Raw genomic sequence first — 70,889 nt, 5'->3', positions numbered from 1 at the left:
AGCCTCTCCACTGTGCTTCTGTGTCCTGAAGATGCTATAAGCAGTGAGAATGGTACCACCTGTGGTTGCCCAGGTGCGGTGGCTGCTGCTTGAATATACAATTTCATGTGATCGGCACGACCACCCTGTTGGCAGGCTTTATTACCGCCGAATGCATGCAGAAGCTCCCCCAGGTCACAAGTGGCAGAGCTAGAAGTCAGAACCATGTCCGTTTGACCCAAACCTGGGTGTCTCCTGGCTGAGCCCGTTAGGACAGTCTGTCACCAGTTCTGCTGAAGGAGTCTTGTCTTTCAAGCCCAGGAGGAGCCAGCCGGGGGCTCTGAGGGGTCTAGGCTCTGCCCAGGGGGCCCGCCTGCCCAGCTGTGGGTCCTGGCGGCAGTGTAGCAGCCCAAGGGATGAGTCTCCGCCCGGCCCAAGGTTCCAGGCCGGCCCTTCTCCTCAGCTGGCTACTTCTTACCTTCCTTGCTGTGTGAGCCCGGGTCGGTGACTTAGACTCTCTGGGCCTTGCTCTCACTTCCATGTAGGGCAATCGGCCTTTGCCTCTGGAGCTGGCCCAGCTGCCAACAGCTTCCTAACCTGGAAAGCGGCCAGTGGTCACAAGAGGGACAAGTGGATTGGCAGGTGAGGCCCCAGCCTGGGTCCCAGCACTCACCCTGGCCTTGCTCGAGTCCCTGCCGCCGGGGGCCTCTGTTTCACACTCAGCTAGCGTGGCTGCCGTGACTCACGGGTCGGCTCTTTGTGGACCATGAGACACAACACAAGTATGGAGCTTTCCTGGCCCGTCAAACCGCAAGTCTAGAGCTCGGTGTTTTTATTTCTGAGCCTGCTTCGCTTCTGTGGCTCCACTTTCATTTTTTAAAGTTGAGTTGAGCAAGTATCTTTCTGATCAGATCACATTTTCTGTGCGCTGGCGGAATGGGGGGACACAACCCACCCCGCTCTGGGTGCCTGCTTTGGTTCACTGGCATTTCCTGAGTGCTGCGCGTGCCTGGCTCAGCACTGGGGATGGAGACAGGAGCCTGGCCATGGTCTCTGCCTGCCAAGCCCACTGTGGGGAGGAGGTCAGGGATCGGGGGGTCAGACCATCATGACTCGAGGCGGGGAGCTCTGCCAGGAGACCCTGGCAGGCCAGGTTAGAGGAACGAGGACCTCTCAGGTGACTTCCTTGGACACAGAAGTCTGAGATGGATCATAAAAGATGGAGTGGGAGATGAACAGGCAAAGAAGTGGGAAAGGGTATTCTAGGCAAAAGGAACAGTGTAGGCCAAGACCTGGAGGTATGTAAATGCAGTCTCACCCCTTCCCCCTTCTCACGTATGTGAAATTGCCCAGATCAGGGGTCCCTCAACCTCCAGGATCTAATGCCTGATGATCTGAGGTGGAGCTGATGTAATCATAATAGAGTGCACAATCAATGTAATGTGCTTGAATCATCCCCAGATCATCCCCTGCCTCTCCCCACCCAGTCCGTGGAAAAATTGTCTTCCACAAAACCAGTCCCTGGTGCCAAGAAGGTTGGAGATCTCTGATGAGAGAGAGCTCCATGGTTCTCTCTGCTCCTGGAGCCTGGGCTGCTTCTGGCATGCCCAGTTGGCACCTTGGGCCTGCAGAGTGCCTTTCTCGATCCTTAAATATTGACAGCTCTATCTGTCCCTCTCTTCATCTGTCTGTCCACCATCCATTCATGCATCCATCTCTCTGTTCATCCATTAGTCATCTATTCATTTGTCCACCTCTGTATCTATCTTGTCTGTCCACCCATGCATCTCCCCATCCATCTGTTCGCTCATTCATCCATCTATTCATCCATCCATCCACGCATGCTTCCATCTGTCTGTTCATCCATCCATCCATTCATCTGTTTATCCATTCACGTATCTATGCATCCATCTATCTGTCCAGCCATCTATTCATCTAGCCAACCAACCAGCCATACGTTCAACAAGTATGTACTGAGCGCTGACAGCGTGCCAGGCCCTGCTGGGAAGAACCTTCTCTGGGCCAGTTGCAGGGCAGGTGATGAGCAGACGTGAGCTGAGCTTTGCTGCACTCCCTGCCAAGGCCCTGCCCCAGATGGGCACAGACTTGCCCCTGAGTCCCTCCTTCCCCATCCTGGGCTGCCCGGTCTTGTTAGGAGGGAGGCGGCCCTCAGCTCCCAGCTTGGGAAATGGTCCCTGACAGTCGGCTCTTGAGAGCCTCCCCTCCTCAGAGGAAGATGAGGAAATCACCCCAGATCACAGATGGCCGTGCACCCGCCACGACGTGAGCTTCCTGCCACCCGGCTGAGAACCCTACCCCAGCTGCCTTTCTAGGGATGTTCACCCCGGGGCATGCTGAGTCACAGGCGATGATGCTCCAGCTTTCTCTCCCCACCCTGGCCTCTGTGCTTCCAGACAGAACTTCACATGCTCACGCTGCCCGTCCAGCATCTCCATAGCCCATCCCAGCTGGCCTCAGAGCCTCACAGCAGTGATGTGACTTGGTTTTCAGTTACGTGACTTAAACCACATCCCCTCTGGTGATGCTTGGGAAAGCCAAAACCATCCTGACTTCCCTGTGGACCCTGCTGGCCTCCTGAGCCCTGAGGTCCATGACCTTGGCTCCTCTCTGGCCACTTAAGAGATCTGAGAAAGAAATGGATTGATTTTTATTTGGCTGCACCAGGTCTTTGGTCTTCATTGTGACATCTTTAGCTGTGGCATGTGGGATGGGATGGGATCTCATTTCCCAATCAGGGATCAAACCCAGGCCCCTTGAATTGGGAGCGTGGAGTCTTAGCCTCTGGAACCACTATGGAAGTCCTGAGATGGGGAAAATTTGAGTCCAGTTTTCAAGTCGAACCATTCCCTGAAGAAGTATGGACGTCTGCCTTGCCCTGTAAAGGATTGGCCAACACTGCATCCGTGTGCCAATCTGCTGGGGGTTTGGGGGCTGGGGCCCAGAAGGACTGCCAGTTCAGGTGGAAGGTAGACACCTCCGTATCCTGTTTGGTGTTGGAGAAGAGCGTGGAGAGAGGCAGGACTGAGTGGGTCAAGGCCAAGAGAGACCTTGCCTGCCTTGGGTGGCCCCTGGTGTAATGACATCGCAGGGCTGGCAGTCAGCAGGATGGCTTTATTTCAGCTGTGGGTCCCGATCATTTCTTCTGGGAGAGGTGGGCTTCCTTTCAAGTAGTGAGTTCCCCATCCCCCAGTCTGAGAATAAACCCACCCTGGACCAGGAGCACAGCGTGGGGAAGGTAAGCCTCAGAACAGGGTCAGAAGTGACCTCCTGAGGCTCGGGGGGCGGGGGGGGGTTGTGGGCCTGGATCTCAGGGGACAGAATTGCACCCCTCCTTTGAGAAGGGAGGTGGGCTCAGAGTAAGACAGGTGGGCTTTGGAGGCGCTCTGAAGATGGGCCTGGTGGTGGTGGGGCTTGGAACAGAATGCCGTCTGTGGCTGATAAGGGCTGGAGCGATACACCCAAGCTCTCATCCCTGGGCCCATGGGGTGAAGCCTAACTCAGCAGCTTGGATGAAGTTTCCATCCTGGTGGGATTCTGGTACAGTCAGGATAATCTGGATGTGAAATGAAAACCTCACTCTTTGTTATCACAGGCCTCATCATAGGAATATAATTTCTCTGATAAATGCTCATTGATACCCACTTTTGGGGGGGGATCCTTCAGTTCAATTGAAACATCATTCTTGCCTCAGGGAAAACACAGTGGGGGCCATAGGGAAGGCTTCCTGGAGGAGGTAACACCTTGGTGGGAGTTGTAAAGGATGCAGTGAGTATCTAGGCAGGCGAAGCCCAGAGGAGAAGGGGCCCCCAAGAGAAAAGAAAGGACAGTGGGAGAAGGTGCGGAGGCATGATGGCGCCAGCCTGTTGGGGACAGAGGACAGAGGTGAGTCGCCACCGGGGGCTGAGGCTGGATCAGAACCGCCTTGTCGAGGGTCTTCCCTGTGATCCAGTGACTAAGACTCTGAGCTCCCAGTGTTGGGGCCCCAGGTTCAATCCCTGGTCAGGGAACTAGAGCTTACATGCCACAACTAAGAGCTGGCACAGCCAAATAAATAAATAAATATTAATAAAACAAAAATGAGACTCGGGAAGTAGGAACTAGAAGTGTGTCCTGATGCCAGGGCGGGAGGGATGAAAGGGTTTTCAGTAAGGGGGTGAGGTGAGTTTTCTAGAGCCTTCGGCTGAATGTGAAGAATAGGGGGGTAGGGGGTTGCTATTACATCGCCGAGACATGGCCATGAGTGGTAAGAGACGAGATGTGGGAGAGGTTTAGAAGGAGCCCTGGGGACCACTGGCTGGAGGTGGATGAAGCAGGAGGTCTCTTCTCCGGGAGTGGGGGAAGTGGAGCCAAGAACCTTGGCAGTGATAGACCAGGGGCCATTCCCTGGAAGCCTCTCCCCTGAACACCCTAAGAGGTCCCCAGATCACTGGTGTTAAAACGTACATGCTGTAGGGAGGCCAGGAAGAGTTAAGATCTGAAAGATGATGATGAATTGGATGCATGTCGAGGGGAAGAGTAGGGGGCACCTGTGGCAGATGGCAAAGCATGTGCTAAGGCCCTGTGGCTGCAGAGATGGAGGAGGCAAAAGGGGCCTGAGTGGCTGGACAAGGGAGCAAGGTACGAGATGAGGTCAGTGGGTACAGGAACCAGGCCGCAGGACATGGGTGAGCCACTGAAGTGCTTTGGCTGGTGACATCATCTCATGTGTCTGCAGTGGTCACCAGGCTGCAGGAGGTGACATTCTTAGATCAGTCCAGGAGCTGGAGCATGTGTCCAGATGAAAGGTGAACTCACATGACTCCCACACCAGAAAAAATACTAAACTGCATACATCATAGGTATTCGTTTCCTTGGGCTGCCATGACAAACTGCCACAAACAGCGTGGCTTAAAATAACAGAAATTGGAGGAAATATGGTTCAATGTAAAAGCAAAACAGAAATTGTTTCGCTCAGAGCTCTGGAGGCTGGACATCTGAGTTAGGTTGCTGGCAAAACCCTGACTCCTCTGAAGTTTCCAGGGAAGGACTCTCTGCCTGTCAATTCTAGCTTCTGGCATTTGCCAGCAGTTCTCCGTGTCCCCAGGTTGTGACTACATCCCTCCCATCTCTGCCTCCTTCATCAGAGCCCAGGCCTTCTTCTCTGGGTCCCTTCTTGTAAGGATCCCATTGATTGGACCCTAATCCATGGCAACCTCATCTTGACTCAATTATATCAGCAAAGTCCTGATTTCCAAATAAAGCCACAGTACCTGGGCTTAGAACTTCAACACCTGTTTTTTGGGCGGGGGCACAATCATCCCACAACATCAGATCTTGATTTTGTTTCAAACACGTGTGTGGTCACTCACATTCTGTTTCTTTTTAAAAATTAATTAGTTAATTAATTTTTGGCTGTTCTGGGTCTTCATTGCTTTTGCATGGGCTTTCTCTAGTTGCAGCAAGCAGGAGCTACTCTTAGCTGTGATGTGAGTGCGTCTCATTGCAGTGACTCTTGTGGAGAACAGGCTCTAGGGCACACAGGCTCAATAGTTGCATCTCCGGGGCCCTAGAGTGCTTGGGTTTGATAGGTGCAGCACCGGGGCTTAGTTGCCCTGCAGCATGTGGAACCTTCCAGGACCAGGGATTGAACCCGTGTCCCCTGCATTGGCAGGTGGATTCTTATTCCACGGAGCCACCAAAGAAGTCCCAGTTCTGTTCTTTGACGTGAATGCTTGTTACCCAAGAGTTTTCACTCAAAATTGAGCTATGCATTGATCTGTACACCTTTCTGCACCCGTATTCTATTTCAATTAACATATTAACATGTATGTACATGCCGAGAACAGAGGCTGGCAGCCACAGTCTCGTGATGTTAATAGAGGCTTCCCCCGAGTGGTGGACTTTTTGGATTCATTTTCTCCGTGGATGTTCTGATTTTCTGCCACAAGCATATGTTAACTTTATTGCATAATAAATAAATAAATAAATAAATAAATGTGTATCCTAAAAGGAGAGCTAGAAAGGAACCCTTACCAGTCCTTCCCTGAACCCAAAGCTATTGTAACAGGAGGTGGGGGTTTGAGCGGGGAGTTTGGTCTGCCCTTCCAATCTGTTCCAAATAAATATTTTTAGCCCCATTACCCACCCCTTCAAATGTCCTGCTAATGATTTGTGGCTCTGATGATCCAAAGAGACTTTCTGTGGAGCGTGTGGCTTGGCAGTTACCTCACCTGTGTCCTCTTCTGGAGGGAGGACGGGGGTAATAATAGAACTGACCTCATGGGTGGCTGGGAGGCTTTATTGGAATAATGCACGTGAAACCCTCTGCACGGGGTGGGGCTGCTACGAATACTCTCCCAGTTACGAAATGCACAGACCATAGTGGCAGGCATCTCGCTGTCCTGGTTGAATGGTTCAGCTGGTCAGGGAAATGATACCTCGCCCCGGTGCACCTGGTCATCTTTGGGGGATGGTCAGGGGGTGATGGGGGCTTCCCTTCCCGGGGTGTTTTCGAGTTTTGCTGTCATTTAACACAGCTTGGTGCTCTCCTGCTGACCTCCTTACCTGTTGCAGCTGTGTGCTAATTCATCGTGTTTAAGGTCATGTGCTGCCGTGACGGTTTAGTCATCATGGGAAGATTTAGAGGTAGCAGGTGGGGAGCGAGTGCTGAGAAGGTGGCTGGATGAGAGGAGCCAGCGCTGGTGGGGCGAGGGGGTGGAGCTGTTTGTAATTCCCCTTCGGGCCCGCCCCCTGCTCTGAGCCACGCCCGTTGCCCTGGACCACACCGCTGGCGGCTGTGTCTCACCAGTCTCTGCCCACCCGCTTAGGAGGTTGAGCTGTGCCTTGTTTGGAATCTAGTCTCTGCTTTGGCAATATCTGCCCAAATTATAAAGGCAGAAACCCTCTGTCCCAGCTGGGCTGCTGCCCAGCAATAATCCTACAGATAAACTGGGACTCGTGGGACATTATTTATGTACAAGGTTATCCTTTGCAGCATTGTTTAAAAGCCATATACTGAAAGCAGCCTAAACCCTCCATCAGTAGGGGGCTGATTAACGACACTGGCACAATCCTATAATGGAATACTGTACCCTGCTGCTATAAAGAACAGTGTGGGACCTTCTCTAAGCTTTATTAGGTGAGAAAAGCAAGGTTCCAAACAGCATATTCCTCTTTGCATAAAAAGGGATGAGTGAGTGTATATTTGTATCAGCTAATATTTGCATAAAGAAACTGTGGCTACCCACTGAATGACTAAAGGTTAACTGTGGAAGTGGGGGGTGAAACTTGGTGGTTGGGGTACACAGAGACGGGGAGGAACATAGATTTGTTCATTGCCTCTTTTCTGGGTGGCTCAGTGGTGAAAAAAAAAAAAAAAAAATCCACCTGCAGTGCAGGAGATGCAGGTTCCATCTCTGGGTTGGGGAGATCCCCGGAGAAGGAAATGGCAACCCACTCCAGTAATCTTGCCTGGGAAATCCCATGGACAGTGGAGCCTGGTGGGCTATGGTCCACGGGCTCACAGAGAGTCAGGCATGACTTAATGACTAAACAACAACATGTGAACTATCTAGTTTTCAAAATTGCAAATTAAAAAAAAAAACATATTTGAAATAAAGCACTTTTTTGTTTGTTTTTAAAATATTGATTTAGTTGTTTGGCCATCCCAGGCCCTAGTTGTGGCAACAGGGTCTTTGCTGCGGCATGCTGGGTCTAGTTCTCTGAACCTGACTGAACCTGGGCCCCCTGCGTTGGGAGCGCAGAGTCTTAGCCGCTGGACCACCTGGGAAGCCCCTGAAACAAAGCTTGTTTTAAAGCAGCAGCTGGGGCTCAGATGTCCCATTGCGTCTTGCTTCAGCCTCTAGTAGCTGTGTGACCTTGGGCAGGTTACTCAACCTCTCTGTTTTCAGTTCCTCCATCCATGAAGTGGGAGTAACAACTGTCCCCACCTTGGGCTGTTGGAAAGATTAAATGAGATCAGTGTGCCCAGTGCCTGGCATGTAGTAGGCAAGTAACAAGAGTGGGTAGATGGTGGCAGAGGGTTGGCTTTCTGAAAGCAACACAGTTTGGAACAGGCCCCAGATGGCAGGATGTGAGCCCCGGAGCCTCTGTGAGCCTTCTCGTTGTGTCTGCGTCTTGCCTCTGCCGCAGGGGGCCCTGGCCTGACAGGAGCCATTTGTTAAGTGACAGTGGGGTCTCCTGTCTTTCTGTCTGCTTTCTGTCTGCGTGCTCAGCGCAGTCAGCGTGGGGAGATCTCACAGCCTTGAGTCCTGAGTGTGCGTCTTCAGGAAGGCAGGGAGGGGAGGGCTGAGCTCAAGCACACGGGGACCAGTTGGGGTGCCATCAATGGGAGCCCTGGGTGGTGTGTCCCTTTGGAGCTGGCTCTGGCCTCCTGCCATCGGTTCTACTTCCTGGAAACCGTGAGTGTGCGGAGTCTGGGGTGTCGTCCTTGCCTGGACCCCCGCAGCTACCCCAGCCCCCATGCTTCACGGATGACACCAGCGGAGCTGGGCACCGCCTGCCCAGACTCCAGCCCTGGACACAGAGTGAGCCAGACCCCAGCCCTCAGCTCAGAGGCCTTCCCACTCCTGCCCAGGGAGGGTTTTTTTTCCCCAGATGGTTCTACCCGCCAAAGCTTTGGGGGCTGATTTCACTGAAGAAACAGCCCCTGTGCCTCACTTTGTTCACCTGTGAAATGGGGCCATTGCCCTCCTGCCTCCTCCCCATGAGGACAAAGTGAGGCTTTCCTCCTTTGGGGGAAAAGAGGGACCAGGGGGCCCATGCCTTCAGCTATGCATTTGCCTTTACTCAGTGGAGACGGTCCTGAAGTCCAAGTCAACGTGGCTTCTGTCATGTGGCTTCTGATTACAGCAGGACTTTTTCTTTTTTTTGCCTACTCTGGGTCTTCATTGTGGGCTTCCCTAGTTGTGACACAGGGGCTTAGCTGCCCTGTGGTGTGTGGAGTCTTTTAGTTCCCTGACCAGGGATTGATCCCCCATCCCCTGCCTTGGGAGAGGGATTCTTAACCACTGGACCACCAAGGAAGTCCCTAAAATACAGTCAACTTGAGTGGGTCGGTAAGACATAGCTGCAGACTCAGATGTCTGGGAGTTTGAGTTTTGTATAAATTTATTCCATTGCTGTTGGTGCCTCCATCCTGCCAGGCTGGCGGGAAGGTTTAGCTTCGGATTGTTACGGCTAACCCATCTGTGAGAGTGGATGCCGTGGTCTGCTGATGTTGACAGGTGCAGATGATGCATGCAGAGTGGACATCAGGGGTCCCTTGAGATCTGGACGATTGGGGCGGCCTGGGACAGGACCCAATGGCCAGGGTCATCCCTTTTCTCTCTTGGGGGTCCCTCTGACAGTCAGGAATCAGAGTGGGGTCTCTTCTTCTTCCCCTACTCAGCATAAGCGTTACCTTAGTGCTTCCAACATGTTCCTGGTCCAAACGTGGCGCCTTGGCCTCAATTCCCTGGAAGCCACAAGGGCTAGAACAGGGGTTGGTGAACCTCCTGTAAAGCACCAGATAGTAAATGTTTCAAGTTTTACAGGCTGTATAGTCTTTCTGAGGGTCAGAGGCAGCCCCAGATAATACAGAAGCAAATGGGCAGGGCTGTGTCCCAGTAAAACTTTATTTATAAACATAGCACAGCAGAAAAAACAGTCAACTTGGGAAACCATATGGAGGCTCCTCAAAAAATTAACAGAAGTGCCACATGGTCCAGCAATTCCACTTCTACATCTATATCCAAAGGGATTGAATCAGGATCTCAAAGAGCTACGTGTACTCCCGTGTTAATTGCAGCATTCTTCCCAATAGTCAAGATATGGAAGCTAAAGTTCACTGACAGATGAATAAATTAAGAAGACGTAGTATACACATACAGTGGAGTAGCATTCGGCCTTAGGAGAGAAGGAGATCTTGCCATTTGGGACATGGATGAACCTGGAGTACACGGTAAGTGAAATAAGTCAGTTCCACAAGGATAAGTAGTGCATGATTCCACTTATATGAGGAATCTAAAATATTCAACCTCTGACTTGCATGCAGGTCTACTGGTTAGGAATCAGCCTGCCAATGTGGGGGACACAGGTTCAATCCCTGGTCCGGGAAGATCCCACGTGTCACAGAGCAACTAAACCCGTGCACTGCAACTACTGAAGCCCAAGTGCCTAGAGTTCATGCAAGCCACTGCAGTGAGAAGCTCGGAGCACCGAAACTAGAGAGTAGCCCCCACTCTCCACAACGAGAGAGAGCCCGCACTCGCAGCAACAAGGACCCAACACAGCCAAAAAATAAAAAAGTAGTCAGACTCACAGAAGCAGGGTGATCGTGGCCAGGGGCTTGGGATACAAGAAAAGGGGGACCTGCTGTCCGATGAGTATCAAGTTTCAGTTGTGTAAGATGAATAAATTGTAGAGATCTGTTATACAGCAGAGCACCTGTAGTTGACAATACTGTATTGTGTACTTAAACATTTTTTAAGGGGTTGATCTCATGTTTTCATGTTGTCTTATTTGTTGTCGTTCAGTTGCTAAGTCGTGTCCGACTCTCTGCAACCCCATGAACTGCAGCATGCCAGGCTTCCCTGTCCTTCCCCATATCCCAGAGTTTGCTCAAACTCATGTCCTTTGAGTCATTGATGCCATCCAACCATCTCATCCACTGTCGTCCCCTTCTCCTCCTGCCTTCAATCTTTCCCAGCATCAGGGTCTTTTCCAATGAGTCGGCTCTTTGCATTAGGTGGGCAAAAGTATTGGAGCTTCAGCATCAGTCCTTCCAGTGATTTCCTTTTTCAGGATTGATTTCCTTTAGGACTGACTGGTTTGGTCTCCTTGCAGTCCAAGGGTCTCTAAAGAGTCTTCTCCAGCAACACAGTTCAAAAACATCACTGAAGCTGAAATGTCTTCAGCACTCAGGCTTCTTTAAGGTCCAACTCTCACATGCATACGTGACTAGTGGAAAAACAGTAGATTTGACTGTGTGGGCCTTTGTCTTACTACATTAAAAAAAAACCCACCCCAAACCAGACTGTAGCTGGCTGCTCCCTGGCCTCAGCCTATGTAAGCCAAAGTGTTAATATAAAGACCCAGAAAGTGATCCTGCCGCACCTGTTTTACTTCTTCTGGAGGTCAGGAGGAAGGGCAGACTCTTCGCTGAGAAAGAAGGAAAAGGAGAAGGTGCCAAGAGGAGAGGACGGAGACTTTTGTAAATCAAATACTCCCTAATTTACCTTTGAGGGGAAGACACATTTTCCTACAGTGATTTGCCTAATGCTACCTGTGCCTGATGCCTCGGGGGTCATCAGATTCTCAAAAGCTCTTTTGTAACCATCCGGAGTTCTGGTAAGTCCCCAGCACTCCCAGATGTGTAACCAATGTCTCTGGACTAAGGCCGGTCTGGGTTGGGTCCTGGTTACCGCTTTCTCCCTAACTCTGAACAAGACGCCCTGCCTCTGTGTGCCTAAGCTGTAAATCAAGGAGATCCACGCCACCTCTGCTTAGGGTCGTCCCAAGGCTCACATGGCGCAGTCTGTCAGGTTCCCGGCCCCGGGCCTGGCTGAGGTGGGTGTTTAATGAATGGAAATTGACAACCCAGCCTCATGTTCTAATTTTCTTGGGCAGAGAGTTAAGGCAAGAGATGAGAGAGATGCCTAGACATAGAAATGGCAGGATTCAGGAAGTGGATTGAAGGCAGGAGAAGAAGGGGATGACAGAGGGTGAGATGGTTGGATGGTATCACTGACTCGATGGACATGAGTTTGAGCAGGCTTCAGGAGCTGGTGATGGACAGGGAAGCCTGGAGCGTTACAGTCCATGGGGTTGCAAAGAGTCAGACACAACTTAATGACTGAACTAAGGGAGTGAAATCCTCAAGTCCCCCTTCTTTCTGTGTATCGTGGTCTCGCTGTGGAACTTCCCAGAGCCTCAGTTTCTGCCTCTGTGAAATGGGGATGATGAGTAGGATCAGCTTGTGGAGGACGTCAGTGAAACAGTGCCCAGTGCCTTGCAGGCAGTGGGTGCCTGATAACAGGGAATGTTTGGTGTTAACCTCTGCTGGGGCCCTTCTTCACTGTCTTGTGCTATGTTGACCCATCTGGGTTTCACCAGCAGCCAGTGACCTCCTGAGGACAGAGTCCAGGTCTTGGCTGGAGCAGGGAGTGTGTGCCATCCGTTGGATCACTCAGGGAGAGGGTCTCATGCTGAGGCTTCACTCACCCAGAGCCTGGACGCCAGCATCTGCTGGAATTTACAAGGTCATCTCATCTTCATCATGTCTATTTACACAGCTACCTGCTACCTACAGCCAATAGTCCAGGCTTTCCCATGGCAGATGTGTGCAGAGTCCTTTAAGAATGTTTTTGGTTTTTAAAAAAATGAGTTGGTTTTGGGATTTCTCCGGCAGTCCAGTAGTTAAGACTCTGGACTTCCATTTCAGGGGCACAGGTTTGATCCTTGTTCAGGGAACTAAGATCCCACATGCCGTGGGGTGAGGCCATAAAAAAAAAGAGTTGATTTCAAGCAAAATATTAAAGAAAGAGAACAGAAGGAAAAATCAAATGTGATTCAAGTTCAGGAAGGCCTGGAATGGCATACAGAACAGGCCTAGGTTACATGGAGCGGATTGGGGCTGTTGAGGTAGGAACCAGATTTCGCAGAGGGAGGGGGTACTTCAAGGACTTCAAAGTACTTAACATCTCCAGGCCTCAGTTTCCTCATCCGCAAAATGGGGGAGGTGATGATGGTGAGAATTCATTGAGGTCAAGCACCTGAAAGACTTGGCATGTCTGACACTCAGCTTTCCATCTTGGGGATGGGGAGGGGAGCTGTGACTTAATATCCTAGATTGAGTGCTAGAACAGGAAAAAGGACATTTGTGGGAAAAATGGGGGAAATTGAATAAAGTCCAGTGTGCACACAGTACAGTAACACATGTTAATGGCTTAGTTTTGACCGAAGTACCATAGTCACTCGAGATGTTAGTGTGAGGGGAAGCCACAGTGAAGAGTGTGAGGGGCCCTGTGTTCTATCTTTGTGACTCTCCTGTCAATCCAAAATGTTAGTCACTCAGTCATGTCCAACTCACTGCGACCCCGTGGACTGCAGCCCCGCCAGGCTCCTCTGTCCATGGGGTTCTCCGGGCAAGAATACTGGAGCGGGCTGCCATTCCCTTCTCCGGGGGAGGGCTTCCCTTGTGGCTCAGCTGGTAAAAAATCTGCCCACAATGCAGAAGACCTGGGTTCGATACCTGGGTGGGGAAGATGCCCTGAGAAGGGAAAGCCTACCCACTCCAGTATTCTGGCCTGGAGAATCCCATGGACAGAGGAGCCTGGTGGGCTGCAGTCCATGGGGTCACAGAGTTGGACACGGCTGAGTGACACAGACTGGAAGTCAGCCCACAGGACTGGAAAGGGAGCCAGGCCACCCCTCAGATCCTCTGGCCAGACCCCAGCCCCAGCCCTGGGTCTCTGGGGCATAAGGAACGAGCCTCCCTGCTCCATCCTCTGGGAAGTGCTGGCTTAGGAGTGAATCAGCTGTTCATTCTGGAGCAGGGGCCCAGCCCCACACTGGGAAGAGAACTGGGTCCCTCCATCTTTCCTGGGTCCCTCCTCTCTGTTTGTCCCTTCTGTGGATGTCTGGGGGCTGTGGGTAGCTGTGAGTGCCAGGCAAGCTCCCTCCCACTCACCCTGGGTAGACAGACAGCACCTGGGGTGTCCCTCCAGGGGACCCCTCGGAGGCACCTGGGGACTCCCAGAGCAGCCTCCCCTCCGAGGGCCTCAGCGGCCCACAGCCCCAGCTGTTCCTGCCCATCACCCCCAAAATAAACCTCCCAGGGAGGGCATGGCTGAGCCCACAAGGCCGGTGCCAGGGAGGGGGATCAGAGGACGTCACCACGCGCCATTCAGGGCGAGGCCCCTGGTCTGGGTACCAGAGCCAGGAGGTCTGGGTCTCCCCCAGGACCCAGCTGATGAGCTAGCTAGAGGCAGCCGGCATAAAACCCTTGCCCAAGGCGGTCCCCCCGACTTGGCACGTTCTTGCCACATTGTTGGCTTGGGTCACGCTTATTGAGGTATCGGAATACTGAAACATTTCCAGACTCAGCAAGTAGCTGTAGCCTGGAGACCTCCCAGAGCACCCCATCACCCCCTGCCACCCCGGCCCCACCCCCAGGGCGCCCGTGACCAGCACCAAGGGCAGAGCCCGCGGGACAAGGGCAGGCACACACTCTGATCGGCGTCTGGGTGGCCAAGGTCAGATACTTCCTGCCCATCGCTGCCCTGCCTACCTCTCTGCTCCTTTGACGGCTCATTTCTTTCTCTTCCTGGTGAAGTCCTGGGTTTATTTTGCTCACCTGCAGCTCAGATGTTTTGCTTTACTATTATTTATTTACTTGACTGTGCCAAGTCTTAGGTGCAGCACACGGAATCTTTGTAGTTGTGGCATGTGGGATCTCGTTCCCTGACCAGAGATCGAACCCAGGCCCCCTGCTTTGGGAGCATGGAGTCTTAGCCACTGGACCACCAGAGACATCCCCAGCGCGTGTGTGTTGAACGAATGCTTGCATGACATTGTGGGCTCTAAATACCTCCTCTGCCTCAGGCTTTGCCTCCTGCTGACTCTCCAGGAAGACTTTCCCCGTTTCTAAAGAGCTTCGCCCTCATTTTCCTGCAGGAATGTATGCCTAGTATTGTAGCAATTCTCATTTGCTAGTAGTAGCTGCCAAACCTTTGTTCGTCTGCTCATCCATCTGACACATCATTTCTGTGGCCCTACTACGTGCCAGCTGCTGCTCTGGGCGCCGATAATCCCCCAGGGAGGAAAGTGGTTCAGGAGCCAGGATGCAGCGGTTAGGGAGAAGGTAGAGGTGGAGTTACTGTGATGTTCAGTTATCGGCGATGGTGAGGACCAGGAATTAGCCCCGGTGCAGGTGGCTGGGATGGGGAGAAGGATGGCGTGCTGGAGCTGCCATCAAGGACCCCAGAGGATGGTCAGCAAGGATGCTGGCAGAGTGGGGGCAGGGAGAGGGGTGGGCAGGCAGGCGCTTGGCACCAGCGGTATTCCACTGCTTCGGCTGAATGCTCACAGCCAACCTGGGAGGGCTGGACAGGCTACCACGGCCCCGTCTTACACGTGCGGAGATAGGTGCGGCGGCATCCCTGGGGTCACAGCTCAGTCTCTCATTTGTAAATGGGGACTGAGGTCCCCTCCCTGCCCGCGTGATGTGGCATTTCACGGCGCTACAGGGGCTCAGTCTGCACCACACCTTGGGGATCCTCAGGTCATAGAACTCTTATCTGGAGGGTTCTCTGACCACGGGGCTCCCCAGGGCAGGCAGGCTCTCTGCTGTCTCCTGATCTCATTAGTGTTGCCACTGGAGCCACCGCCTGTCCCCAGGAGCACTGGCAAAGGATGAGGGTGACATTTGTCTTCATCTCTGCCAGCTTGGAGACAGCCTCCAGCCTCATGTCGGGAAGTGAGGCTCTGTGAAAATCCAGAACTGGGGTCACCTCCAGGGCCCACCTATGCTCCTGGTTCTTCTTCCTTCCCCGGGTCTTCCTCCCTGTTTTCAAACATTATTTATTTGTCTGTCTCAGGTCTTTAGTCGTGACATGTGGGCTCTCTCGTAGCACATGAGCTTAGTTGTCCCACATCATGTGGGATCTTAGTTCCCCAAGCAGGGATCGAACCCACATCCCCTGCATTGCAAGGCGGATTCTTAGCCACTGGACTGCCAGGGAAGTCCCTTCCCCAGGCCTTTCTTAAGCTCTGAAAGTAGAATATGGAGCTTTCTTTTCCCTGCTGGTGGGTGAAACCATGTCCCTTTTGTGGGCCCGAGTGGATGTCTGCCCTGCTAAGGCCATCAGGGCCCTAGGGGGCTTCTGGAGACAGCAGAATAAAATTGAGGCCACCCACTATCAGTCACTCAATGCACACATTCAGCAGCACATTTTTATTAAAGAAAACAGAACTGTGCCCATTGACTTCACTCTAGAGAACCCCTACTATAGAAATGAGGACGTGGATGTTAAGGGGGTCAGGGCAGCGTGAATGGCTGAGTGAAGCACTGGAAACATCCTAAATAGCATCAGTGGAGGGGAGTGGGCAATGCCTTGCAGTACGCTGTCTATCACCAACGGGGAATACTGTTCAGTCATGTCTGACTCTTTTCCACACCGTGGACTGCAGCATACTGGGCTCGCCTGTCCTTCACCATCTCCTGGAGTTTGCTCAGATTCACGTCCACTGAGTTGGCGATGCTATCTAATCATCTCATTCTCTGCTGCCCCTTTCTCCTCCTGCCCTCAATCTTTCCCCAGCATCAGGGTCTTTTCCAGTGAGCCAAGTCTTCCCATCAGGTGGCCAAAGTAATGGAGCTTCAGCTTCAGCATCAGTTCTTCCCATGAATATTCAGGACTGATTTCCTTTAGGATTGACTGGTTTGATCTCCTTGCTGTCTGAGAAACATTAGGAAGCCACTAAAAAGAGGGAGATTGATTTCTATGGTACTGGCCTGGGGAAATATGGATGGAATGAACTCATAGCTGCACAAATGAAAGCAATAAGTCATACACAGGCAAACGCATGACTCTGCAAAGAGAATGGTTTGGAAGGAAATATAACCACTGTTACCTCCTCCACGGACACACAAGGTGTGTGCCAAGGGGCTGGACTTGTGCGATTGGAGTAAAGGCAGAGAAGGAGATCTGTCGTTTTCTTTGTGCACCTCTGCTGCTTGGCTGGTTTCAAGGAATGTATATTACCTCTAGCTTGGAAGGAAAGTTGAAAACAACATATCCTTAGAAAGGTACCAAGCTAGGTGCTCTGCTAATGACGGGAGTGACTGCATTTATCTGGTGGGTTCTGCATGTTTGGTGCTGCACCGGCACTCCAAGGTCTTCATGAACACAGCAAGGTGGGTGCACTTATCACCGTGATCTTTCAGATGGGGAAACTGAGGATCAGGGAGGTTGAGTGACTTGCCCAAGGGGGCACAGCTGGCAAGCGTCAGAGTTGGTGCCTGGGGACAGAGAGGGATCTTGCATCATATCATCCGTGTCCCGTGTTTGAGGGGGCCACAGTGAGTTAGGAGGAAAGTACAGAGTTGCCTGTTTAGGGGTTGAGTGGGAACCCCTGTATCTGTCGTAGAACATGGTTCTGGACATGCATGGCGTGAAGGAGGCTGAGAATCATGCTCCCTGGCTCGCCTTCAGATGGGACAGAGATAGAACGTAATTATGTCAAGATTGAATGGAAATATCCAGCCATAGGTAGAAACCGTGTGGGGAAATACGGTATGTTGTCACAACTCTAAGCAGTAACAACCAGCCCTCAACCAGTGACTGGGCTTTCCTGGTGGCTCAGACAGCAAATAATCTGCCTGCAATGCAGTAGACCCAGGTTCGATCCCTGGGTAGGGAAGAGCCCCTGGAGAACGGAATGGCCACCCAGTCCAGGATTCTTGCCTGGATAATCCCATGGACAGAGTAGCCAGGTGGGCTATCATCCATGGGGTCACTAAGAGTCAGACACGACTGAGCAACTAACACGTACACGCTCTAAACAGTGACAACCAGCCCTTGACCAGTGACTGGAGGGAGATGGTGTGTAAATACCCCAGTTCCCTCGCCTCTCTGCTGGATCCGTTCTACGGTGGATGTTCACCATCGTCTCCCCAGGCTCTTCAGTGGAAATGAGCCCTGGCTGCCCACAGAAGGCACGCGCTTTGTGACACATCACCACTGGCTTCTTTCCTGGCTCTCTTCTTCCTCCCGACCCAGGCTGCCTCAGATCCTCTCCCACCAGATTACGTCTACCACCTAACATTTTTGTTGTTGTATTTTTGGCTGCACTGGAGGCTTCTCTCCGGTTGCAGTGCACAGGCTTCTAATCGCAGTAGCTCCTCTCCTTGTGGCTCATGGGCTCCGAGTGCATGGGCTTCAGTGGTTGGCAGTTCACAGGTTTAGTGGCTCTGCGGCATGTAGGATCTTAGTTCCCAGACCAGGGATCAAACCCATGTCCGCAGGTGGACATGGCAGGCGGATTCTTAACCACTGGGCCACCAGGGAAGTCCCACATCTACCATTCTGATCCTTGTCTCAGCATTTGCTCCTGGGGCAGCTCAAGCTAACATCAGATACTTCTTTTCCCACCCAATCCAATCTCTAAGTCCTATCGAGTTTTTTTTTCTACAACACGTCTCAATTCCCTTCCTCAATTCCACAGCCACTGCCCCAAACAACAGATCTTCCTGGACAGCAATAGCAGCATCTTTGTGAATGTCCCTCCTTCCATGACCTCCCTTCAATAGGTCATCCACACACAGTAGAGGTATCTGTTGAAATCTAAATAAAATCATGTTCCTCTTCTGCTCAAAACTTCCCATGGCTGTCCCAAAACAATTGGAAAAAATTTCTATTTTTTTCTCATAACTTCTGCTTTATTTTTATTTTTTTAAAAATCTTCATTGAATTTATTATAACACTGCTTCTGAGTTTTTCTTTTTACTTTTATGTTTTGGTTTTCTGGCCATGAGGCATGTGGGATTTTCGCTCCCTGATCAGGGATCAAATCTGCACCTGCTGCATTGGAAGGTGAAGTCTTAACCACTGGACCACCAGGGAAGTCCTATAACTCCTGCTTTAGACTGAGGGTTTGTATCCCCTGCAGATTCATATGTTGAAACCACATCTTTCATGTGATGGTATTTGGATGTGGGTCTTTGGGGAGGTGATTAGGCCATGAGGGTGGGGTCCTCGTTGATGGATTCATGCTCTTATAAAAGTGACACCACCGAGTTCCTCTCCCTTTCTCCCCTCTGAGGACACAGCAAGAACATGGCCATCTATGAACCAGAAGCAGGTCCTTAGCACACACCGAATTGGCCAGCACCTTGACCTTGGGACAGGACTGAGTGACTAACACAGTCCTTGACCTTGGAATTCCCAGCCTCCAGAGTTGCTGGAAATAAATTGAGTTGTATATAAGCCACACAGTCTGTGGTATTTTGGTTCTAGCAGCCCAAAGGGACTAAGACAGCCTCCAAGACCACATGCTCTGGCCTGGCCCACACTTCCTTCTTGGTCTGCATCTGCCCTTCTCCTTACCCACCCTGCTCCCACTTTGCTAGAAATTCCAAGTCTCCATCTTTCCTCAGGACCTTCGCTCATGCAGTTGCTTCAATTTGGATTATTTTTCCTGTAACTCTTTGCTTGTCTCTCCACTCTTCTGGTGGATTCAGCTTAACCATCACCTTCTTGGAGACATCTTTCCTGACCACCTGATCTAAACTTACTTCATCCTATCATTTCTCTCCTCAGGGCCTCTTAGTTTCTTTCACAACATTGTTTCACAACTTGTCGTGGCTCGGTTACTGGTTTAGTTTTGTCTGCCTTCTTCCCTAAATTTCGAGCTTCCCAGGATCAGAGATTGTTGCTTGCTTCCACAGACACGGCACCTAGCTAGGTGACTGTCACCTGGCAGGTGTGTGGCCGTTGGCCTCTGTGTAAGTGAAACACGTTTGTCAATGTCCCGAGAACACCTTCCTTCACATGGATGCCCCAGAAGGGTCTTTGTAGGATTCTGTACCTGAGCTGCTCACGCTCAGGGGCTATATCCTCTTGAGCTATGTGGTCACAGTCCCTGCCTCTGAGAGGCCCAGATTCTAGAAATGGGAGACCCAGGTTCGAATCTCAGCTTGGCCTCTTACAGCATGTCTCAGTGAGCTTTGGCTGCATGACAAACACACCCCAGACCATAATGGCTTAAAACAACAATTTATTACTTTTCATGATCCTGTGATTGGCTTGGTGATCCCTCTGTTAGTTTTCATTGGGTTCCCTTGGCTGGAGGATTAGCCAGACAGGAAGATCCAGATGTCCTCCCTTAGATGTGTGGCAGCTGGTGTTGGCTGTTGGCTGGGTGGCCTCAGTTGGCCTCTCATATTCCTTAACGTGCAAGACCTGCTTCCTTTTGTGGAGGCTTCAGATCAGCATTCTGAGTCAACAAAGACAGCAGCTGCCAGGCTTCTTGAGGCCTGGGCTTGGGACTCAAACAACATTACTTCTGGCACATTCTACCTGCGGCTCCTGCAGTACAGGCAGATTCTTTACTGTCAGTAGGCTATAAAGTCTTAGGCAAGTGACCTAACCTCCCTGTACCCCAATTCCCCACTCTGTGAACCAGGTCTGTTGGCATCTATTTTATAGAAGTGTTTGTAAGAATTAAACATGATGCATGCAAAGTGTTTAGCACACAGCCTGTCTCATTGAAAGTGTCCATTGAATAGGAACTGTTATTATAGTAATTATAATGAGAATTTAGCAAATATTGGGTGAATGGACAGATAGGTGGATGGACAAGTGGATGGACAGGTGGATGGATGGATAGGTAGGTGGGTAGATGGATGGATGAGCAGACAAATGACTTTGGCTTTCAAACACTATATGGTCCCAATGACAGGATATACTCATTTGGTGGTGAGAATTCATCTCATTTGATGGAGTTAGGAATAAACAGCAGCTCTTTGCTGTTGAGTTCAAACACTCTGATTTCTAGAGAGACCTGCCATCTTGCTCAGTTTACTTTTTGGTCATCTGTATCTGGCAAGTGGGGAAGGTCAGGCGATCCTCCGACAGGCTTTGTGTACCCTCTCTCTCACACACACACATAACCCCACCTCCTTGGCCTTGGTTAAATGTAACCAAACATTAACAATTGTGACAAACACAGCCAAACTTCCTACTGGAACGCTGAGCAACAAACCACATGTGGTCGCAGCCCAAGGGGGGTTCTGACATCTATTGCGCCAGGCGCTGGCCGGTGTGCATGAGGCTGGGGCAGGCTGCAGTGAGGGGCTCCCCGGCTAGCTCTTTGAGCAGAGCCCACATTCTTTGAGGTCCTGCTTCAGGGATGGGGCATATCCCCCTGGAGCCAGAGCCTCTCTCCAGGGCTGCCAAGGGCAAGGGTGGAGGTAATTTTCCTGGAAGAGGTGATCTTTAATAACATCTTGCCTCTGGGATTGCCCAGGTGAATTGCGAGGGGGATCTGCTAGTGACATTTTTTTCCTACCCCAGCCTGACACCAGGTGTGGGAGAGGGGGAAGGAGGACCTGCCGGGGAGGCCATGACCTTCCTTGGGGTCCATAGCAAACCACCACAAACCTGGAGGTGTAAGACAACAGAAATTTACCAGCTCACCGTTCTGAAGGCGAGAAGTCTGAAGTCAAGATGTCAGCAGGGCCATGCTCCCTCCAAGGGCTCTAGGAAAGAATCCGCCCTTGCCTCTTCCAGCAAATTTCCCATAACCCTTGGCATTCATTCCTGGCTTGTAACTACATCACCACAGTCACTCTCTCCACTGTCACATGGCCTTCTTCCTGTGTGTCTTCTCTTCTTTCTTTTTTTTAGACTTTTTTTTTAATGTGGACCATTTTTAAAGTCTATGTGGAGTTTGTTAAAACATTGTTTCTGTTTTATATTTTGGTATTTTGGCTGCCAGCCACATGGAATCTTAGCTTCCCGACCAGGGATGGAACCCATACCTCCTGCATCGGAAGGTGCAGTCTTAACCACGGAACTTCCAGGAACGTTCCCCTCTCTCCTTATAAGGATGTCAGTCATTGGATTTAACGTCTACTCTAATCTCGTATGACCTCATCTTATCTTGATGACATCTGCAAAGACCCGACTTCCAAGCAAGGTCACATTCTGAAGTTCTGAGTAGACATATGAATGTGGGGGGACATCATTCAGTCCATACAGGAGGGAAGCCAGAGGCAGACATACAGAGATGGGGGAGGGTCAGGGTGCAGAGAACAAGGGCTCAACAATAAACTAGAAGGCCGTGAGCACAGCAGAACTGCCTTTTTTAGACTCAGGCAAGTCTGGCCCTGTGACTTGCAGGGGCCCGTCCCAGTCCTCCAGCCAGGCTCCTCCACACAAGGTAGGGAGCCACGGAGCCAAAGGGATATGCCCCCATGGACCCCCACCTCTGCACTTCTGGGCCACGTCCTGGGTGTCCGGGACTATCAGACTCCCTGCCCTAGCAGCACTGAGCCATTTGCAAAGCCTGCCCGGGTGTCTCCCCGAGATCTGCCCCGCTAGCTTCCAGTGTGTGCACCCCTAAACCCAAGAGGGGCTTGGGGCAGGCCTTGGACTTTTAACCTGAGGTGTGATCACAGGTCCCTCAGGGCAGAGTGGAGAGTGGGGAGAGAAGGTGGTGGCCTGTGGAACTCCCAAGGAGTTTGGGAGAGGTCTGAGTTCAGCCTTGGCCTTCTGGGTTGCAGACTGAGATGAGATGAAAGCATCTAGGAGCCTCTGGACTCAGACTCCAAGAATTACCTTTGGTCCATTATTCTCTGTATTATGTCACCCGTGTGTGTGTTTAACTTTTTGTTGGTCTTCCTTACTAGCATAAAAGTTTCATGAGAACAGGGATCTTTTCCTTCTCATTTGTAAAGTGAAATGAATAATAATCACTGCTTGGGGAATTCCCTGGTGGCCCAGTGGTTAGGTCTCTGCGCTTCCACTGCAGGGGGGCACAGGTTCAATCCCTGGTCAGGGAACTAAGATCCCACATGTCACACAGTGCGGCAATAAATAAATAAGAGAAAACAAATTTCCAAAAAGTGTTTAAAAATAACAGTCACTGTCATAGAATGGCTGGAGGAGCAAGCCAGTTAGTGGCCAGGAGTGCAGGGCTGGGCCCTCAGCGAGTACACCACGAGGTTTGCTCAGGCTGCTGCTGTTCATCTCTGGACCCCCAGCACAGGGGACAGGGCCTGGGAGAAGCTTGCAAATCTTTTTGAAATAAACAACAGAGTGGCTAAGGATGCAGGCGACTGTGTCCTCCCCAGATCTGGCCTTGCTGACTTTTTGCCTGAAAGTCAGGTCGGACCAAGGGGTTGTATGACTCTCAAATCCTCCCCAGAGACAAATGTGCCATAAGATCAATAAACGCAGACTCTCCCAGCAAGGCTTTATGACCAGACTAGCATTCTGAGCCAAATCCTCTGAATGCCAAGGGGAGCTGTATTTGGAGGAGGGGGCGGGAATGTATATGACAATGTGTATAGGAGAACTGGGGCTTCTCTGCTGGCTCAAACAGTAAAAAATCTGCCTGTAATGCAGGAGACCTGGGTTTGATTCCTGGGTCAGGAAGATCCCCTGGAGAAGGAAATGGCTACCTGCTCCAGTATTCTTGCTGGGAAAATCCCTTGGGCAGAGGAGCCTGGTGGGCTATAGTCCATGGGATCACAAAAGGTTGGATAGGACTGAGTGACTAACACTTTCACTTTTCATAGGAGAACCAGGTGGAAGGCAATTCTAAAAGGCCAAGGTTTTGAGAAGTGAGGACAGCTTGGGCAGGGGTGGAGAGGTGGGCAATGGAAGGAGTAAATTGCTTGCTTCCAGGCTTGTGGACCAGCAGTGGACAAGACTTGGTGAGGCTGGGAGGGGTCAAGGAGAACACCTGGCTTCCAGTTAACCCCACCAGACTGAAGGAGGTGCTATCCGTGAGATGGGGATCCTGGGGGAAAATCAGGCTTGGAGGGAGGTTCTCAAATTCAGCTTTGGACAAGTTGAATTTGATGAGCCACCAAAACATCCATTAGACCAGGTTTGAATCCCTGAGCACATACTGGCAGTATTATCTGCACCAGGCTCCCTCATCCCCCTGAGCCTTGGCTTTCCTGTCTGCAAAATGGAATACCTCACCAGGTGATTGTGAGGACCCTATGTGGGAAGACATGAAAATTGCCCACCCCAGAGTCAAGTACCACAAGGAGAAAACATGTGTCAGTATTATTCACACTCTGTCAGTTAAAAGCAACAGACACACAAGTCAAACTGGCTTGAACACACTAAATAATAATTTCAGTTCAGCCGCTCAGTCATGTCCAACTGTTTGTGACCCCACGGACTGTAGCACGCCAGGCTTCCCTGTCCATCACCAACTCCCGGAGCTTGCTCAAACTCATGTTCATCACGTCAGTGATGCCATCCAACCATGTCATTCTCTGTCGTCCCCTTCTCCTGATTTCAATCTTTCCCAGCGTCAGAGTATTTTCCAGTGAGTCAGTTCTTCGCATCAGGTGACCAAAGTATTGGAGCTTCTGTTCCTTTAACTAGAACCCAGGAAATAGATCTGAGATCTCCTACATGCAGAACTCAAGCATTATCACAGGGGCTCCTTATCTCCCTCAGGCACCTTCCACCTGTGTTCATAGTGGTCACTAGGTCAGCAAATCCAGTGGCAAGAGGGAGGCTCTTCCTATAGTTTTGGTCCCCCCCCCCAAAAAAAAAATGCAGAAGGATTCTGATTGGCCCAGCTTGGCTGTATGCCCATCCCAGAGCCAATCACTGTGGCCAGGTTTGGGTCACATGATTTCCCCTCTGTCATGGCTCCCCTGTATGCCCATCCCAGAGCCAATCACTGTGGCCAGGTTTGGGTCACATGATTTCCCCTCTGTCATGGCTCCCCTGTTAGTGAAAGATGAAATAGTGCAGGGAAAACCAGTAGACATCCATCACGTTCTGTGTCCAGTGGGAATTTTCAGATGGAAGGAGATATACATGTCCTATGTTTCTAGCACAATTGCCAAGACATGGAGGCAACTTAAATATCCATGGACAGATGAATGGATAAAGAAAATGTGGTATATGCAATGGAATATTATTCAGCCTTGAAAAGAAGGTAATTCTGTCCTATGTGGATACACAGATGAACCTGTAAGGCATTACGCAAAGTGAAATAAGCCAGACACAGGACAAATATTACGTGATACCACTTGCATGGAATCTAAAATAGTCAAACACAGAGAACTGGAGAGTAGAATGAGAATTGCTGGGGGTGGGAGGCAGGGGGATAGGAAGATATTGGTCAAGGGGTCCAAAGCTTCAGGTCTGCAAGATGACTGAGTTCGGGATATCTAATGTACAGCATGGTAGTGACAATTAACAACACTGTATGGTACACTTAAAATTTGCTAAGAGGGTAGATCTTATGTTAAATGTTCCTATCATAATAAAAAAAGAATATAAAGAAGGCAGGAGGAAATTTTTGGAGGTGATGGATATATTTATGGCATAGACTGACTCTGGTGATACTTTCATGAGTATATACTTATTTGTGGGGGGAAGGGGGCTTCCCCGGTGGCTCAGTGATAAAGAAGCCACTTGCAATTCAGGAGCTGCAGGAAATGTGGGTTCGATCCCCGGGGCAGGAAGATCCCCTGGAAGAGGGCATGGCAATCCACTCCAGTATTCTTGCCTGGAGAATCCCATGGACAGGGGAGCCAGGCGGGCTACAGTCCATGGGGTCACAAAGTGTTGGACACGACTGAAGTCACTTGACATGTGTAATTGATTTACAGGGTGTTAATTACAGCTGTAGAGCAAAGTGGGTCCTTTATACGTATATATCCTTTTTTAATATCCTTTTCTATTATGGCTGATCATAGGACATTGAATATGGTTCTCTGTGCTATGCAGTAGGACTTTGCTGTTTATCCATTCTATATATAAAAGCTTACCTCTGCCAACCCCAGCCTCCCACTCCATCTCTCCCCCACACTGCCCCCTTGGCAACCACCACTCTCTTCTCTGTGTCCCACCGGGGTATACGTATCTCCAAACTCAAGTTGTATACATTAAATGTAGACAGCTTTTCACATGTCAACCACACCTCAATAACGTGGTTCTAAACAATAAAAGCTCCTGGTGCACAGTAGGAGCTTAGTGCACGGTGGCTGTTTGCATCCGTGCTCTGGAGGTGAAGCACCAGCATGGTCCTCCCAGGTGCCTTACCATATACATGTTTGTATTTATTTACTTGGCTGCATCTGGTCTTTCATGGTGGTGCCCGGGCTCTGTCGTTGTGGCACGTGGGTTTAGTTGCCCCGCGGCATGTGAGATCTTAGTTCCCTGACCAGAGATCGAACCTGCACCCCCTGCATTGCAAGGCAGATTCTTAACCACTGGACCACCAGGGAAGTCCCCATCTACCTGTTTTAACATCTTTACAAATGCAGCCTCTACCCCCGAACAACCCTACATGCAGTGGCATCTACTCTCCCTCAACCCCCTTGAGCCTTTCACCAAGCTTAAGAGATGGCACGAGAGAGGTCCGACAGGCGAGGTCTGAGGCAGCCCCCCAGCCCGTGGCAGGACACCACGCTGTCATCTCTGGCCAGCCATGAACAGGCCCTGGGCATTTCTTTCACTGACGCCAAACCTGGCAACCCAGGGACTCTCTATTCCTCCAGGACCAGGGGTTTTTTCCAGGATTTCTGGCGTGCCCCAGTAGCCTGCACACCAAGAGAGAGGCAGACAAGATCAAGAGAACAGGTTTTGCACAGTTAGAGAAAGACTTTGATGGTTCATAACATCAGGGAAAAAATTCCAGTACCCCGGGGCAAGCTGCAATGTGGATGCTCCTTTCAGCAACCTGCCTCTGATTGGAGCTGCCTGGAACCTCCCTGCCAATCAGCATGGGCGCTGGGAAACCTGGAACTTTATAGCTTAGCAACGAGAAATCTGGAGGAACTCTGGAATTAATTTAAGGAAACGAGAAGGGGAAAAAAAAAAAAAACTAGAAGGAAATTAGTAGCCAAATAATCAGACTCCCTGACTTTATTATTACCTTTGTGGCCAAGGCAAGTCATTTTCAGCATTAATTACAAGCAGAGAGGGAACCGGCCAGCTATCTTGTCTCAAACTCTGCGATGCTTTTTGTTCTGTTTTTTTTTTCCCCCCTGCACTGGCGCTGGGGTGGAGATGTGAACAGAGCCAAGAAAGAACAGACAAAACAGGTACAATAATTAAAGAAAAACCACACCCACTCTTGTCTGCCATAGCTCCCTCCAGGAGCCTTGTTGTAGTCAGTCTCTCTGGAGTCACCTTCTATCATGTGACATCATGGATGTCAGCCTGTCTGAAATGGGAACTGGAGGTCACAGTGGCTATAGAGGGTTTCTGCAATTTCAGATGGAGGCGCACTCAGAGGTGATGGTAGCCTGGTTGGTTGGTCCATTTGATGACTGTTCACTGAACATCATTCATGTGTCACCGTTGAATCAGGGGCTGTAAAACAGAAGTGAACATTACATACTGATCCCTGCCTCCCGTGGGTGGGGAGTCTGGCTGGGGTGGGGGAGCCTAGATATTAATAATGAGTTTTAATTATATAAGCACTTCTGTGGGGACTTGGCGCTGGTTCTCACATCCTCGAAAACATCCCTTTAGACGCCTCGCTCTGAGACAGAGTGACTGACTCATCCCAGTTGGCTCAGGACTTTCTTGATTTAAGCACCTAAAGTTCCCAGTCCCGGGAAACCCCGAGATGACTGGCCACCCCACCCTGGGACAGGCTGAAATGGGGCAGGAAGCAGCCTCCCGTAGCATGTGGGACTTCCCCAAGCAGCTAGGACACAGGTTAAGCAGCCAATTTGCTGTGTGGCTTGGAATAAGTTACTTGGCCTCTCTGGGCCACTGTTTCCTCAACTGCAAAATAGAGTTTGACCTGGTGAGCTTTTCATCTCCTGGAAGTTCACGTTTCCTGGCCCGGCTGCTGCATTCAGAGCCGAATTGGTGCAGAGGGCTGAGCAAAGAAGGCAGGGCCATGTACCCACAGTGTAGCCCTGGGCAAGTATCTCACCTCCTCCATAAAATAACGGGAAGAACAGTACTTACTTCATGGAATATGAGCACTCAGTTAAGTAAAAATATTCTATGGGTCTGGCATAGCTGGATACTCTTAAGTTGCAAAGTATGGATATCCTGGTTAACAAAAAGTGTGATTAAGAATTATGACATTATGATTAAGAGTTATGGGAATTCCCTGGTGGTCCCGGTGATTAGGACTTGGTGCTCTCACTGCCAGGACCCTGGGTTCAATCCCTCATAGGGGAACTAAGATCCCACAAGCTGCAGGGTCAAATAAAATGAGTTACGGTATTTCCTAACTAGTGACTGCCAGTTTTCAAAAAAAATTTTTTTTAAACATGTACTTTATCACAGTACATACTTTTTTTTTTTGGCTGCTCCGGGTCTTAGTTGCGGCACTTGGGATTTTCAATGTGGCATGTGAACTTTCAGTTGCAGTATGTGGGATCTAGTTCCCTGACCAGGAATCAAACCCAGCCCCCCTGCATTGGGAGCACAGAGTGTTAACCACTGGACCATCAGGGAAGTCCCTTCTTCAGTCGCTAATGTTGTTCAGTCGCTAAGTTGTATCCAACTCTTTGTGACCCCATGGACTGCAGCATGACAGGCTGCCCTGTCCTTCACTATCTCCCGGAGTTTGCTCAAACTCATGTCCATTGAGTTGATGATGCCATCCAACCATCTCACCCTCTGTCATCCCCTTCTCCTGCCCTCAATCTTTCCCAGCATCAGGATCTTTTCCAATGAGTCAGCTCTTTGCATCAGGTGGCCAAAGTACTGGAGTTTCAGCATCAGTTCTTCCAATGAATATTCAGGACTTATTTCTGTTAGAATTGACTGGTTTCATCTTGCTGTCCAAGGGACTCTCAAGAGTCTTCTTCAACATCAGGGTTCTAAAGCATCAATTCTTCGGTGCTCTGCCTTCTTTATGGTCCAACTCTCACACCTGTACATGACTACTGGAGAAACCATAGCTTTGCTTATACAGACCTTTGTCCGCAAAATGATGTCTCTGCTTTTTAGTACGCTCTGTATGTTGGTCATAGCTCTATCACAGTACATACTCTTGATTGCCTTTCACCTTCAGGTGTCTAGTTCCATGAGGTAGAGATGAGGTCCTTTTTGCCACTGCCTCCCCATAATAAAGATCTGTTGAGTTCACTGAAGTTGTATCATGTCCATTTTACTGGTGAGAGAATTGAGGCTCAGGGAGGCGAAAAGTCCTGCCATTAAGTGGAGAAGTCAAGAACTGAGCCTGGAGCTGATTCAGGGTCTTGTTCTCTCCATTTATGAGCCTCTGCTTCCTCACGGGGCGCATAGGGAAGGCGTGCGTGATGGCAAAGGAGTGCAGGAGGAAATCTGGTGGAGGGAGTAGGGCTGTGAAGATCTGACTAGGAATTCTCCAAAGGGAGCAAATATGATGGGCCAAGCATAACACCAGCAGCCTGGCTTGATCCTCATGTGGACAGGAACCTTTTGGATGCTGCTTTCTCACCTCGCTAGTTGCCATGGCGACAGAAGAGGGTGTGCACACATGCATGCACTGAGATGTATCACAAACCTGTGACCCAGGCTTGCCTCAGAGATGCCAGCAATGGGTAGGCAGGTTGAACAAATAACACAAGTGCACACAAGTACATGGTACCATAAACCCTAGCTATCCATCATCCAGCTTCAATAATCACCAAGTCTCAGCTAACCTTGTTCCATCTATAGCCCCCCTTCCCCTCCTTCCACATCCTAGATACTCACAAGCAAATTCCAGATAGCTTCTGCAAATATTTTAGTTTATGACTCCAAAAATAAGGATTTTTTTTACTGCCATCATCCCGATTAAAACTAACAATAATGCTTTAATAATCAGAGAGTATCAACTGTTCACAATTTTCTGGTTGTCTCATTAACTATCTTCTTTGCTGCTGCTGCTGCTGCTGCTGCTAAGTTGCTTCAGTCGTGTCCGACTCTGTGTGACCCCATAGATGGCAGCCCACCAGGCTCCGTTGTCCCTGGGATTCTCCAGGCAAGAACACTGGAGTGGGTGTTGCCATTGCCTTCTCCAATGCATGAAAGTGAAAAGTGAAACTGAAGTCGGCTCAGTCGTGTCCAACTCTTCATGACCCCATGGACTGCAGCCCACCAGGCTCCTCCGTCCATGGGATTTTCCAGGCAAGAGTACTGGAGTGGGATTCCATTGCCTTCTCCGAGCTATCTTCTTTACAGCTGGCTAAAATCAAGATTCATATGTGGTTCATACATTGTGATTGGTTCATACACCTCTTACCCCTTTCTTGATCTGCACCCACAGATTTTCCTCCCCTCTCTTTTGCTTCTCTCGCAATGTATTTGTTGAGGAAACTGAGTTGGTTGTTCTGTAGTGTATCCCAGTCTGGGTTTTGCTTACCGCATCCCTCTGCTGGTATTATACTGATACCTGTTCCTCTCTGCACTGTGTTTCTTATAAATCAGTAGTTAGATCTAGAAGTCCACTTAGATTCATGTTTGTTTTTGTGTGTGTGTGTGTGTTTGTATGACTGCTTCCTAGTGGATGCTTCTTATTTCTATTTGAAGGCACATAATTTGTGGTTGTCCCCTTTCATGATGTTAGCAACCATTGATGACCACTGTCTAGATCCATTAGAGGTTGAAAATGGTGGCTTACTAATTCTATTCTTCTGTCTTTTGTTAGCTGGAATACATCTATAAGGAAACCTCTCCTAATCAGCCATTCGGTTCCTGTAAAGTATGGCTCATACCAGAAAGGATACATGCTTGACTCTTTCCTCTTTATTTGACAGTTTTCAAACTAAGAAGCTGGTCCCAGGGAGTTCTCGGCTGGCCTAGTGGTTGGGATTCCAGGCTTTCACTGCCGTGGCCTGGATTCAATTCCTGGTCTGGGAACTGAGATTAAAAAAAAAAAAGTCAGTCCCAACATTCTCCAAAGATGATAAATGAGTTTATGTTTTCCTGTTTTTCTAAGTATCACTGTGAACTTACAGGTTTGGACATACATAACCCATTTTCATCCGCGGCTGTTATACTTATCGATGCTCAAAATGTCCCATCTTTGGCCAGTGGGAATCTTTTCACATTGTCTTCCTGAATCCTTTCTGACAAGTCCCCTTAAGTCTGTGATAGTTTCTGAGCCACCTGGATGACACGCTGTTCACGCTCATCCTGCACATTGCCTGCCTCAGACCTGGAGTCAGCCCTATCTCCACAGAGCACTTCTAGTTAGAAGTGGGGTTTAGAGACCACAATGTGTGCTCTGTGAGTGCTCACTGTTCCTGAATTGCCCATTACATCAAACCTTTTCAGTGGACAGGGGTAGGAAACACATGCTTTATTTTGTAAGGCAAAGTGTAATACCAGTGTATTATTTTGTAATACCAATACTTCCCATTTGGACTGGGGACTCCAGGTTTTTCACTTCACCTCTGTGATCTTACATCCACATCTCTTTTCTTGCACGACCGTGCACAAAGCCTGTTTCTAAGGGCGGAGCTCCCCACTGGGTCTCCCATCAAGCAGGAAGCATGAGAGAAAGCACTTAAGTCTTCCCCTCAGAAATGAGGTTTAGAAGTGGCTCTGAGAGAAGCCTATGTCATGGTCCACAAGGGATCACATTCTCATGGCAAATGAACCAGCTCTTTTCACCACCCTGGGTGTGGAGCCTTGCATCTGATTGCTCTTAATCCACACAGCACATTTGAATCACATGATGAATTACAAAAACCCCTCTCAACCACAATTAAGTCAGAATCTCTGGGGCTGGGACCTTAACACTTTTTAAAAAAGCAGTCCAGGTAATTTTATTTATGTGGCTGTGCTGGGCCTTAGTTGTGGCATGTGGGATCTTCCACTGTGGCATGTGGGATCTAGTTCCCTGACCAGGAGTCGAACTCAGTGCTCCCTCGCCCCACCCCCAAATCGAGAGGGCAGATCCATGCTTTCCTGGACTGCCAGGGAAGTTCCAGTTCAGGTACTTTTTTTTTTTTTAATGTTCAATTCACCAAAATTTTAGAAAGTCACTATAGTTATGTTAATAGATAATAAAACATTGATAAAGGAAATAACTCAGTCTTACAGCTATTTTGCCTATCTGGAATATAGTCATTAAAATGGCCAGATAGGAGATTATATAAGAGTCCAGGTGATTTTAAGGTGCAGCCGGGGTTTAGAATCACTGCTCTAGTCCTTTCTTCTCAGCCAACGGAAGAGAAGGAAACAAGGGCTATGGTAGATGGTGCCTTCAAAGCCCATTAACTTGAGGTTGAAACCGAGCACTGCCTGTCTCTACCTAGGGAACCTCTGGAATGGCACTGAGCAATGGAACTCTCTGCAGTAATCAAAATGGTCTATATCTGCACCATCCAATGTGGTGGCCACTAGCCCTATATAGCTATTAGTGCAACCTAAGCGTGAAATTTTAGATTAAAACATTTAAAACTAATTTACACAGAAATAGCCACAAGTGACTAGTAGCTATCATTTTGGACACCACCACTCTGGGAAATCACATAACATCTAGGAGCCTCATCTCTATAAAACAGGGACAAATAAGAATGATTTCCTTGGGTTGTGGTCGGGATTAGAGATAATGTATATTAAGTGCCTGGTATACACAAGACATTCAATAAAATGCTGCTTATTTTCCTTATTAACATCAGCCTGCCACTTCTTAAAGAAAGAAAGGAAAACTTGCCTGGAAAATGAGAGCTCAAAAGTACCCAACTACCGAGACTAAAAATTCTGAGCTGTTCCAGAGAACTCTCAGAAAATATTTCTTAATTGTAGAAGTTCAATTACAGCGAGAGGTTATCAGTTGCAAGGGCTGTATTTCATTACCAATCTAGCCACAGCTCAATAAATTAAGCAATCACTCAAAATAACATGTTGCTTTAATCCCCTCTTGGAACAAATTCAAGTTGCTTGGTTTTATATTAGCACAGCTCTTGAAAGGCAACTCACATTGGCCTCATTTCTGTTTCTTCAATTCATCAGCCCCTCTCTGGATAAATCTTTGCATCTCCTGACTAGCAGGACAGAGGAGTCCCAGCCGAGCAGACCTCCTTTTATTAAAACCTGAGTGTTTTCCATCATTTGGCCTTTACATGTTCCACGTTTCATTTGCTGAAATTACTGGCAGGTTTATCTGCAACAAAGACAGAAAGAGATCAAGAGGCAGCAGCCCAGTTCTGAAACACCCCTCTGAGAAGCCCAGCTCGGACGTGCGAAGCAAATGGTGGTGGCTTTTCCACCCTCATCTTCTCTCTGCTGGTTTCTCATCTCACAGTAGAATTGCGTTTCCCCTAGAAACTTGGCACCGGAGGTGTCAGCCCGGGAACATATTTGTTTGTGTAAATTAAAAGGAGAATATGTTTTGACCATATTTAAGTTCTAGCTGTGCTAAAGAAATAAATACTGAGTTGCACAATGCGTCTCACTGCATGGTTCTGGCTCACCTCCCCAGACTCTGTCTTTGTTTTATAAAAACCTAAACGAAAGCTCTGAGCAGCTCAGTGCCTCAGACGGCTACGGGGACAACCTCACGGGCTGTGTCCACCCCACCAGGCCCACGTGGAAAGCCCACTTACCTGAGTTTGAGATCTGACACGCTGCTATCTTGCCAGGATGGGCAAGGGTATTGGCAACAGACACCCTCACCTGTGCATTGTTGATGGGCGTGTGAATTTCACCACCTTGGTGAATGGCACTGGGCAATAGCTGTAGAAATTTAAAATGTACACATTGACATGGAAATCCCAAATCTAGGAGTGTATCCGATGGAGTATAGCTGGACAGATACCAGAGAGTATATATAACGTTAAAATCCTGGAGTTAACTGAAGTGCTGAGAGTAGGGGACAGGTTAAGTGTGGTGCATTGCTAGAAGTCATTAGAAAGCTTCTGGTGGGTCAGAGGGCTGTTGTGCCTTCAGGATATAAACCATCCCAGCCCCCTGCCACTGTTCTTAATGTTAGAAGCCAAAAAAGTGTATGCTCTCGAATATGCTTAGAAAATTTATGAAGATTATGCAGGCTGCATATGGTGATTACATTTAAAAAGTGAAACTGGAGTTAAGAGGAAAATTGCAAAGGGGCTCCTCTATCTCCCATGTTTCTGTACTGTTTTTCTTACCATATGCATGATATTATTTTTGAAAATTGGGATAATTAAAAACACAGAAAATGGCATTTAAAAAATCATTTCCACACTCTGACAGGAGCAAGGTAATAGGATGATAATACTCTTTTCATCACATATCTGTCAGGCCAATGAAGTGGTGGTGGGAAGCCTTTGCTTTTCTGGTCTTTAAGCAAATAATATAGAGGGCTGAATGGTGACTCCTAGAGTGAGAAAAGGTATGTCCACTTCTCTCTCAGAGCCTTCACAAGTTTCCTTATATGGAAAAGCTGTGGTTAAGTTAAGGGTCTTGAGGTGGAATTTACCCTGGATTATTCAGATGGGCACTAAATGCAATTACAAGCATCCTTTAATGGGAGAAGCAGAGACACACAGGGAAGAAGACAGAGGCAGAGATTAGAGTGCTGCGGCCACATGCCAAGGGATACTGGAGCCACCAGAAGCTGGAAGAGGCAAGGAATGGATTTCCCTCTGGAGCACCTGGGAGGACTGCAGCCCTGCCAAGTTTGGGCTTCTAGCCTGCAGAACATTGGAATAATAGGTTTCTGTTGTATTAGGCCACTCAGTTTGTAATAATTTGCCCTAGGAACCTAACACATCACCTGATACTCATAGCACCTGTAAAATGCATGAAGGGCATTTTTGTTACTTAGTCACTCAGTCGTGTCTGACTCTTTGCGACCCCATGGACTGTAGTCCACCAGGCTCCTCTGTCCAAGGGGATTCTCCAGGCAAGAAGAGTGGAGTGGGCTGCCATTTCCTTCTCCATATCAACATATGGAATGCAGTTCACCAGCCACAGGGGGCTCTGGATGCTGGGGGTGGGGGGTGGGAAAAGCAGTCTTCTCAGCAGCTCCACTGAAACCAACCCTGGATTGGTCTTGCTTAGGTCACATGACCACACCGGACCATATGAAGTGCATGGGGAGAAACAAATCTGGTAAGGCTGGTTTTGGTGAATTCGTGCCACAGATGATTAGTGAGCATCTACTAGGTGCGAAGGACACAGCAGAGAACAAATCAAAGATAGCTGCCCACCTGGAGCTGACATTTCAGTGAGAGAAGCAGAGAGACCAGTGGTGGTGGAAGGGAACGAGAGAGCGTGAAGAAAGGTAAGGCTCGAGATGGGGACTGGGGGAATGCAGTTCATGGGAACTGCAGTACCGGACGTTGGAGAACTGACGTTGGAGGAGAGGCCTGAAGGAGATGAGGGCATGAGCTGTGTGTCCACCTGACGCAAGAGTATCTGGCAGAGGGAAGCACAGAACCTGACCCACTGGATGACCTGAATCGGTAGAAGGAGCGACCCTCTCTCCCCCTCTCCTTTCCCTGCCTCCCGCACTTGCTGCCCGCCTGTTGCAAGCCAGCGGCTGCGGTGCAAAGATGAGTGAGACCTGGGTCTCCAGCCTCAAGGTCACCACTCAAAGGGAGAACATGCATGTAAGCAAATCATTCCATTAATGTGGTGGGCGTTGGAGCGGAGGCCAGGACAAGCTGCAGGCTCCGTCCTTGGTGGAGAGCAGGGTGAGGAGAAGTGGAATAAGGTCAGGGAGATGCAAGCAAGCAGATAGAGGTTGGGACTTGAAGCCCAAGAATAAATGTTGAGCTCTGATTCAGCGGTAAATTAATTGAAAGCAGGGTGGTGGTGGTGGGCAGAGATGGAGAGGGGCCTGGGGGATCTCTCATCCCCAGATACAGCAAGGCAAACCTAGGGGAGAATGAGTTCTGAGGATAACCTACCCCGCTTAGTTTCACAGAGTCCATGAGAAGGAACAAACAGTTCCCAAGTCCTGAACTGGGATGCTCTGATGCACACAGAAACCAGAGCTGATCTGACTGAGGTATGATGGGGGATTCATTACTCGAGTAACCATGCTGAAGGACGAGAGAGGCTGAGTCACTCTTGGATCCAGGGACAGAACGCAGCGCCAGTCTGTCTCCTCCCCAAACCCCCAGCTCATCCCTTGTTTCTCTCTCCCTCCATGTTGGCCTCAGTCTTTGCGGTCACTAGTAGCTCTGGATGCTGGTGAGTGGGTGGGGAAAGCAATCCTCTCCCCAGCTCTGCTTAAGACAATCCTGCCTTGGGCCTGCTTAGGTCACGTGACCACACGTGGACCAAGCACTACAGACCAGCTCAGAAGTGGGCTGCTATGAGCTTTCATACCAAGTCACATGTCTACACCTGGACCTATTACTGTAGCCGAGGCTTGAGTGTTGTCAGCAGCCATCTTTGGCCATATTCCCACTGGGCATAGTGTCTCTTACTCGGAGGGGTAGAAAGTGCTGGCAGGAAAAGAAAAACAAAAAACCCAGAGCCACCTACCTCTTCCAGAGCCTTCTCCTGGCTGTGCTGCTTCCATAGTCATTCTCAGGGGAAGATTGCCACAACCCTGAGTTGGGCTTTGCATTAAGATATGCTGTCTGTAAACCCCATATTTGCAAGGATTTACTCAGACCTGGTGGTGTAATCGTTTCCTGCCATTGTTGCTTATTATTACTTTAATCAAATGTAAAATGTTTTCTTCCTCTTTGGTTTATGATTTCCTCTCCTGTCCCTAAGTAGGAACTTTGTCTGTCTTGTTGGTTACAGCTCATGCCCCACACTTAGCCTCTTATAGTTCAGTTCAGTGGCTCAGTCATGTCTGACTCTTTGCGACCCCATGGACTGCAGCACACCAGGCTCCCCTGTCCATCACCAACTTCCAGAGCTTGCTCAATCTCATGTCCATCGAGTCAGTGATGCCATCCAACCATCTCATCCTCTGTCATCCCCTTCTCCTCCCACCTTCAATCTTTCCCAGCATCAGGGTCTTTTCTAATGAGTCAGTTCTTCGCATCAGGTGGCCAAAGTATCAGCATTTCAGCTTCAGCATCAGTCCTTCCAATGAATATTCAGGACTGATTTCCTTTAGGATTGACTGGTTGGATCTCCCTGCTGTCCAAGGGACTCTCAACAGTCTTCTCCAACACCACAGTTCAAAAGCATCAATTCTTTGGCACTCATCTTTCTTTACAGTCCAACTCTCCCACCCATACATGACTCCTGGAAAAACCATAGCTTTGACTAGATAGACCTTTATTGGCAAAGTGATGTCTCTGCTTTTTAATATGATGTCTAGGTTGATCATCGCTTTTCTTCCAAGAAGCAAGCGTCTTTTAATTTCATGGCTGCAGTCATCATCTGCAGTAATTTTGGATCCCCCCCAAATTTATAATTTATAGTAATATTGTAAGTACTCAAATAATTGGGCTTCCATGGTGGCTCAGTGATAAAGAATCTGCCTGCTAATAGAGGGAGATGCAGGTTCAATGCCTGGATTGGGAAGATCCCGTGGAGAAGGAAATGGCAACCCACTCCTGTGTTCTTGCCTGGGAAATCCCATGGACAAAGGAGCCTGGCAGGCTACAGTCCATGGGGATCACAAGAGTCAGACAGGACTTAGTGACTAAAGTATTAGTCACTCAGTCATGTCGACTCTTTGTGACCCCAATGACTAAACAACAGTTTAAGAAATTGAATGAATGGACGTTCACGCATTCATGAACATCCCACAGAGAACAGGAGGAACTGCCAGGTCCTTACCTGTTCTCTCCTCAGGGATGCCCCCCACGCCCCGCCAGTCACAAAGGGTCACATTCCGTATGAAATATGTATTTCATTTGTATGAAAGATCCAAAACAGGCAAATCTATACAGACAAAGAGGAGATTAGCGATTGATTAGGAGTGGGGGATGGGGAGGGGGTTAGAAGATTCGGTGGGAGTGGTGGACTGGTAAAGGGTACAGGTTTTCTTCTTGAAAAGATGAAAATTTTTTAAATTGATGGTGATGACTGTCACACAACTCTGTGAACATACTCAAAGCCATTTGGGGGGTGTACTATTTGAAACGGCTGAATTATGTGGTGAATGAATTCTATCTCAATAAAGCTGTTGGGGAAAAAAGTCATGTCTCCCCGCCCCACCCCTTCTTCTGTCAGGAATCCATGGGTTCCAGCCTCCTGCCTTTGGGAAATCTCTCTCTTCCACCCTCTCTCTGCACACACGCGTGTGTACACACTCTTCCCATCTCCCCTTCTCGTTACCTTCTTCTGCCTTAAGACATTTTCCCTCCTGTTGCCATTCTCACCAACTCCAGAGAAATGCCTTCTCCAAAGAGAACTTCCTTCCACAGCCAAAGTGCCCCATTGAGGTATTTTCCTAAAACTCTTTAACACTTTCCTCTTTAAGTTACTCACTTAACACCTATTAAAATTACAGTTTTAGAGTCCCCATGCCGATCGATCATGGCAGTCACTAACAAGTCCTAATAGTTGTAAATTCCAAGAGCTTCATAATCCCAAGGAAAGAGGGGCCAACTCACCCTCTCCCAAGCCCCAGTGGGCTCTGTTCTGAGATGTGACGGAGTCGCCTCACAGGTAGGGAGAGACGGTGAGGAAGAACGTGGCCAGGGCCAGGTGCTTCCTAACTGGAAGGCAGGTGTTAGGGTCTGGAATGGGGTGGGGGGTGAACTATATAGCCTGTGGGGCCAAAATTAACCCCCTTCCTGGTTTTGTAAATAAAGTTTTATTGGAACACGCAGCCAGGACCACTCATTTACTTAATGTTTCTGGCTGTTTTCTTGTCACAACAGCAGAGTGGAGTCACTGTGGGACGGTATGACCTGTAAAGTCTAAAATATTTAGTATCTGGCCCTTTGCAGAAAAAGTTTGCTGACCCCTGATCTGGAAGGTTCCGGCTTGAACTCTGGCTGATCACACACTGGGTGTGCGACCTTGGACAAGTCAGTTCCTCTCTCTAAGCTGGCTGCTTCATCAGGAAGCCAGAGGCAGTAACAGTGTCTCCCGATATGTTGCTCATGCAACAAGACTTCATACCTGTAAAGTGTTTAGCTCATATAAAACCCTCAGTGTGTGCTGGCGGTTACGATGTTATTTAGAAAGGAGACCAGTAACTTCTACTTCATATGCGGATCATCTGAAGCAACAGAGATGGAGCCTGTGAAAACAGCTCGCCAAAAACACATTAATTATTGTTGTAAATCTCTTAAAGGATTTTCAGATGATTCTTTGCTTGTTAGTAAAACTAAGTTTTGTTGTTTTTTTTTTTTTTAAGGGAGCAAATTAGGAATGGCAAGAATGTAGAAAAACTCTTAATTTCACAGGAAAAGAGGAACTTGAACCCCCCCCAAATCCAAACTCTCACTTAGCAGTCCAGGAAACTGTACGCCCTGATCCTTGACTGGGACTTGAACCTGCCCAGAATTAAAATATTCTTTTGGCTGAGACTCTTCTCCAATAACTGGTGCTCAGGAATCCAGGCCTGTGTTTTCCTTAAACAGTTGTGTTGCCTCTGAGGTCCCCACCAGAGCCTGTTTTGGCTTTTTTTTTTTGGCCATACCACATGGCATGGAGGATCTTAATTCCTGATCCTGCAGTGGGAGCACAGAGTCTTAATTACTGGACCATCAGGGAAGTCCCAGAACCTGTTTAAACAGTAATCTGCTGCAAGGTATTGGCATTCAGGTTTGCCGCCTGGGAAAGGAAGAGACCTTTGCCTTCATACCCTTCAGGGGATTGTCCAGAAGCCAGGGGAGGATGGCCACCACTTTGACCTGCTTTCTTGGAAGTGTCATTTAAATCGGTTTTAGTTAAGGAGATCCAGCGGCCTGCCATTAATTTGCTTCATTTCACAATTATTAACTGAGCAGCTAGTACATGCCAGGCCCTGGGGATACAGCAATGAATGATTCACCCCCTGCCCTTGGCAGCTGCCCTGCCTTCCTTCTAATGGGGGCAACAGACAATCAAATAAACACTAGGGCAATCTGGCCCCGTAGGAAGTCCTGTATGCTCCCTAGGATTTCAGTCCCACACTAAATACTTCAATGATGAACTGGAAAACTATTCTGGACCATCCTTCTACAAGAGATTGATGGTAGGATTTAAGAGGGCCGGCTCTGGAGGAAGTGAGATCTGGGTAAGACTGGCTTTGTAATTTGCAAAATGAAAACATGAACCCCTCGTTCCCAAAATTATTCAGAATTTCAGGATGACAAGGGTGAAGCATTGAACCAGCAGGGCCCACACTGTGAAGCTGACTCCACACCCAGGGTCAGACTGCTTTTAAGCTGGGTCCACTTAGACACATCTCTTCACCTGCCCGAGCCTCCATTTCCTCATCCGAACAGAGATGCTAAGGCCTACCTGAGGCTGGTGCGGCTAGACAGGAGGCGGGTAAAGCTCTGAGAGGGGGAGGGGGAGCTCAACAGTATCACTGCTGCTCTCAGCCCTTGGTGACAGCCTCACATCATCTGTGAGAACAGGGCATGTTTATGATGCTTAGTTAGGAGACAGTGGCTAAGACTTAGACAGCAGACGGTCAATGCCAGGCACTGTCTTTAGTTCTTTACGGATATTCATTACCTCCTCCATGCAGCCCTGCTCTGTAGGTACCATTATAGAGACGGAGAAATCGAGGCCCAAAGAGAAGAAATTTGCTTCAGGTTTCACACCCATCAGTGGAAAAATCCAGATTCAAACCAGGGACACTTGGCCCCCCAGGCCTGTGTTCTCAACTGACCTATGTGTTCCAGGAGTTGTCACATCCCTGACAAGTACACATGCGCGCACACACACACACACACACACGTACACACGCCCCTTCCCTGAGATGCTAACGTGAAGCAGACCGTGTGGAACTGTCCCCATCACGTGGGATTCTTTCACTCTTTACTCGGTCTATTGATTTTGCCGCGCATCAACCAGGAGCCCTGGGAGGGCAGGCGTGGTCTTGCTGCCCGAGGCATCCCTGGTGCCGGGACCGTGTGGAGTACACAGGAGGCCCTCAGGAGGCATGCTCCAGTGGAGGCAGCAGGGAGCAGGCGTCCAGCCAGAGCGCTCTGACCCAGAATCAATAGCTGCAGTTCCGGGAACCTCAAGACTGCAGGCTGAAGAACGTGTCTGGGTTGGGGGCGATCTCGTGGCTACAAGAACCATCTCACACCCTGCTGGCTTTTCTCCCTTGAGGTTCTCCCACTGTGCAAGGCGGGGGCAGGGGCGGGTAAGAGGCATTCAGAGGGAAGCCCTGGGGCCCAGCCCCCAGCCCGGCAGGCAGCAGGACGAGGGCACAGGTTGTGCTCTGGCAGCTGGGCCCCAGCTGTCCGCCAGCCTCTCGGTGCCCGCCCCAGCTGGCCAGCCGGGCCCCGATGCCACCCCCCACCCCATGACACAGCAGAAAGTGAAACCAGACCCGCCCCTGCTGGCTGGGACCCAATGCCCGCTGTTTCCCCATCCCAGGGGGTGGGTGGGGAGAGGATGGCTGGGCCGGGCACCAGCCTGTCCAAGGAGTGCCCCTCCAGGCCAAGGGTGCCGCTGTGCCCCTGGCCATCCCAGGGTCATTGGTGCCCACCGTTCTGAGCCATGCCCTGTTTGTGAACCACCAGAGCTGCCCAACTGAGTTCTGACTCTTCACACTGCTCGGGGGCGGGGTGGGGGTGGGGAGTAATTATTCTCCCCATCTCACTGAGAAAACTGAGGCTCAGAGAGGTGCCCTGGCCAGGAAAGAGGGCACTGGGGTAGCAAGATTCTAAAATAAGAGACCAATCAGAGCTATGGGTGGGCGTGGGGGCAGAGATCTGAGGCATCTCACTGGTGTTGGCATGCAGGGCCGGAGCTTGGGGGGGCTCATGGCACCCAGGTTGTCACAGGTGGAGCCTGCCTCAGGTTGGAAGTGGCACACCAGCTCCATGGGTGCAGAAAATCCCTAAGACAAATAATTCTGAAGAAGTGGACTATGGGGACGTCCCTGGTGGCCCGGTGGTTAGGACTCCGAGAGCTCACTGCCGAGAGCCCGGGTTCAATCCCTAATCCAGGCACTAAGATCCCACAAGCCAGGATCAAAAGGAAAAAGCAGATGAAACTTTACAAAGGATCATCTTGAGTCCTGCCCCATCCTGCCACCTGTATTTCCCTTTGGTTGAATGTTTTCCTTGCAAACAACTTACCCTCCTTATCTCACATGCTGTGTTGTACTTGGTCGCTCAGTTGTCTGACTCTTTGCGACCCCATGGACTGTAGCCCTCCAGGCTCCTCTTGTCCATGGGGATTCTCCAGGCAAGAAATCGATGTAAAAAGAAAAGAGCCCTTCTCCCCGGAACCCTAAACTGAAAGCCAACCGCTTGCCACAGTAAAAATCTGCTGTACAAAAGAAATACCTGTTCGAATAATTTACATCTCTAGCCAGGAACCACTTAAAATCCTGTGCCTATCAGACTTGAGCAACTTTTATCCCAAAACGTGGGTTTCCTATGAGAGGCAATGGAGGTCCAGAGAGGTTGAATCTCTTGCCTAGGGGGGTGACACACGGCAAGAGTTGCAGAGCTGGGGCTGCCTGATTCCAGGATTGCAGAAACCCATGCATATGTTGGACCGCAGTCCTGCTCCCGTCTGAGTTGTCTCTGCCTGCGTGGGTATTAGTATCAGCGCAGACGGCTTCCATGTGTAATGCTTGTCCCCACTTTCCCAGCGCCTTCTGAGCCTGTCTATCACTTGAACTTCACAATAAAGCAGCAGGTACAAGTGAGAACCATTTCAGGCTGGAGGATGGGGGTGGTGGTCCTTCCCTTGCCAGGGAAGGAAACCGAGGCAGAGAGTGGGAAAGTGGGCTGATTCCGGGAAGCCGGTGAGCCAGTCACGGCTGTCCAGGGCTTCTGCCAAGGTGAGGAGCCCAGAGGCCCTGCTGGAAGGCCCAGGCTAAATGTGAACCGGCCTCGTCAAACAGGTAACACTTGTTTCTTCCCCACCTCCCCCGCCACGAACCCCCACAGCACACGCGGACAGCAGCCGCAGTTGTCCCGTTTCCCAAGCCTCATCTCCAACATTCAGACCCTGGAGGGCAAAAAGCGTGTTTAGCAACCATCTGCAGATGGCATCTTTTTTATTTTCCGTGGTGATCACCAACCAGTTCTGAGCGCCATGAAGGGAGCACTCCCAGGGACCAGAAAGGAGGGTTTGGGGCGGGGGCGGGGGGGACATCTTTCTTCTTTTAGTTGCTGGAGAAACTCAGCTGCCACGGCCGGCCCAGGGACCCCCGAGGAATACTGCAAGAGCAATAAGGATTTTTAGGGGCATTATGATAGTGGAATGCAAACACATCTGCCCCCAAAAGTCCCTCATTTTCCCTGCGGTAACCAACCAGCTGGGCAGAAAGTGGGGGCTCTTGGAACCCCAAGAGCCAAAACTAAAAAGGAAAAAAAGCAGAAAGTTAGAGCAGACGTGAGACAGGCCGACGCTTTTCCTGGTGCATGGTGGTGGCTCCACCCAGGATCCCTAAACGCTAAGAATTGGCTAAATGGGTCTCCACATAGCGGTTTCCATACAGATGCACCTCCTCCATGTCCAGAAAACCAGGATCTGGGATCCCAGGGCAGGTGATAAGGATCAGTCCCTCAGGTCAGGTGACTCTAGGGAAGCTGGGGCCATCTCCCCCAGACCACAAATGACTATTCCTAACCCTCATTACTAATCTGAGTGAATCACGGACCCTTCTATCCCTCCTTCCTTTGGGATGTGGAAAGTTATCAACTCAGAAACGCGGATGAAAATATCTATAAGCAAGCAGGGGTTTCCAGGGCTGTATGAACAAGTGAAGGGTGAGAGCTTGGGTCAGGGAGCCTGGTGGTTATCACCGATGGGTCCAGAGTGGAAAAACCACGGCTAAGGTCCAGGATGCTGACTTAGGGCAGGGCCTCCCTGGGATGCATGACCTCCAAGGGTCTCTGGGGACAGGGCCCTCCCTCTAGCCAGTCAGCACCCTGTCCCCCCACCCCAACCTTGAAAGGGTTAACCACTCCACTGCTGCTGACCGGAGGAGGAGGAGGCGGTTGCTCGCTCAGCAAGCTGGCATATCACACTGGGCCATCGGGGAAGAAGGGGCTGAAAACAGCCTCTGTGAGTTCTGTGAATGGAAGTGGCCTTATCGCCATCAGAGAGAAAAACGGGGCGAAAAGCTGTGCTGACACAGAACCCACGACCCGGGCACTCCCTGGCTCCCTGGCCCCGTGTCGCGTGGCCCTGACGCTCTGGAAGGGACTCAGGCATCCGTGGCCATCAGCACCCACCCGGCCAGGCCTGCGAGGGAGCCATCCTATACTTGCCATGTGACAGCCGGCAACCGGGCCCAGATCTCGCCTTTCAAACAGCACCTAAAATATTCTCCGGGTGAACCTGCAGCTAAATATGGCCTGGCCTACGAGTGCCTGGTCTGGACCTTTTAATGCCATTCGAAGATATACAATCAGGAACCCACGGGCCTTTTGGTGGCCTGGAGTCCAGTTACTGAGGCCAAATGGGCGGCCCGTGGGATTGGCTGGCTCGGGGCGGGGTGCACCACCCCCCAGAGGGGGCGTCCGGGTGCCAAGGCTGAGCAGGCTTCTTTGCTGCATGTTTATCCCACAGTTCTCTCTCTCTCTGCCGACCCCCAGAGGGCTGGCTCAGATGCAGGGCCCCTCAGGTGACCTGCTATAGTCTTCTCCCCACTTTCAGGCTGCAGTCTTGGCCTCCTGGCGTGGGTTTTCCTTATACTCAGATTGAAACAAGAGGACTCAGGACCCCAGGTGGACGGGGTGGCCTCTGGCTGGAGAAAGCAAGCAAAAACACACCCCCAGGGGTGGCTTGCACGGTAGCTTCGATGTGTCCCTGCTCGGGGCTGGCCCCATGCCATGCCCCACCTCGGCCCACCCCGAATGGCAGGATCATGGCAGGATCGCAGCCCTGAAGAGGGGTGCTGAGAGAATGCTCAGCGCTCTCGGGCCTGGAACCTGCTAGCCTGCTCTGAACAAAGTTGGGTTCTGCCCTCCACAGAGGCCACGTGGTAACTGGGACAGTCAACCCCAAACAGTCTCTGGAGAGGCTGTCCTCAAGAGTCTAAGCTCCCCCCGCCCCCCACAACCGGCCACCACCCTTCTAGCCAAGAAATGCTGCGTGCCCTCCGAGGGCCCCAGCAGGGAGACCCTGCTGAGCACCTGTCTGGGGCTTGTTTGGGCTCTGGTGGTGGCTCCAAGGCCACGTTCAGGCCTGGGCTGGCGGCGGTCCAGGATGTTTTGGGCAGAGATGCCAACAGGCCCAGGCACTGATCTCACAGGTTATTCCAACCAGGGAGTCTGGTTTTCGGCACGTCTCTCAGAGAACTTTCACACCGCGCTGCGCAGCCACCTTGGGGCTCTCCCCTCCCAGCCTGGGCCCAAGCCTCCAGCAAACGCTAAATTTGCCACCCTCTTCCCAGTGCCTTTCGCCAATGGCTTTCTTGGGACACCGACACGAGTTTTCATTTTCTAGGTGTGCTCCCCTTTCATGCTAGTGGTGCGGCCTTTCCAGAGACACTGAGAAAGGGGTTTGCTTTGCGGTTCCTTCAACTCAAATGTTTTATATCACAAAGATGGTGTAAAATCAGAAACTTGAGAACTTTGTAAATATTTGCGCAGCCCCCTACAATGGACATTGCTGAGAAAGAGGACTTCAGGAGGGGGGGGGGTTTCCAAACTCTCTTCTACATGCACCCTTTGGACTGAAAAGCCTGCACGGCCACTAGGCCTAAAGTCTGTGATCGTTTTTATATGGCATTTGCATCGGTGTTTTTCCTGGGCGCTTACTTTTGCCTTGTTCCCCACGGGAGAAGCAAAAGGGACCTTGCATTTTCCCAAGTTTGGGATGCTGAGCAAGAAAGAGAATGGATTATTTTACTGGAGATGCCCTTTCTGGCAAGTAGTCTAAGGACCAAGTTTGCCTTCACTTTTCATCAGATCCATTTCTATCCTCATGCCTAAAATAGCTGTATTTACTCTACAATCGGCAATTACAAGAGGCTGAGCTGGTCTACTATTAGGAAGCTGTAAATTTCTCTGGCCAGACTCTTCTTTCTGCTCTTAATCTCAGGGGGTGGGAGGCTGAGAAGCAAGAAATAGAGAGCTCCCTTAGGGGCTTTTCCAGCTTTCACTGAGTCAGAAACACACTGTTTTATTTTTAAGGAAGTAGGAGTTTCATTGGAGCCCCTCTTCTAAATATTTCACACACACACCCCAGCTACTCTATATTCTTTTCTATTATAACATTTTTTCCCCCTAGGGGAGTCCTATAGCTTGTGTATTGCTAAGAGTGAAATTCAAAGTTGCTATTTTTTGTTTTTTTTGAAATCCACTTGTTGGGGGGGGGGGGCGGGATGACATCTGATTAGTGAAATTTCACACAGGGGAGCTGTATTCAGCAGTCCCACCATTGAGCTTTTCTTTTTTCTTATTGGTTGGGGTGGGGGGAGGGCAGTGGTCAGAATATGAAAAGAAACTGTGATTCTTCGCCGAATTAATGACCACTTCTCACTGCAAAGTGCTGATTTATAATCCCTTCACCATACTACTATGCCTGTTTCCAGGCTTGGGGTAGGGAGCTGTGTGTGTGTTGTGGGGTGAGTTTGCTTAACGTATTCATAATTACATGCACCCTTTTCAGAGGGCTGAGTGTAAGCAGGGGCTTTCCTGTTGCAAATGCTCGAATTAAAGCAGCCCCCAGTTCGCATTCAGCACTCAATTCTGATTTTCCACACTTAACAATTCAGTAATTTTAACATGCAGCTTCATCGCTGCGATTAGAGCTCCGTATCTTGGTGCGACATTTGGTGTTCCGGCCTCGTTAATTCACGTAAAACACCCTATTTGTAGAAGTATCATTAAAGGCTAATTTGGTGAGATGTCCTTATTTAGCAAAGCAAATAGGACCTGACAGTCAGCTCTCTGGCACTATGATGGGGGTGACGATTCAGCAATTCACAACGTGACAATTTCCCATCGCCCAGCCACGTTGGGATTGTGGACTTCTGAAAATTGTGCTGTTTCATCGTGTCCCATAACAAAGGGAAAGAACTCTGAAAAGTAAAGAACTGGTTTTTGCCAAGGCCCCGGGAGCGCACATGTCATCAGTGTATCTATGTGCCATTTCTATTCAACTCGAATTTTCTATTAGGTACTTTGTGTTCAAAAGTTTTTCAGGTACAGCTTCCTTTTCTATGCCCTGCTGTGAACACCTGATTGAAATCCAGGTTTGCAAATAAATAAACTTAAGCTATGTGAAAATCCATGTAAGTTACAACTGGAGGGTAGAGAGGTGTGTGTGTGTGTGTGTGTGTGTGTGTGTATTAACAGAACTTAATAAGGTTAATGGGAGGGATATTTGTACCCCCATCACCCTTGCCTTAAAGAATTTCCTGACAACACATTATCCAGAGTTCCTTATAAAATAACTAAGATCCAGGGTAACAGAATTGCAAAGCAACATTGCAATTCCATGTGGGGGCAAGCAGGCAAATCTAATGTAACTGCAATTCACCATTTCAGCGATGTTTGGTTTCGAGGGTGTCAAACGATTTGACACGACCCATATTATCACTCATTCCCTTAAAATCCTGTCTACTGAAACATCTCATTAAACCACTGGCAGGAGGTGGGGCTGCGGGGGGGCTACTTTCACCTTCTCATACCCTTCTGGGCCTCCCAAAGAAAAGCCCTTGAAAACAGCAGGTTCAACAGAGAACACATACATACACATACACAAAAATGATCATCTAGACACGGCCTTTCGCTTTTACCAAAAGAAGCAAACCTCCCCCCTTTCTCCCACCAGAGCTTTCCTCCACCACTCGCCACCACCAGCTTCGCAGTGGTTAGCTCTGTCTTCTCCTACAGGGGCTGCCGGAGTTTGCATCCCTCGCCGTCTAGAATGACCCCAAAAGCGGGACTTTGTGGGCCAGTTGGATAAAACATAAACTCATCTCGCCCTCAAAACCCCGATTCTGGGACCACAGCCTCCAAAGCCTCCTTTCTCCAGAAGGGTCTCCCCCTCCACAGCTCACACAAGTGGGGCAGGCTGCCTTTGAGGCAGATTTTTGGAGAATCCTGGATAATTAAAGGAATCATTACTGGGTTTTCCTGAAGGAATGACGGGATAACAGTTGATCTCTCCCCAAAGCCAGGGCTGCTTGGTAGAAGGGGAGGGCGTTTTCCGCCTGCCCCACGGGGTATCTTTTCCCTCCCTTACCCCCAGACCCATAGCTGGGCCTGACATCTTCCGAGGAAGACTTTCAGCGTCCAAAAATGTCCATCAGCCGAAACGCAAAAGGAGTGCCCCGTGCCTCCTGCGGTCCCACACCCCCTACTCCTTCCCAAATGCAGCTAAAGTTTAGTTGTTTGTGCCCTTAATTGTCTTATTAAAGTCAAATTTGCAACTTGCCCAGACTGGGGGAAGTGATTTCCATCTTAATAGCTCAATTAGCCTCTGGGTTCTGGAAAGGCCACCGGCTACACACACCTTTTCTCCCCATTTTAAACCCCCCTCCCTTTTTCACAACTTCTCCTAAAAATAAATTATAAATATGGATGTGTCCTCAGAGGATCTTAGCGGCACATTCCAACGCTCCCCACGGTGGGGCTCGGAAGCAGGAGAAACCAGAAACGCCACCCCTCCCACCCCCAAATCAAAATGACTTTTCCTTTTTCTTCTCCTAACTTTTGCCAGAGCAACTTGGTGTGGTCTCGGGCCCTGCCACCCGGATCCGCACCCCGGAACCTAGATTTTTTTTTTTTTTTTTTTTAAACTCCTGTCCAGCAAAAGCTACAGCTAACAGTGCCATGGCTGCCTGCTCCTCGGAGGGAGGGGGCGGCCAACTTTACTTCGGGGAGGTGGTAACTCTCCGGGGACGATGCTCCCGGCTTCGCGGGTCGTCTCCGGGGCCCGGCCCCCAGAGCCTGGAGCCGAGCCCTTCTGCCCGTGCCAGCGCGGCCCCGGGCGCACGTGGAGCGGCGCGGTGCGGCGGGCGTGGACGGGCGAGCGGTCGGCCTGCGCTCCGCGTGGCACCGATATCGGGGTCACGCCGCGAGTCAGTTTCCCGAACGGGCTTTCCGGGGTGGGGGCGGGGTGGGAGGCTTCCAAAGCGCCTCGTTAATTTCCGAGCCTCGGCATTAGGGCGGTGAGGGGTGCTGCCTCGCCCCCATTCCACCTCCCCGCCTAACACGCCCCTCTCCGGAGCCAGGGAGGGGCGTGGGGAGAAGGGGGAGCCCAGCCTCGCTGCCTCGGGGGGCGCGCAGCGGCGGCGAATCCCCTCCCAGACGAGCGTCTAGCGCTGCGTCCCGGGAGAGTCGCGCGCTTCCCCCGCCGCCACCTCCCCTCTCGCGTCGCCACCCACCCCCTAGGCAGCCGCCCCGCACCCCCTTCCGTCCCGGGGGCCTGGGCACCCACCTGCCGCGGCCCCTACCCTGGCCCGGGGGAGGGGTGCCATGCAGGAAAAAAAAAAGGGTAGACTCACCGCCGCTGCCGCCTCTGGGGGTGCAAGGGGGGCCCCCCGGGGTTGTGCCTTCCAGGGCTGTTGGGAGGCGTGCGCGGGGCGGGGGGCGCCCCGCGGGCCCTGCAGCCTCCGCCTAGATTGGAGCCCAGCCTCAAATCCTACACCGCGGGTTGGGGGGGGGGGGACTTCCAGAAAAAAATCCCCCTTCCTTACCCAGACCAGATCCAAGTGATGGGCGGGGGGCGTAGAAAAGCCCTTTCTGCCGGGAGCGCGGAGCCGACGGGGCTGCACCCGGCCTCCACGGTCCGCTGCCACCACAAAGCCGCGCCCCCGCCCCCCCCCCCCCCGCCCGGCCCGGCCCCCACCCTCCCCCGCTCCCCCCCCCCCCCCCCCCCGCCCTATGGCCGGCCCGGGGCGGGGGCTGGGCCAGCCCGGGGTTGGCCGCGCTGGGGAGGCGGCGGCGGCGGCCCAGGCGGCTGGGCCGCTCCTCCCCGGCCGGGGAGAGAGGGCGAGAGCCTGGAAGCCGAGCGCGCCCGCCGGCCCGGGGTGGGGGCTGGGGCGGGGGCCGGGTCTGGAGTGGGGGGGCCTTCCTAGAAACCCTCGCCAAATATAGTCGGCGGATAGGGGCATTCCTCGAAATGCGGCGGCGACGTCAGCCCCGACCTATGGGAGGGGTGGGGGGCAGAGGCTGGGGTTCTCCAAACTGGGGGGGGGGGGACGGGGGAGATGGGAGATCCCCCACTTTCAATACCCCCGCGGCCCGGAGGAGGGAGCCTAGGCTGGGCCTCCCTCCGAGGAGGTGGGGGGAGGATAGGGTTCCCCCAGATGCGCTCCGGGATCCCTCAACCGGGGGTGTCTGAATGGGGATACATCTGCTTAAGATTCAGACCTCGCCCCCAGATCAGCCCCCCCACCCCACCCCCACTTTCGGGAACATTCAGTGACAGTGCCAGCCGGCGCTTTCAGCCCTTCTCACTCCCCTCCCCTCGTGAACCAACAGTAGAAGTCGAGGCTGCACCAAGTCTGGCCCCACACCTGGTCACCCACCCCTTGGCGGCCTCCTAACCCCCTCCTGGGAGTCCCCCCAAAAGCCCCAGGTTTGAAATTGGACGGACATGCTCTATTCCCAAGAACTCCCCAAAATACCAACCCCAAACCTAAAGTTGTGCTTCCCCTCATCCAGTCCAGTCCTGTTGATACTTTCAGAGTCCCAGGCTCTGGGAGATAGTCTCGAAATTGAAGGGTGGGGCATGAGGGTACCCTCTCCACCTGGCTAAGATCCGACCCCTGGTGCTGACCGCCGCCCCCCGCCCCGCATAAGCTACTCCCGCTCCATAAACTTCAGAAGGTTCCAACAGGAAGGGGGACCCTCTTTCACAACCCAGCCCCCTCCTCAAATCTGCCCCGGCGCTGCACCCCTTTCGCAGAACCCCCAGGTCATCCCACTAGTGACCCCTCTTGCCCGAAGAGGATTCACATAACTGAGACATGACTTGTACCCTTTGGCCGCCCAGCCTCTTTTCACGCAAACGTGACTGGACTGAGCCTCCCAGGATCATAAAAAATGTATTTGCTGTCCTCTGTTGGCGGCCGGGTGTCACACTCGGAAAACACATCACCCAACCCCGTGGGCGCTCCTAATGCCATTGCGGGGGGGGGGGGGGGGTGGCTCCAGGGACCCCAGCCAGAGGAAGTGAGCCACACAGACAGCCCCCTCCTCTCCGGCCCCAGCTGCGCCCCTACCCTGCCCCCACCTCCCTGGGAGGCGGCTTGTAGCCTCTGCGCTGGACTTTGACCCACTGGCCTTGCAGCTCGTGTCCCTTCTCCCTCGTGAAGGCGTGTTGGGCTCCAACTCCAGAAGTCGGGGTGGGGGGGAGTTCGTGCTCAAGGAGAGGCAAGGAAGTCTGTGGTGGGGGCCTCTGGGCTCACCCCGGGCTGGGGGACGCCCTCCCAACCCCCGCCCCCACCCCCGCGGGATGGTTTCTCCAATAAGGGCTTGCAGGAGGGTTGAAGGAAAGGGGGGCTAAGTCAGACCCCTCTTAAGGCAAAGGACTGGTGATCATTAACCCCCAATTCCTCCTGAGGACCTACTACGTGCCAAGCACATGTATACTTTTACTGAACTCACCCCATTACCTTACCTCGGCCATTCGAGAAGGCTGAGGCTTGGAGGTTGTTCATTGAATTAAGACTTGCTTGCCCTCTGTCTGCTGACCACAGAGCTGATGCTGGGACCACACTGGAAAACTGGATAGGTCCCTGCCCTCGAGGAACTCATTGTCCCAGGAAGAGACCCAAGCCAGCCGCAGGTTACCATGCTTCCCTCTCGGTCCAGGACGTGAGCGTTGGAGGCCAGCTGCCTGGGGTCAGGGAACACGAGAGACTGAGGCTGGGCTGGGGCGTCCCACCTGGGCCTCGCTACTGGTGCCACTCAGCGTGCCTCCATTCAGGCTGCTTTGTCCTCTGGGTCAGTCCCCTCTTCGGGGTAGAGCCAGAGGGAGGCTTTGTACCGCCTGCTGCTTCTCACCAGTTGCAAGTCCCTGGGCCCAGTTTAGCATCTCCGGGCCTCAGTTTTCTCATCTGTAAAATAGGACAACAATACCAGCAATATAGAACTTTTAGGGGGAAAATAACAAATCAAAATAGCAAATCAAAATTTGTTTCTCTTCGAAATATTTTCTTTTTATTTATATTGTGTTTAAAGGTTGAAGTGTTTTTTAAAATGTTTATGTGGCTGCAGTGGGTCTTAGTTGCGGCATGCAGAATCTTTGATCTTTGTTGTGGCATGCAGTATCTTTTTTAGTTTGGGCATACGAACTCTTAGTTATGGCATGGGGGATCTAGTTCCCTGACCAGGGATTGAACCCCAGGCCCCCTGAGTTGGGAGCACATAGTCTTAGCCACTGGACCACTAGGGAAATAGTGGAAGTTGCAGTTTTAAATACACTGATAAAACATAACAAAAGCTTCCTAAGACATGAAAAAAAAAATTTGCTGAAAAAACGGGCTTCATTAACATATTGAGACATTTACTTAATACATTCTTTTTTGGAAATTAGTGATATGACTTTTGTAGATGGATTAACATTTCCAAATCACTCTAAATAGGAAGCATTTCAGGTCTTCACCCTCTATACCCAAAGTAGAAAATCACTCAGTGTCTGAATGCAATACTGACAAACATCAGAAATGGTCAGTCAGAGATCCTGCTGACATACTGTTCTGTTCCTTCATCTAAAGATGTTTCTGTTGAGTAAGTGTCCCTATGCTTCTTTTTTTCTCTTCACTCTGATCTTCCTGCAGCTTCAGGGTTATATTTCAGATTTCTTCTCTTTTTGCTCTCATTTTGCAGAAGGTTTGCCAAATTCGTTGGTAGTTCAAAACTGAAAACTGGATTTCTCCTGTAATATTAACATTTGATCAAGAAGGACCTCTGAGTGCACTCACCAGACGATTGGTTGTGCCCTGTGTTATTAACGTGGAGGAGGGGATGTCTGTGCTGAGATTGGAAAGAGGAAAAATACTGGGGCAGTGAGAGGGGTGGTGTAGCCCATGGGAAGCGCCTCTGGGGAGCTTGAAGTGGCTCCCAGACTACAGCAGCCTGGCTCAGGGTCCTGGCAGGAGCTGCCCCCCAACCCACATCTGTGCCCTGAGCCGCAGGATTCTGGAAGCTCACCTCATCACTCCCCAGTTCACACTCTAAGTGCTGGATGCAGAAGGAAAAAGCAGGTTCTAATGGGACCGGCAGGGCCCATGGGCAAGGTCTTACCAAAGGCAGTGAGGGCCCTGCCTTTGCCTTGCACTTTAAAAGCACCCTAAAAGATGCCCCCTGGATCCCTTTGAGGCCTGCCCTTGCCTGTTCTGGCTCAGCTTCCCATGACTCAAGCTAGTGGCGGGCCTGAAATCCAGTTAAGCACCGGAAGTGCCGCCAGACTCCCAAAAACAACCCGCTCCTGGGCCGGAAGCCCCAGAGGCCGGCTCTGGCCTTCTCCCAGGAAGGAGCTCCACCCGCACCTGGGTTTCTGGCCCAGGGAGGATGCCAGGGCCCAGGCCAGGAGTGCAGAGAGGCCACACGGATGGAGGGCAAGCCTCCTGGAAAGGCCTGGACTCCTGGCTCCCAGGCCTGGAGAGAGGAAGGGAGACTGAGCCAGGCAGGAGTCTCACTCTGCCTCTTTGTAGGTTTCCCTCTGGGCCTGCAGAAAGGAGGCCATCTCGTGAGACTCCTAGAATATAAAAAATGAAAGATTTCCAAAGCAGGCAGACAAAAGTCATTGTGCAAAAGATTCTTGTTAAAAAAAAAAAAAATCTTTCTTTTACCCTCTTTTCTAAAAAAAAAAAAAAAAAAAAATTATTTACTTATTTTTGGCTCTGCTGGGTCCAAACCCGTTGCTGCTAGAAATTAGAGTTTTTCTCTAGTTGCAGCAAGTAGAGGCTACCCTCTTTTGTGGTACCTGGGTTACTCCTTGCTGTGAGATTGATTAACATTGTTGCGGATCAAAGGCCCCGGGGCCAGCAGGCATCAGTAGTTGTGGCACATGGACTTAGTTGCTCCGAGGCCTGTGGGATCCTCCCAGATCTTGGAGTGAACCTCTGTCTCCTGCATTGGCAGGTGGATTCTTTACCCCTGAGCCACCAGGGAAGCCCCTGTGCAATAGGTTTTAAACATTTGCATCAAACAGGGGTGGACTTTTAAAAAACATACATCCAAACAGGGTTATAGTCATAACGAAGTAGTTACACCAGGCATGAGAGAGTGGCAGGATTTACAGAAAATACATCCTTAGGTGTGTCCACCGAGGTTCACGGGACATAAGTCTGAAGTCTGATCAGGAGGCGACAGTGACCACCCTTGGGACAACTTCTGGAGATAATGTTCAGAATCTAGCCTAAAGTAGCTTTCTGAATACCGGGCCTTAGGCTCAGTGGTCCTTATAAGTTTGGTTCGAAGCTCCCTTAAAGCCAGCGGTCCCCACACTCTCACCCTACCCTAGCCTGGGTCCCTGAACAGGTTGCTGGCTGGGTGGGAGCAACTGCAAGGCCGTACATTTGGCCGTGCCCACCTGCCACAGTGGTGCCTGTGCCCCGTAGGGAACAAGAGGAATTGGGGACAAAGAGCAGGAAAGGGAAACCTGTTTCTGTGGCCCTGGCCCTCAGGCTCTGTGATAGCAGATGGAGATGATAGCAGATGGAGACATCCAGGCCCACCTGAGTTTTCTTTTCTTTCTTTTTCTAATATTTATTTCATTTGGTTGCACTGGGTCTTAGCTGCGACATGTGAACTCTTGCTGTGGCATGTGGGATCTAGTTCCCTGACCAGGAATTGAACCTGGGGCCCTCTACATTGGAAGTGCAGAGTCTTAGCCACTGGACCATGAGGGAAGTCCCCTGCCTGAGTTTTATTAAGGCCCCCAAGAGTCACAGGTCCCTGTGGGCCTGTTTTTGTTGTTTAGTTGCTCAGTCATGTCCAACCCTTTGTGACCCCATGGACTGCGGCACACCAGGTTTCCCTGTCCTTCACCATCTCCCGGAGTTTGCTCAAATTCAGTGATGTCAGCCGACCATCTCGTCCTCTGTTGTCCCCTTCTCTTCCTGCCTTCAGTCTTTCCCAGCATCAGGATTTTTTCTAATGAGTTAGCTTTTCACATCAGGTGGTCAAAGTACTGAAACTTCAGCATCAGTCCTTTCAGTGAATATTTAGGATTGACTGCTTTGATCTCCTTGCAGTCCAAGGGACTCTCAAGAGTCTTCTCCAAGACCACAGTTCAAAAGTATCACTTCTTCAGTGCTCAGCCTTCTTTATGGTCCAGCTCTCACACCCATACATGACCACTGGAAAAACCATAGCTTTGACTATATAGACTTTGGAGGTGAAATGATGTCTCTGCTTTTAAATACACTGTCTATGTCATAGCTTTTCTTCCAAGGGGCAAGTATCTTTTAATTTCATGGCTGCAGTCACCATCTGCAGTGATTTTGGAGCCCAAGAAATTAAAGTCTGATACTGTTTTCATTGCTTCCCCATCTATTTGCCATAAAATAATGGGACCAGATGCCATGATCTTAGTTTTTTGAGTTTTAAGCCAGCTTTTTCACTCTCCTCTTTGACCTTCATCAAGAGGCTCTCTGCCATGATGGGTGGCATCATCTGCATATCTGAGGTTATTGATGTTTCTCCCAGCAATCTTGATTCCAGCTTGTGCTTCATCCAGCCCAGCATTTCTCATGATGTACTCCGCATATAAGTTAAATAAGTAGGATGACAATATACAGCCTTAACATACTCCTTTCCCCATTTTGAACCAGTCTGTTGTGGGCCTGTAGCCTTGTGTTTCTTTATGAAATGGGAAAACATGAAGGCAGTCTGCTCACTCAGGTCCTATAGGCCCACCACCCTGGCCTGTCTGGCACATTTGTTGTTCAGTTGCTAAGCTGTGTCTGACTCTTTGCAACCCCATGGGCTGCACACCAGGATTCCCTGTCCTTCACTATCTCCCAGCATTTGCTCAAACTCATGTCCATTTTGAGTCAGTGATGCCATCCAACCATCTCATCCTCTGTTACCCTCTTCTCCTCCTGCCCTTAATCTTTCCCAGCATCAGGGTCTTTTCCAATGAGTTGGCTCTTTGTATCAGGTGGCCAAAATATTGGAACTTCAGCATCAGTCCTTCCAATGAATAGTCAGGGTTGATTTGCTTTAGGATTGACTGATTTGATCTCCTTGCTGTCCAAGGGACTCAGCACCGTGGTATGAAAGCCTCAATTCTTTGGTGCTCAGCCTTTTTTATGGTCCAACTCTCACATGGTAGGGCAAAATAAAGATTTGTTAGAAAATGAATAAGAGAAGGAAGGAAAAGTACTGAAAAAGAGGTAATGAACCTGAGATGTCAAATTCCCCAGGAGGTGGGTAACTTCAGGCCCCGGGTAGGCAGAAAGACAAAGTGCTATTGGTGAGACCAAGGGGTGAGTGGTTCCTGGTGGGCCGGGAACAAGATCTTCTCCTGCTAAGGGGATCATGACCCCAGTCCCCAAGAGACTGGTTAAGAAAGGCTTTGTAATGAAAAGAAAAGGTAGAATTATTTGTTTTTATACCTTATTCAAGACTCCACATTGTATTGCATTGAGCAGCTTCGGCTGCATGCAGCAAATTCTGATAAATTCTCTTTTCATTTTTATTCTATTACAAGTATTTTCTATTTCCTTGTTATGGTTTCTTAGTTACACTCATCATTTAAAAGTAGACATTTAATTTCCAAATACATGGGATTTTTAAAGTAAAAAAATAAAAAGAGAGAAGGTAGAAATCAGACTCTGACTTGGGACAAATCCTTAGTCCTCTTGAATCTGTTCCCTCATTGTCAGCAGTGGGGATGTTAAAAGTATTAAATTGCATGGTTTTCATGAAGTGCTTGTCTGGGTCTGGCAGATACTAAGTGCTCAATAAATTGTAGCAATAATCATTAGCTCTTCAATAGGGGTGTTGAAGCAGCCATGCCTGGGATGTAAGAATAGATTTACGAGTGCAAGGGCTTTTCCTTTAAGATGTGATTGGTGTCCCTGCCATCAGCTTCATCCTTGCTTGCCTCTCAGCCCAATGACACCAAAGTGGAAGCAGCTCCAGGGTCTGGGTGGGTGGGCCAGCTCCACCCAGGAAGACCTGCTTACCCAGAAAGTGTCACCCAGAGTTGGCTTCTTGGAATTTCAACATGGGTGGCCAAATTGTGTCACGAAACTAGAAGAATGCTCCACATCCACCCCAGGTAGAAAAAAATGAAAGAGTTGACCAACGTCTCGTTCATAGAATTCTTCTCTGGAACTCACATGACCATTGACCCAGTACCACCTCTCAGACCAGTAGTGATTTGAAAATAAATGCTGTTGAATTTGGAGCTTTTTTGATGTGAGGTTGCAAATGACAGCTCACACGCCAAGTGGGGCCCACAGATGTGTTTTGTTTGGCCTACAGAGTCTTTAAGATAATAGTAATAAATTTGATTTGGTGGCCAACATTTTTAAATCAGGAAATTTCATATTTAAATAATCCAGATTTCTAGCTTCTTAAAACAAAACTGATGAGCAGAAGATTTGGCAGCTACGGGCCTGACTTCCTGCAGAGTCACAGTTGGTTGGAGCAGAATAGTGGATAAAAAAAGTTAGCAAAGGCCAGCAGCTATAACTAACATCCCCAGGCTTTCAGTGGCTTACCACAGTATCAGTTCCTTTCTTGCTCATATTGTTACCAAGTCCAAGCTCATACTGCTCACCAACAGGCCAATAAATGGAGAGATGAGTTGTTGGGGTAAGAAATAGTGACTTCATTCAGGAAGTCAGTAGACCAACAAGATGGTGGACTTGTGTCCCAAAGAATCATCTTGCCTGAGTTAGAGTTCCAGCTTCTCTTATACTGAAAGGGGAGGGAGTAAAGTCAAAGGTTTTCTGGTTCCCATCAGCCTCCAGAGGAGACGAGTTAATTTCTTCCTTCCTGCAGTCATTCATAGGTGGGACTATCAGGCTGTTTCCTGTGAGCTAAACAAAGGTATTTTAGCTTAATGCTCCTTACTTGAGAAACAGGGTTTCCAGAGATAGGCCATTATGTTTAATTTAAGCTTGTAGGCAACATCCCCTTAGGGGTTAATTTGTAATAGATTATAAATTCTTTATTACAATATCACACCAGGAAGTAGGGGTTGGAGGTGTTTTTTAGGCACACAAGTGTCTCCCACTTCACGTCTCTGTCTTCTAGGACTTCATTCTTCCTTCATTGAGCTGGAGGATCAGGAGGGAGGCTATAGGAAAGCAGACCAGGTTTTGACTGCATCAGCTGGGCAGTGTCCCACATTGGTAGGAACCAGTCATGAGGCCCAACAGGGCTGTGAAATGTGGTGCCTATCTTGGGACCAGGAGGAAGAGGAGGACACAGAGGCTTATAAGCAGCAGCATCTCTGTTTCAAGTAGCTGCCCTACATGCTTTCTCCACTTAGTAATGGGAGTTCTATTCTTCCCATTGTCCTTCCCCACCTCTCCCCAGCTCAGTCACTGGGCCCAAGGGAAACTGTCACTGGTTGGAGAAGAGTCATGTGCTACAGTCCCAACCAATGAGACAAAATGGATTTGGATATGATGCCTGGAACATCGGGAGCCATTTGGGGACCAGCCTTGGGGGCTGAAACCAACACAGTGATGGCAGAAAAGAGAGCCGGAAGGAACCTATGTGTCTGATGGCCCAATATGTTGTTCAGTCGCCAAGTCATGTCCAACTCTTCGAAACCCCCATCCCCCACCATCTCTGGGAATTTGCCCAAGTTCATGTCCGTTGCATCGGTGATGCCATCCAACCATCTCATCCTCTGTCACCCCCTTCTCCTTCTGCCTTCAATCTTTCTTAGCATCATGGCCTTTTCCAGTGAGTAGGCTGGTTGCATCAAGTGGCCAAAGTATTAGAGCTTTAGCATCAGTCCCTGCAATGAGTATTCAGGGTTGATTTCCTTTAGGATTGATTGGTTTGTTCTCCTTGCTCTCCAAGGGACTTTCAAGAATCTTCTTCAGCACCAGTTTGAAAGCATCAGTTCTTCAGTGGCCTGATGAAGCTGCTCAAATAACGAATCCAGAAACCTACCCTACTTCTAGATTTCCTGAGAAATGCATAATAAATTATCTTATTGTTTAAGTGAGATTGAGCCAAGAAATTCCTGGTCCTTATAGAATAAAGTATCCAAACTGATCCACTTAGGTCACCTGCCTGGCCGTGTACGTTTTCGAGTTTTGACCTCTTGACCTAAAGTGTTTTCGTTTTCTAGTCGGAACTGAGGTCAGTTCAGCCAGCTGATCTTCACATGACCTTAAGTGTTTTACCACTAATGGATGCAATGTGCAATTATCAGTGCTTTCAGGGACAACGTGGGCTCATCCAGGGTCTGGATCTCTACCTGCTTCTCAGGGATACAGCAATCCTTGGGTGACACTCACCACAAGATGAGCAGATATGGATCTGAGCCCTCGGTCTGCAGTTTTTAGCTGGGTGAACTTAGACAAGCCAGTGAACCTCTCTCAGCTTCCATTTCTGGTTGCTACCAGCATTGCTGGAAGATTCAGCGACTTGTCATGTAAAGGTCCTTCTCCCAGGCTCAGCATCCAGAGAGTTCACAGTAGATGTTGGCTGGTGGCGGGGTCGCTACACTCTGAAAGCCACCAAAGGATTAAATGGCTTGCTGCCAGCTATTGGCTTATTGTCCTATGACCCTCCCTGGTGGTCTAGTGGTTAGGATTCAGCGCTCTCACTGCCGCAGCCCAGGTTCGATTCCCAGTTAGGGAACAGGTTGCTCTTTTGAGTATTCCCTGTTGACTCAGGCGGTAAAGAGTCCACCTGCCAATGCAGGAGACTCAGATTCGATTCCTGTGTTGGGAAGATCCCCTGGAGAAGGAAATGACAACCCACTCCAGTATTTTTGGAGATTCCTGGAGAATCTCAGGACAGAGGAGCCTGGCGAGCTAAGGTCCATGTGGTCTCACAGAGTCGGACACGACTGAGCAGCTAACACTCACTCCGTTGGCTTACTGGGGAGACCTAGCTCTAACACCCCCTGGTGGCTCAAACGGTAAAGAATCTGTCTACAATCTGGGAGACCTGGGTTCAATCCTGGGTTGGGAAGATCCCCTGGAGGAGGGCATGGCAACCCACTCCAATATTCTGGCCTGGAGAATCCCATGGACAGAGGAGCCTGGCGGGCTACAGTCCATGGGGTCTCACAGAGTTGGACAGGACTGAGCGACTAAGCACATCCCGCTAACGTACAAGGCCTCTGTGGTAAAACAAGGTTGACTTTAGATCCTGCGTGGAGGAGGCACTAGATAGCTCTGAATAACCAGGTAGAAATGCATTCCCTTTTCACTTTTCCTATACCTCGCTGGTCTTGTGAAGAAGAAAGTCTCAGTGGGGTATAGCTCTGTGTGCAATACCTTCCTAACCCTTGGTAAACCCTCTGTTAAGGAAGGGAGTCCAAGCTTCTGGCTTAGAACATTTCATTGGTAGCAGTGTTGATATGCAATGTACCAACACCATTTTGCTTTCATTGCATTTTAAAATAATTATCATCTATTTATGGCAGATGGTGCTCTTTTTCCATCTGTGGAAATGAGATAACATGTTTCTTTTGAAATAAAAATCATCCAGGTTATCAAGGTGAATGAAGTCAAAGAAAAATATTAGCGGAACACCGCGTAGGAGGCACAGGATATGGCGGAAATCAAGATGGCGGGGTGTGAGAGACGTGAGCTTGGGGCCCCATCAGGGAACGCTGTGGAGCCTGGGGTTCCCGCAGGAGCAGGGCCTTTCCGGGTGGTCAGAAGCTGGCAGTCATTCCTAACAGGAGTGACGAGAGCTGTGGCGGCTTGCCCCCAAGCCTCATAACAGAGTCCTGGAGACGACATTCAAACTGGCTTCCTTGGGAAGGAAGGAACTGGGGAGACCCCAGCATCCTGGTTTGCCCAGGATTGAGGGGTTTCTGGGAATAAAGCTGGGATACTCCCAGGCAAACAGGGATGGGTGGGGGGTCACCCTGGCTGTTGTGGGCTGGGAATTTGGGAGGAACGGAGTTGTCGGGTCACATCCATGAGAGTGGTCAGCCTTGTGAAAAGAAACTATTACTTTTTTTAAATAGCCACAGCCTCTCCCCCAAAGACTCAGAAAAATTCTGTCTTAGCCTTGGGAACAAGGTTTCTCGGTAGGTCTGACAGGATAATAGGTGAGGGGACAGGTCAAAAGGAACTTGGACAGGTCGGAGATACACCCACGAGAGACAGTCTGAGGAAGATAACTGATGGTGTGGGGGGCCGGCCGGCCGGAGGTTGGGACAGAGTCTGGGGAGAGGCCAGGGGCTGCTTCCCACTGAGATGTGTAGACAGTGGAGAAGCCGCCAAGCGGTGTAATCGGTGGAGTACTCCCCACCTCCAGCCCCTCTGGTACCTTCTGGGAGCCCACAGTGGACGCTGAAATGGCTGGTCAGAGAACTCCCTGGCCCTCCAGTACTTAAGACTTCATGATTCCACTGCAGGGGGCCTGGGTTTGATCCCTGATCCAGGAACTAAGATCCCACATGCCATGCAGCGCAGCCAAAAAAGCTGGTCAGTTCCTTTTCAGTACTGGATTAGTATTGCCTAGAAATGCCACATTCTGCAAAGATCAGAGTAAGCCTGACCCAGGGAGGGCTGGTTCCAGGGGAGACCTCAGAAACTGCCCAGAGATGAGCCACTCCTACACCTGCCCATACTTTTCCAGCCTGGTACCCAACACCAGGACATCCTCCAGGGCCCAGGGAGAGGGCCTCCTCTCTCTTCCTCTCAATTATCCCATCTGTGAAGTGGAGGTAGTATTTCCCCCACCATCTCTGTGCCAGGCTCTGTGCTAGATGAGATGTAGGTTACACCACACTTGACCCACTTTTTGTTTTTTTAATTGTGAGCTATTTCAGGCCAACCAAAAAGGAGGGGAAATAACAAACACCTGTGTACTGACCACCCAACTGAATTAATACATAAATCCAGATTCAACTGAGACCCTTGTGTGACCTTTTTCCATTTTGTTCCATCTTCTGACATACCCATGGATAACACCATTATGAATCTCGACTTCATCACTCTTGAGCATGCTTCTGTGCTTCTACTGCCTCCATAGCCAGAAACAACAAAAAGGGTATTCTCTGCAAAGTGTTGATTCTGTATGATGGTATCATGGTGTATCATCTTTCTATGCCTGCCTTTTTTACCCCTCTTTTTGTGAGTTTTACCCACATCTTATGATGGAATTATAGTTTATGCATTTGGACCATTAAACTTGATTCCACCCTGTGGATCAACCGTTGTTTACTCTTCCACTTCCCTTGATGGACACTTAGCTATTCCCAACAATGTTGCTCTGAGCAACCTGGTGAATATGAATGAGAATTTCTGCATGGTTTGCATATCAGAATAGGATTCCTGGGTCTTGCCTGCATGAGGTTTTCAGAAATATGGTGGCCTTTCACCTGGCACGTCCTCTCAAGTTCTTCTCTGCACTAGTCCCTGTTGTCTTGTACCTAAACAATTTCATGTGTTCACATGATCTACCTGGCTTCTGTGGACATTTGGGCTTTCAACTTCCACGTTCTTGGGAGATATTTGGCATTGTGAGCTGGTAACTGTAACATCCTGTGATAAGTGCTATCAAAGTAATACACACCCAAGGTGCTGGTGGTGCATACAGGAGATAGCAACTAAGTCCAACTAAGAGGTTGAGGAATGAGTCCCAATCATAGTGAAGTTAGTAATAGTTAGGACTTCCCTGGTGGTTCAGTGGCCAAGATTCCGAGCTCCCAATGAAGGAGGCCTGGATTCCCTGGTCAGGGAATTAGACACTACATGCTGCAACTAAAAATCCCCCATGCCACAAATAAGACCTGGTGCAGCCAAATAAATAGGTTTAAAAAAGTTAGTAATGGTTAGGCAAGGTTTTGAGGAATGAGTAGGACTTTTCCAAGATGGGGGTGAAGGAAGAGCATTATAGGCTGAAGGAACAGCATATACACAGAGGACTAAACATCATGCTGAACTGAAGGACTAACAAAGGCTGGTGGGGCAAGAGCAAGGGTGGGAGAAGGGACACCTGGGGCCCAGAATGCCATGCTAAGGAGGGATGCAGGGAGGATGTATCCTGGTGGCAGTGGTGGGCTCCTTGTGAAGGACCAAAGGATGTAAGTGACGTGTTCACTGCTGTGTCTGAGAGAGGTCAGGGGACCGTGGGAAGAGATGAAGGAAGAGCAAGGCTGAAAGCAAGGGGACCAGTTAGGAGTCTCCTGTGAGAGTCCAGAGGCCAGACAGCAAAGGAGAAAGGGGCCAGTCAGGCCAGAGCAACACAGACTTGGAGAAAGGTTAAGGCAGTGACTAATGAGATGGGCAGGGGAGGAGGAGGGGTGAGGCAAGGGTTGGGGTAGGCAGAATAATGATCTCCCAAATATTGTCCACACCCTAATCCCTAGAACCTCTGACTATGTCCTGTTTTGTGGCAAAGGGGATTTCAAAGATGTGATTAAGCTTTCAACTCTGAAATCCATAAAGTGATTAGCCTGGATTATCCAAGTGGGCCCAATCTAAATCCATGAGCTTTCTTCTTTTTTTAAAAATCTTTGTTGAATTTGTTTCAACATTGCTTCTGTTTTACATTTTGATTTTTTGGCCACAAGGCATGTGGGATTTTAGCTTCCCGACCAGGGAGCAAACCCTCACCTCCTGTATCGGAAGGCAAAATTTTAACCACTGGACTGCCAGGGAAGTGCCCAAATCCATGAGCTCTTAAAAGCAGAGAACTTTCTTTGGCTTGCATGAGAAAGAGGCAGAAAGGGAAGTCAGTGAGATTTGAAATAGGAGAAGGATTTGACCCAGATGTGGGGACCCCAAGTGCAGCCACGACGGCGAGACTTGTAGAGCCAAGGAAACAGAGGATTCAGTCCTATAAGTGCAAGAAACTGGATTTGGCCAACAACCTGGATAAGCCTCCTTGGAGTAGCTCATCTGGTCAGACAGGCTTTCCTGGTGGCTCAGACAGTAAAAAAAAAAAAAAACCTGCCTTTAGTGCAGGAGACCCAGGTTCCATCCCTGGGTTGGGAAGACCCCCTGGAGAAGGAAATGGCAACCTACTCCGGTATTCTTGCCTGGAGAATCCCATGGACTGAGGAGCCTGGGGGTCTACAGGCCATGGGATCACAAAAGAGTCAGACACGACTGAGCGACTAACAGTTTGCTTTCACTTGATTTTGAGAGACCTCCGAGCAGAGGAACCAGGGGAGTCAACCTGGGCTCTGACCTATAGAAACTGTGCTCTTTTAAGCCACTAAGACGTAGGAACTTGGTACAGCGGCAGGAGAAAACGAACACAAGAATAAGTCCCAGGCTTTTCGCTGGGCTTCTAGGTACATGTCATCGTGAACCACGTGGGAACTCAGACAATCAGATTTTGGTATTCCCCATCAAACTTTTCCTACATAATAGTATTACCAGTAACTTAGCAGCTGACTATAACACACGTGCGTTATCTCCCAGATTTGGGGATCAGAGTATAGGCATGGCTTAGCTGCATTCTCTGCAAGGCAACAATCCAGGTGTTGGCTGGGGCTGAGTTCTCAATGCCCAGCCAGGGTCCTCGTCAGTTGTAAGTACCACAGACTGGGTGGCTTAAACAACAAACATCTGTTTCTCACAATCGTGGAGTGTGGGAAGTCCAAGATCAAGGTGCTAGAAGATTCAGTGTCTGGTGAGGGCTCTCGTCCCAGTGTACAGATGGCTGCCTTCTTGCTGAGTCTTCACAGAGCCCAGAGAGAGCTTTTTTTTTTAATTTAATTTTAATTTTTTTTAAACACCAAAAACATTTTGTACTGGGGTATAGCTGATTAACAATGTTGTGATAATTTCAGATGAACAACAAAGGGACTCAGTCATACATAAAAATGTATCCGTTCTCCCCCCAGACCCCACTCCCATCACGCTGGCACATCACACGGAGCAGTTCCATGAGTAGGTCCTTGGTGGTTATCCATTTTATAAATAGCAGTGTGTACATGACCATCCCAAAGTCCCTAATTACCCCTTCTCCCCCTGCACACCCACCACCCACACCCCAGCAACCATAAGTTCGTTTTCTAAGGCTGTGAGTCTCTTTCTGTTTTTAAGTAAGTTCGTCTGTATCGTTTCATTTTAGATTCCACATAGAAGGGATGTCATATGATATTTCTCCTTCTCTGACGGACTTCACTCAGACAGAGGGCCTGATAAGGTGTTAATTCTACCACGAGGGTCCCACCCTCATGACCTAATTGACCCCCCCAGTCACCTCCCAAAGGCCTCCAAACACCATCACACAAGGGGTTAGGGCTTCGATGCGTGAATTTTGGGGGGATGCAAACATCCAGGCCACAGCACCCAGGGAGGGACTTGCTTCCACACTCATGTGGCTGTTGACAAACTCAGTTCCTTGCAGCCTGTTGGGCTAAGGGCCTCGGTTTTTTCCTGGTTTTGGCGAGAAGCCTTCATTTTCTTGTCGGGTGGGGCTGCCTCACACGGCCGCCTGTTTCCCCACAAGAGTGAGAGAGAGAGAGTCTGCTAGCAAGATGGGTGTTGCCATGTAATGTGACAACAGAGATGTGACGTTGTGACACCTATGCTGTATCCTATGGGCTGTTGTGGCCCCACTCACCCTTCAGAGGAAGGGATTAACACAAGGGTGTTGATCCTAACAGGCAAGGGTAATGGATTTCTTAGAGTCCATTCGACAGCACGTCTCAAAGACCGTGTGGACTTTCTTATCGGGGCCTGTTTCAAGAATTATTACATATATATTTTTTTTTATCCAGCAGGGCCTCGGGTTCAGGGGTTCTTTTTAATCCCCCAGTAAGTACAGATCAGCTCAGCTCACCTGTGTCGGAAGGGCAGGGCAGGGGCCGAAGGGAACACAGCCTCGGGAAAAGCGTGTCGTGCGCCAGCCTGGTGATTCGCTAAGCAAAACTCAAGTCGATGTGACATAAACAACGTCTGTTGCTTCCAGAGGCCTGCCACAATATTTTCTTTTAAGTGCTACTCATGCCTGAAATACGCGTCTGGTTTTGAAACGCGGTTCTCGGCTCCTGCTCGGCTACAAACCACTCACTCCCTTATTAAGCGCCCAATTTTTTATTCTTTAATGTAGGTTTTCTCAGCGCATGATGTCAGCCCAGATGGGAGACGTGCCAGGGCAGCGGAGGGGAGGCTCCCCTCGGAGAGGCTCAGAGCGGAGGATGAGAGAACCATTGCACTGGACACGCTGTGTCTCACGGATGCCGCGCCAGCTCTGTGTTAGCGCCTGTGCTCCCCAGAGCCTGCCATCTCTAGCTTCTTTACATTTTCTCTTGTTTCTATTGTTAATAGTGAATCCAAAGGGACACAGTTTTTCTTTCCAATGCCACAATATTAGGGGAAAAAAATTAGTTATTTTTCTTGCAATTCCCCTCCACCTCTTGCCCCACAAATTCATTTTCAACTTGCAATGTTATGTTAGTTCCTATTGCATGGCAAAATAAATCAGCCATATCTATACAAATATCCCCTTCCTTTAGGATGTTTATTGCAAGATATTGAGTATAGTTCCCTGTGCTGTACAGTAGGTCCTTATTGTTTACCTATTGTATATGCAGTAGTTATGCTGACTTATTTTGTACAAATAACATTGAGCCTTCTGCCTGGGGTATGGACATTCTTCACATTCAAAAAACAGTTTACACTGCAGTACTTGTATTGGTCAATTGCTTATTTATTCTTGCTGTTCAGTCACTCAGTCGTGCCTGACTCTTTGCCACCCCATGGACTGCAGCACGCCAGGCCTCCCTGTCCATCACCAACTCCCAGAGCTTGCTCAAACTCATGTCCATTGAGTCAGTGATGCCATCCAATCATCTCGCCCCATGTCTTCCCCTTCTCCTCCTGCCTGCAATCTTTCCCAGCATCAGGGTCTTTTCCAATGAGTTGGCTCTTCGGATCAGGTGGCCAAAAGAATTGGAGCTTCAGCCTCAGCATCAGTCCCTCCAATGAATATTCAGGACTGATTTCTTTTAGGATTGACTGGTTTACATATGTTTAAAAAGTTTTTATTGAAGTATAGTTAATGTGTTTGTTTCAAGTGTACTGCAAAGTGATTCAGATATATATGTGTGTGTGTACATAAACACACATCAGTCAGTTCAGCTCAGTCGCCCAATCAGGTCTGACTCTTTGTGACCCTATGCACTGCAGTATGCCAGGCTTCCCTGTCCATCACCAACTCCCGGAGCTTGCTCAAATTCATGTCCATTGAGTTGGTGATGCCATCCAACCAACTTATATATGTGTATTCTTATTTCAGATTCTTTTCCATTATGGTTTATTATAAGATATATTTTTAAATTATTTTTAAAAATTGTTTCTTAATTTATGTGGCTGTTTTGCGTCTTCGTTGCAGCATGTGGGCTCTTCATTGCGTTGTGTGGCTCTTTTGCTGTGGCACATGGACTCTCTAGTTGTAGAGTGTGGACCCAGAGTGTGTGGGCTCAGTGGTTGTGGCTTGCAAGCGTAGTTGCTCCTCAGTATGTGGGATCTTAGTTCCCTGACCAGGAGTTGAACCCTGTACCCTGCATTGCAAGGCAGATACCTAACCACTGGGCCACCAGGGAAGTTCCTCTTAATCAATTTTTATTGGAGTACAGTTGATTTGCAATGTTGTGTTAGTTTCTGAAAATGAAAGTGAAATTGAAAGTCGCTCAGTCGTGTCTGACTCTTTGCAAACCCCATGGACTATACAGTCCATGGAATTCTGCATAGCAGAATGAATCAGCCATACCTATACACAAATCTCCAAACTTTAGGAGGTTTATTACAAGATATTGAGTATAGTTCCCTGTGCTCTATTGTTTATGTAGTAGTTATGGTTATTTATTTTTTTTTTAAAAAGGACATTAGTTTCAGTTATATAAAATGAATGAGTACAACATTGTAAATCAACTGTACTTCAGTTAAAAACTTTTTTTTTAAATAAAAAGAAAAAATGAGTAAGTTCTAGAGATATTTTGTACAACAGAGTGCCTATAGTTAACAGTACTATGTTGTTAGGAGGGTAGATCTCACATTCAATGTTCTTATCATATACACGAAAAAAGCAAAGGGGTACAGGAAACTTGAAGATGATGGATGTGTCTGTTACCTTGAATATGGGGCTATGTCCCACATGTATGCAAATGTCCAAATGCATCAAGTTGGATATATAAAATATGCACCATTTTTTGTTAATCAGTTATATACTTCAGTAAAACTGTAAGACAAAAGCCCCAAACCAGGATACCAACTTTGCTCAATTAGCTGTATCTCATTATCGCTTCTTCAAACCGATAAATCAGTCATTTCTTTAAAAAAATTATTTGTTCTTCCCCCCTTTAAAAAAATGTATTTACTTATTATTGTTTTTGACCGTGCTGGGTCTTTGTTGCTGTGTGTGGCTTTCTCTAGTTGCGATGAGCAGGGGCCACTCTCTGTTGCAGCGCGTGGACTTCTCGTGGCTTCTCGTTGTGGAGCATGGGCTCTAGGCATGGAGACTCTAACTGCTGCTCGCCGGCTCATAGAGCACAGACTCAGTAGTTATGGCGCAGGCTCAGTTGTGGGCTTACTTACTCTGAGGCATGTGGGGTCTTGCCCGAGCAGAGATAGCACCCACGTCCCCTGCGTTGGCAGACAGATTCCTAACCACTGGACCACCAGTCGTTTCTTTTAATGACTGCCCATGATGCTTCCCAGGTGGCTCAGTGGTAAAGAATCTGCCTGCCACTGCAGGAGATGCAGGAGACTTGGGTCTGATCCCTGGGTGGGGAAGGTCCGCTAGAGAAGGAAATGGCAGCCCACTCCAGTATTCTTGTTGAGGAAATCTCATGAACAGAAGTGCCTGGAGGGCTACAGTCCATGGGGTTGCAAAGAGTCCAACACGACTTAGTGGCTAAAACAACATGATGCCATGAGGCAGATGGCTCACCATTCACTGACCCATTCTGGCTGGTGAATATTTATGATGTTGTCACCAGAAGAATTACATGAGAGGGGAAGCCAGTGAATGTGTACCACCCCGATGTTACGGAGCAATAGAGGCAGAGAGAGGTTACAGGCCAGTCCGTGTCTCCCATCGGTTCCTGCAGACGCGGGGCAGATCTGTCTGGTGCTGTTCTTGCTTCTTGCCGCCACATGGTGTTGCTGTTGAAGGTTGCTCCTGTGCAGTCTCTGTTGACAAACAGCCCTCCCTTGCTAACACTAGGATTCTGGCTCCCTGTTTGGCTTCAACAGTTATATTGAACGTCTTTCTGCCACTGAATATCATGAGCTATCCTTATAGGTCTAAACGGGACCTATAGAAAATGGGAAACCCACTTTAGAAAACAGGAAAGTTGTTGTTCAGTCGTGTCCAACTCTTTGCAGTCTCATGGACAGCAGCTCACCAGGTTTCCCTGTCCTTCACCATCTCCCGGAGCTTGCTCAAACTCATGTCCATCGAGTCAGTGATGCCATCCAACCATCTGGTCCTCTTCTCTTGCCTTCAATCTTTCCCAGCATCAGGGTATTTTCTAATGAGTTGGCTCTTTGCATCAGATGGCCAGAGTATTGGAGTTTCAGCTTTAGCATCAGTCCTTCCAGTGAATATTCAGGACTGATTTCCTTTAGGATGGACTGGTTGGATCTCCTTGCAGTCCAAGGGACTCTCAAGAGTCTTCTCCAACACCACAGTTTGAAAGCATCAATTCTTCAGTGTTTAGCCTTCTTTATGGGCCAACTCTCACATTCATACATGACTACTCGAAAAACCATAGTTTTGACTAGACAGACCTTTGTCGGCAAAGTAATGTCTCTGCTTTTTAATATGCTGTCGAAGTTTGTCATAGCTTTTCTTCCAAGGAGCAAGCATCTTTTAATTTCATGGCTGCAGTCACCATCTGCAGTGAATTTGGAGCCCAAGGAAATAAAGTCTGTGAATGTTTCCATTGTTTCTCCACCTCTTTGCTATGAAGTGATGGGACTGGATGCCATGATCTTAGTTTTTTGAATGTTAAGTTTTAAGCCAGCTTTTCACTCTCTCTCTTCACCTTCATCAGAGGTTCTTTAGTTCCTCTTCACTTTCTGCCATAAGAGTAGTATCATCTGCATATCTAAGGTTATTGATATTTCTCCTGGCTATCTTGATTCCAGCTTGTACTTCATCCGTTCCGGCATTTTGCATGATGTACTCTGCATATAAGTTAAATAAGCTGGGTGACAATATAGCACCTTGGTGTACTCCTTTACCAATTTAGAACTAGTCCATTTTTCCACATCTGGTTCTAACTGTTGCTTCTTGACCTGAATACAGGTTTTTCAGAAGGCAGGTAAGGTGGTCTGGTATTCCCATCTCTTTAAGAATTTGCCACAGTTTGTTCTGATCCACAAGTAAAGGCTTTAGTGTGTAGTCAATTAAGCAGAAGTAGATGTTTTTCTGGAATTCTCTTGCTTTTTCTATGATCTAACAGATGTTGGCTATTTGATCTCTGGTTCCTCTGCCTTTTCTAAATCCAGCTTGAACATTTGGAAGTTCTCCATTCACATACTCTTGAAGACTGACTTGGAGAATTTTGAGCATTACCTTGGTAACATGTGAAATGAGTGCAATTGTGTGGAAGTTTGAACATTCTTTGGCATTTCCTGTCTTTGGGATGGGAATAAAAACTGACCTTTCCTAGTCCCGTGGCCACTGCTGAGTTTTCCATATTTGCTGGCATATTGAGTGTAGCACTTTCACAGCATCATCTTTCAGGATTTGAAATAGTTCAGCTGGAATTCCATTACCTCCACTAGCTTTCTTCATATTGATGCTTCCTAAGGCCCACTTGACTTCATACTCCAAGAAGTCTGGCTCTATGTGAGTGATCACACCATTGTGGTCATCTGGGTCATTAAGATCTTTTTTGTACAGTTCTGGGTATTCTTGCCACCTCTTCTTAGTACGTTCTGCTTCTGTTTGGTCCACTCCATTTCTGTCCTTTATTGTGCCCTCTTTGCATGAAATGTTCCCTTGGTATCTCTAATTTTCTTGAAGAGATCTCTAATTTAATTTCCACTTTCCCAGAAATCCCTGGGCTCCTTGTGCAAACCCGTTTCCTTCCCAGTGGTCCAGTTTGCACAGCAAGGTCTTGGGTGTTCCCCCTAAGGTCAGTGACACCTGCCTCTCTTTCCTCCTAATC

The 70,889-nt window shown here is 49.5% G+C and overlaps 2 long non-coding RNA genes and 1 other non-coding gene across 5 annotated transcripts; all 3 read right to left on the bottom strand.

Moving 5' to 3' along the window:
- Nucleotides 1–26,597: 26,597 nt before the first annotated feature.
- LOC110123946 (uncharacterized) lies at nucleotides 26,598–40,921 on the bottom strand. Of its 3 annotated transcripts, none has more exons than XR_011485424.1 (3): nucleotides 32,613–32,818; nucleotides 27,502–30,542; nucleotides 26,598–27,062 (listed from the first exon to the last, which is right to left on the bottom strand). It is a non-coding gene; the product is annotated as an uncharacterized lncRNA (long non-coding RNA). The 3 variants fall into 3 exon arrangements; XR_011485426.1 differs by lacking the exon at nucleotides 26,598–27,062 and adding an exon at nucleotides 33,239–40,921 and having other exon boundaries at nucleotides 27,175–30,542; nucleotides 32,613–32,796; XR_011485425.1 differs by lacking the exon at nucleotides 26,598–27,062 and having other exon boundaries at nucleotides 27,175–29,868; nucleotides 30,398–30,542.
- Nucleotides 40,922–42,688: 1,767 nt separating this feature from the next.
- On the bottom strand, nucleotides 42,689–49,434 carry LOC110123947 (uncharacterized). The gene is made up of 2 exons (XR_002309634.2): nucleotides 49,327–49,434; nucleotides 42,689–42,886 (listed from the first exon to the last, which is right to left on the bottom strand). It is a non-coding gene; the product is annotated as an uncharacterized lncRNA (long non-coding RNA).
- Nucleotides 49,435–54,418: 4,984 nt separating this feature from the next.
- TRNAG-UCC (transfer RNA glycine (anticodon UCC)) lies at nucleotides 54,419–54,492 on the bottom strand. The gene has a single exon. It is a non-coding gene; the product is annotated as a tRNA-Gly (tRNA).
- Between the last annotated feature and the right edge of the window lie 16,397 nt (nucleotides 54,493–70,889).

The sequence above is a fragment of the Odocoileus virginianus genome, chromosome 33 (genome assembly GCF_023699985.2).
Source record: "Odocoileus virginianus isolate 20LAN1187 ecotype Illinois chromosome 33, Ovbor_1.2, whole genome shotgun sequence".
NCBI classification, from domain to species: Eukaryota; Metazoa; Chordata; class Mammalia; order Artiodactyla; family Cervidae; genus Odocoileus; species Odocoileus virginianus.
The sequence above is the reverse complement of the archived record's forward strand: the minus strand, read 5'-3'. Positions and strand labels throughout refer to the sequence as shown.